This window comes from Ruditapes philippinarum, unplaced genomic scaffold (assembly GCF_026571515.1).
Source record: "Ruditapes philippinarum isolate M1 unplaced genomic scaffold, ASM2657151v2 ctg1952_1_1_1_1, whole genome shotgun sequence".
Classification (NCBI taxonomy): Eukaryota; Metazoa; Mollusca; class Bivalvia; order Venerida; family Veneridae; genus Ruditapes; species Ruditapes philippinarum.
The window spans coordinates 165,776-237,864 of NW_026851518.1; the positions used below are offsets into that span (position 1 = coordinate 165,776).

The 72,089-nt window shown below is 29.7% G+C and overlaps 1 protein-coding gene across 3 annotated transcripts; it reads right to left on the reverse strand.

The window, feature by feature from the left end:
- Window positions 1-12,535: 12,535 nt before the first annotated feature.
- On the reverse strand, window positions 12,536-55,318 carry LOC132727042 (neo-calmodulin-like). Of its 3 annotated transcripts, none has more exons than XM_060714216.1 (6): window positions 55,245-55,318; window positions 27,479-27,554; window positions 19,095-19,238; window positions 16,669-16,810; window positions 14,977-15,077; window positions 12,536-14,360 (listed from the first exon to the last, which is right to left on the reverse strand). In XM_060714216.1, the coding sequence occupies exons 1-6, from the start codon at window positions 55,245-55,247 to the stop codon at window positions 14,314-14,316; spliced, it is 513 nt and encodes a 170-aa protein (XP_060570199.1). In that variant the 5' UTR covers window positions 55,248-55,318; the 3' UTR covers window positions 12,536-14,313. The 3 variants fall into 3 exon arrangements, with proteins under 3 accessions (XP_060570199.1, XP_060569522.1, XP_060568780.1); XM_060713539.1 differs by lacking the exon at window positions 55,245-55,318 and adding an exon at window positions 41,060-41,233; XM_060712797.1 differs by lacking the exon at window positions 55,245-55,318 and adding an exon at window positions 30,573-30,725.
- Between the last annotated feature and the right edge of the window lie 16,771 nt (window positions 55,319-72,089).

Below are 72,089 nucleotides of genomic sequence, written 5' to 3' on the forward strand. Positions count from 1 at the left end.
TTTCTGAAATAAGGTATTTTTATTCTCCTGAATTATTTGTTCAGGAAATAGCGTTGTTGTAGAACACTGCAAGCTTCGGCTGCGTTCTATAAACGTTGCCTTTGCCTTGTTGATGTTTGTTCTCGTCTTTTTCGACATTAGATGCGCAGTAATATAAATCACGAGGTTGGTAGGCCTTAGTGATTAATTACAAAGCATTAAAACGAAGAACCATAAATAATTATTCTTTAATACACTTGCTACATTTAAAAACAACAGGTTTGTTACATTAAATAATAAAAATTACCATGTTATATACATGTTTTGTTTTAAGAAATTGTAAACAGTTAAAAGCACTAAAACTTGATAAAAGTTTGTTATATTCCAGTATATTGTTAAGTTAAATAAAATAAAACCATTCATTCTTAATGCATTATCTGCAGATTGTTTTACTTTGAAATAGATGCTACATTTAAATAATGGGTTTTTAAAGACAAACGCAAAAATACAACTATTTACATTACCCTCACAAACAATAATATCCATCTCAAAAACCCAATCATCCTGTAGAGAGCCTTCTTGTTGTTAAACATCTAGGTTTATGACATAAGTAACAGGCTACAGCCATTCTCTCATTCTAGGCTTCAAACTCCATGAGATCTATTACAAATATCATCTCGCAAAGAGAGCATTCTTGCTGCAGTGACATCTCGGTTTTTGACGTAAGAAGCAGGTTAAAACCATTGTCACATTCCGAGCTACAAGTCCAAGTGATCTATTACAAAATCCCTGTGAATAGTAAATTTCGATATTTATAAAATACACATAAGACATATGTCTCTACGTCTCTCATGTAAAGAATATGATTGCATTAATTTTACATAATGATAGGTAACTTTGTGATCTGGGCCATCGTCAAAGTAGATAATTAAAACTGGTTCATGTTTGACTTTATTAAAATCGTCCCAATTCCGTTTAATGTTAAAATCGAGTCATTACCTTCGGACACTGAATGTTTATAGCTAACCTTTACCTTCACTAGATATTAGAACAAATGTAAAAAAATTGAAATTATCATCCAGTTTATTGTATTACTTTCTAGATTCTTCTTTACTCAAATACCGCAAAATAACGCAAGGAAAGCTGACGGCGACGCATAGTCCATTTTGCATTGGCCATTTGCTCTTTAAGTATATATAATGGATGAATTGTCGTGAAAAAATAACCGCCATTATTTTGAGTGAACTGTTTAAAAGCCATTTGTGTGATTCCGTTGCGGATTAGTAATTGCATTAGTTTTAAGGTTCTTCTGATTTTTTCGTTTTTCTTTTCGATCGGTGACTTGACCTTTCTGTATATAAAGTGCATAATTGTTCGTTAAAAACACCATTTTCCACTGTCAACAATTAAAACACCTTTGTCTGATTCCGTTGCAGCTTAAGATTTCCATTAGATTAAAAAGTTCTTCTTTACAGCAATAAAAGACAGAAAGCTCTAGTCTAAGGAGTATGACCTCTAGATTTCCGCGCGACATTGTCTTGTTCTGAACAGGCGATTTATTCTTTGTCTATAAAGTGGAACATCTTTTCTTAAAAAAGGACCTTTTTTCTAATGACAACCGTTCAAACACCATTGGTGTAATTTTGTTGTGGATTATAAATTGTATTAGTTTGAAGGTTCGTCTTAACAGCTATATAAGAGCCAAACTCTAGCGTATGTAACACGGCACCGGCGGCGATTTGTTCTTTGTTTATATACATTTTTAACTGTCTTGTAAAAAACAACATTATCCTATGTGCATTGAGAAGAGCAATATCCAGTTAAAAATATCAATAATTCAAACTGCATAAAACAAACACAAACCATCTGTTTTGAATTCCAAGGAGTTTTCTACCAAAATGTATTACATTTAAAACAACCTACAACTTGTTATAGAGAAATAATACATCGTAAATTATCAAGTGTTAATTCTGAAATCTTTGAAAAGACTGTCAGAAAACATTTCTTGAATAATTCACACTGACATAGACTCCGTATAAAAGCATACGTCAAGTAGTATCACTGAATTGAACACCAAACTTGAACATCTAACTTGATTGTGACGTTTTAAATATCAAAAAGGAAATGACCTAAATCAAGTGGGGGACTCTAGCAGCGAACGCTTTAAAAGTGATATTGTAAATACTTTCACTAGAGGCAATCTGCTGAAAGTAATGTATCCAATGGAAATACGGAAATACGGAAACACTTATTCTAGCTGAAATGAGTTTCAATACATAATCACTTAAAAAACAAGTAACAGAAGATTGTCCTATTATCAATTTTGTTGTTTTGGACATTCTTTAGGGAATCTATTTCTCTCTACTTTTGAAGCCAAAGCAAATCAATTTTGAATATATCAATCGGGTGAATTATTTGATGTTAAGAAGTGTTGTGCTATCTTTGCCTATACATTAAACTTATTTCAATTTCTATATTCTTAAATACCATTAGCGTTTGATAACAAACACAAGGACACTGTTATTTAAATATCAACAGAATCCAAGGCAGTAAGATCGATTGAGATCTCTGAGGAATTGGGGATAATAGTCACATTCACATACAATGCATTTTTAAAAAACAAATGAATACAAGTGGACCGTACGACAAGTTAAATAATATTACATCTACAATAAACTTTGATTCCATTGTTAATTGAAGACCTTGTTAATAGGAAATAACCTTTTTCGCCTCAACTCTTTAAATTTTATAACAGTCCATTAACAACGTTATAATTACGACTAAATCCGACTATGTGATGATAAACAAAGGTACGAAAAGTGCAATGAGAAAACTAGTAATGCGATAAAATAATTTGCATGATTATCTTAAATCTGATAACGCATCATTTCATATTCATAAATCAATCACTTTTATAAAATGAACCTGTCTACCGTTATTCAATAAGATCATTATTATGTCATTACTATAAAATAGAAACACAGCATCATGATGAGCTTAGTTGACATTACTAACAGTAGTATAGGAAATATATGAAGTGTTCATGATTTTCATCAAAGCAGATGATTTGTTTTGTAAGATTGTATATATCAGGTATGCATAGCCCTTATACAACACGTTTTCATTGGATTTCCTGTGACCTCTATCTGCAGTTCAATAAAGCAGACGGAAAACAAAAAGGATGAACATTGGTAACATGTTTTATAAATTATCATCACACAACTGAAGCGACAATCTTCAAAAGGTAACTGAGTTTGGCATGGTCACAAATAGAATAGAGAAAATCCCCCAAAGGGACAAAATTGGAAATGTTACAGACACAGTTTGATCTAGCCTGTTCATGGACGGTACTGAAAAATGCAAGTTACCTTCCCCGCCAGTAGCAACGGCTTAAGCAGTTTTCAACATTTTAGACAAGAAAATGACACTCATGAAAATGACACTAGTCGTTTAAATGTTGCCATTTGTTCAGCATTTAATCAGTCAGCAATTTAAATTTTAGATATATAAAACTCTTGCAAAAAATATACTTAACTTGCAACTCAGTTTATAATTATAATATTGCCATACATTTTGACAATGTAGTAAGGAATACCATGTCTTATATCATTTGAAAATGAATTCGATAACGTATGATTAAATAGCAAACCGAAGCAAAATTTTTCACAGCCATAAAGAGCATTTACATTAAGTTAAATTGATGTCTTTTAAGTATCCTACTGTGAAATTGGTACTGCTACAGGACATCAATCAAGATGAGTTTGCTATTTTAAAATAGTAAGAGGAAAACTGATACTATGATAAAGCAAAATTTCTGAAACATGATTTATCAAACAGATTTAACAAATGGACAGGCTTTAGTTCAGAGATTTTAAAATATCAATTTGCTCACTCTATGCTCAAGGCATTCTAAAATGATGCAAATAAATTCAAGGAAAGCCATGTGAAATTCTATGTTTGTAACAAATAGACTTTAAATGGTATATATACTCAATAGCAGAAGCTTGTTTCTAATGTGAATAGGAAAAACTTGTATAAATTAATTTCAAATATTTTCAACTTTAACAGGTATAATAGCAATTGATCAGATTTTATAGATAGATACTTTATAATTTCTTTCAATAAGCACAAAGAGCTGAAAATATTTATACATTGGTAATGTGAAAGTGACAATTAAATACAATTGGTACACGTAGTCAAATATAATTGTAAGCATTTTAGCATGTAATTAATTTACAGACATCAACTATCCGGAATTCCATATTTTCAATACTTCTGGAAACATAATCATAAATAACTTTTCTTTGTGACTTCACTTCATAGTAAATATATATGTAAGTAAAACATCGCTGAATAGTGCTACATGACGCGGATTGTGATAGAAACAAAATTTCTTCAACCCTCACGTAGAAATCATATCTCTCATTGATTGGTTTTCTATTCAAATTAAAGAATAAAAATATTTAATCTTACATCTGCCATAACAGTTACTGTATTGTCAGGCACACGTAATTCATCCGCGAATGCTTGTTCTGATACCCAACGGGACATATATTACCAAGATAATTTGGCATTTTATGTTTTATGATCTTATCTATGTAGAAGTATTCAGGACACAAGAGAATAAGTTATGAATATTCGATCAGAAATCACACAATTTTTGATACACCAAGATGATGTAACAGTTTGCTCAGTCACAGATGTTCTGCTGCTTCAGTCTGAGATTTGTTAAGAAGTATTATGTCCTGAATTTGTTATTGGCATTTTTCTGATCATAATTTATAATTAAATACTAAATGGGAGCATAATGTAGTTTTAATTCTTTAGCAGAATTGATTGATAAATGAACCCTTTTCTACTATCATCACGGGGATTTAACCCATATGGATCTCAAAATTCAACATCTGTGAAAATTTAATGTGAATTTCCCCTCTATACCGCCACATGTAAAGGAGAAAATACACGAAATGTGAATCACAGGGAAAGCTTTCAACTTTTGAAACATTTTATAAAATTTGAAGTTTAGAAAAAATATAAAATGACTCTACCCTCTTGAGTATTATTTATTTATTTTTGCACCGGATGTTTATGCAATCTTCGTCGAGATATTTTTCTGTCGTGGCCGGGTTCTGGTGTGCCCAAAACATGCACTGCGTATGAAGAAGATGTCGCTAAACTGATTCAAAATACAGAGTTGTCACAAAATCGTACCACCGAACGATGCTTAACATTCAAACAAACTGAAATTAAAACGTTATTGAGATTTGGCTCAAAATAAAGGGAACGCCCGTCAAAATTCCATTTGATCATATATAGATCACAGTAATCATATTGTAATGTTTTAAGGCACACACACCTTGTCAATGAAAGAGGTAGCTAAACACCAACAGTGGTTGTGTCGTTATTTATGGGAAACAATTCCTAACATTAATTAACCAACATTTGTTTTTGCATTATCAGTATTAAGACGGTCTAAGAACGTCGTTATATTACTTTCCCCTCCGAGAAGTCTCACACTGAGACTTGGCCTGGGAAGTCTATTGGTACGGCAACTCTAGTCTGGCAGTTGTCTACATCCTCATACTGGCCACGAAATGTAAATTTAAGGCACACAAAACCTGTCGGTGAAAAGCTAGTTCACCGCTTTAAGTGATCTGTGTCGTTTACTAGTATATATGGGAAGCATACCCTTATGTTAATTCACCAGCTTTAGTTTTTGCATATTATTATGCTCATTATCAGTTTTGTGGCGTTCTACTAACGTTGTTACAATATTGTTTCTATGAAAATGAAACATTACTTTTCACTAAAACATACATTATTGTTTGATTGTATAATATTCACATCTCTGTAAGGCTACAAAATGGTTATAGAATATATTCTTGAGGCGGTTTAGGAAATGACAAAGATATTCCGGAAAATTGTTACATAATATCTTATTTTAATTGCAATATCATATACACCTACATAGCCTGTTGACATGTCATAAGAGACACATTTTGTCCTTTTATCAATTTTGTTAGGAAATAAATTATTACATTTTTTGTGATTTGACAATAAGTAATGACTTGCAAATATAAGAAAGTATTTCAAATGATATAGCAATATAAATATAAATATCGTATAAAATTATCTAAGAATTCAAGAGAAGCTATATTAAAACATAACGTTTTACATTCATATAAATGAAGAGTTGTCGTTCCTACTATATTTCATTCATAAATGTTAAGGAAATGTTATGTCCAAAAAGAAGACCCTATTTGCAGAAAACACTTTGTTTTGGTCTTATGCCGATGTAACATTTTCTTTGTCATATCTCGGAGCAATTTCTCCATAAGTGACCGATCAAACATGAGTTTTAAATTAGCAGTATGAAAAAAATACCATGAGGATAAGATCAATTGAAACGGAGAAATATGGTCTTGTCAGACAACCAGACCAGCGACAAATATATTACAAAATTCGATGCTTTTCCGAGCTAAGCATGCGGAGACACAATTGTACAATGTCAGGCATTGATAGTATTGTTATTGTTATTTGGTAAAACTTATTTACTTTTTAAAGCTATTTTATGATATTCTTAATATGGTATATTGGTTTGATATAATAGCTTTATAGCTTTATAAAGATAAAATGATGTATGAGGAAATATAAAAATTCACACAACATTACAAGGAAAATATATTTCCATTGAATCATATATGTTTTCAAGCAATGCTATAAAATATATCTAGAAATAAATAAAGCAGAATATTTCTTTTATTTTTTCCATTTAATGTCTAGGAAATAAAATAATGCCTTTTGATTTGTTATGTAAAAAAGTAATGTTTAATAAAATGTAATACCAACCATTCTTATGAAACCTAATACTCATTTTGATAAGAAAAAAACTCTTAGAAAAAAAATACATGAAAAGAATTGCATTCGACTGGAAATTGATTCCATTAGAATAACTTCTTAAACATTGAAGCCTGGCAGAATGACAAAGGGCAAGGTAATTAAAAAAAACTGGCCATAAAACCTTTTTATCAAACATTAAGCATATGATACAAGGGGTTATTTATGAATTTATTAAATTTCTCTGTCGACAGATTGTGTTCCGTTTTTATATACTATAGGCAATTTCTATAATGTAATGGCGGTCTTCCAGCTTTACTAAAGAAGATGAAGTTTCAAATTTCAGAATTACTACCGGTATTACCAAGAGTATTTTTTTCAAGATTGAAATAACACGTATGCTTGAATGAGGTGCAAGACGTTTTCAGAACATAGCTTTCAAAAAACAAACGAATCACTATTTCGATATTAAAATTACGACAATTATCGAAAACCGTACAGGTTATTACTGAGCAACCTTTGCCAAGACGGGTTTACAAGATGGAAACAAAAAGTATTGTTTCCTATTAGTGTCCAAAAAGGTTTTATATTTGAAGTAATCCATAATTTGTAAACTGAATGATACGCAAATGCAATGAACAATATATTTCGTGCCAAGTCTCTTTAAATGTTTTGTTATAAAGGTGAAATTATTTCAAAGTAACAGAGTTTTACTTTTTTCAATTTATATTATTGTCGAACAGGACATGGCCTTTTGTGCTAATGATAATAATTGTTGTAATTAAAAACAAAAATCAATTGTTTAAAAATACAGAACACCGTATTTATTTATCTAACATTGTACTGATCAGCTAGCTATTCGCCGTAACAGATGACTGATTTAATGACAAACGTTACTTTACGTCACCTCATAAATTGAAATAACAACACAATTATGTCATTTTACTGTCATTTTGTAATGTTATATACTGTATGAGACGGACTGAAGACTGTATCCGATGTTTTAGCATTTTGCTTTGTAGAGATATATTGTCGTAACTAAACAGCTTTTTTTTGTTCACGACACATATAATATTAATCTGTTATGGTTCGTCTTCTTGTTATTTCAACAAAAATATTCAAAATTGTTGACATAAAAACATGCCGGGTCATCAAGTACATGTTTACATGATTTTGTATAAGTGGTTTAATTAGCAATCCAAAAATATTGGCGAATTTAGCGAACCGAAGAAAAGCGCTATAATTTTCCTCTAGGATAAATTTCAACCAACATGCCATTTAATTTTATCCTACAACGATTCATTAATATTTCCTCACTTAAAATGTCTGAATTTTAAGCTTCGGGACGCAGAAATATCCACTTATACAGTATTGTGATACAATTTGGTTCAAAAGCTCTATACCTCTGCATCACTATATAAAATTTAGATAGCTGGAGAATTTCCAAAAGATACAATTTCAAATATTGTCAAAACATGTCAAATTTATTTTTATTACTTTTATATGAAATATATGTTTTATTTCTTAGTACTTATACCTAGAATAAGAATTGCCACTGTTACTGTATATAACCCTTATATTTGAGTACTTGACACAATGCAATACGCATTTATCTCATAGTTGGTAACTTTTTCCCACGTTAATCATTCGTCATTATTGTTCATGGAATGAACTGAATTCCCCTATTCTGTTAACACAGATTCCGTCACATTCGTAGGTTCTATCAATCAATATATTACTATATCATACCAAATGGCGATTGTCGAAATAATTATTACCAAGTTGATGTACCTCTGTTTCAGATTAGATAAAAGGAAAGACATAAAAAAATCACAGTACATTGCTCATTTACACAATACCTTTACACATCATCCATGTAGCTATCAACTCCTTGTTGTTTTCTTCATCACAGTAAGTACAAAAATATTATATACTCAGTAAATACCTTTAAATCTATTTTTTCCATTGCCAGTTTCATCCGTGTCTTTCATCGTTTTCTCTACTTCTTCGGCATTGCGTTTTACTCCGAATATTTATTTAATGCCTCATTAATTATATAACATAATTTAAAATATTTTGGATATTAGAATATTGAATTCGTGTAATAAACGTTCTTACTGCCAATGCGTTAGGTGTTTGCGATTTTATTTAGAAAACTTATTCAGGATTATATTAACCTATCAATTTCTTGGTAATACAACATAAAATTGATTTGCGTTTATATTAATCAAATCTTTTAATAGAAGTCAAGCAGAATGACAGAGTTTCGTAAAACCAAACTTTGGTCTTAACTTCTTTTTATCAACCACTTAGCATATGATATAAGAGATTGTGTATGAATTTTATTCGAGTAATATGTTGGGAGGATTGCGCCTATTTAGGCAATTTTTATACTGTGAGGACGATCTTCCAGCCTTACGTATGGAGATAACGTTTTAAATGTCAGTAAAACCTATGCAATGAGTGTTTTTAAGATCGAAATAACATGTATCATTCAACACTTGAATAAGTTGACATTGATTAAACATTATTTAAACTTTTCATTAAAAATGAAAAAAAAACATCTATAAGAATCATTGACATTCACTATAGTTGTAATATTGAAAGTGTCATTGTTCATTCACTCAGTTATTGTTTTTGTTATAAGTATACATTTTTATGATCATAAATCTTTAGATCTTCACGTCAGCGATCCCTGCATCTCATATATTATTTATTCTGCCAAATACTTCCATTTTAGATGTTTTCTATTCATGTTGTAGCATCAAAAGACGTTATCTTACATCTGCCATTTCAATATTGTCATTCACACGTAATTAATCCGCATGTGCTAGTTCTAACACCCAGCGGGATATATATATATATATAACAAGGTTTGATGGTATTCTATGCTTCGCAAATATAACAGTATTTTAATGGTATAAGGAAAACACAAGAGAGTTAGAAATAAATAGTCAGTCTGAGCTCACTATCACTGATGACACTGTTATTGAATTTTATCATTTGCTGACATACATGTTGATATTTTCTGCAGGAAATGATTTTATAAAAAAAAATTTTGTTGAAAAAAATCAAATCCCGATATTTTGTATTTCTCCTTTTCTGGCATTGTTTTGAAGAAATATTTACGTGAATGTATAAAAAATATAATAATTAATATCTGAATACTAAAAAGGTGACCGTATCAATTCACATTTAGACGATAACTTAAATTGTTAATAGACACAACTTTGTCTCAGGACTTTTTATGCCATATACTTACAGTATGTACCATAACGATAAAAATATTTCCTATCTTTTATAAATTCATTTTAATTGAAATGCGTTTAGGTGTAAATTATATTTTCTTTTAATTTGATAACACACTACAACTAATTATACAGACCAGGCCCCATTTGTTACTTCTATGTAACTTTACCACAAACCTATCTCTTCTCAGGAATATCACATGGTATGATGTAAATTTTCAAACTAACTTAAATTGCAAACAACAACAATAGCTAGACACAGTTCTAAATATCCTATTAAGGAGTCATTTGCAATGATATTGATTAACTAATTAAAATACTATTATAAAAGAATGTACTATGTAAATTTGCAAACTAACTTAAATTGCAAATATACCCAGTTCTAAATATTAATAATACTTTTATAAAAGAAACCCTGAATGAAACATGTAAAATAATATTTATTATCTTAATGCTACTAAAAACACCTAAATTTACTGTCATGCCGTCCTTCCTTAAGTAGTACCATTGTTTCTAATAAACATTAAATGTCAGTTGTGTTTCAAAACATATTTATAGTCTATAGTTATGTAATACAGTTTTATGAGAAGAATGCATTTTGTAAATTACTTAAACAAAAGTGTATCATGTTCTATCATTATTTGAGATCACAAGTTTTATCAAGACTTAAACATTTATTGCAGAATTAAGTAATGTAAAGAAACTTATCCTTTTATATGAAATTCAATTGGAGAATCACTTAAGACATTTTAACATTATTCAATAAGATACACAAATAGGAATGTCAAGCATCTATATAAGAATTTCTAAAATTAAAATAATGCAGAATATCTCTTGTCTTCTCTTTTAAATTTAGGCAAAGTAAATTTTCTCTGCCTTTTTTATAGTGAAGGAACATCATTGTCAATGCATTACATTAAATAAAAACCCTGATTATTGAATTTCACAGAGCAACAAAAAGAAACACTTTCAGAAAGGATGAACCTATAATATAATAAAGAAAATTTTAGAAATCAATAATGAAAGCTTTAAATGCCTTAGTTATTCACTTTTCATACTTTTGTTCGGGTGATTATTTTAGAGATATTCGTTAAATATTAATGCCTAGCAGGAAGACAATAACCTCTAAAATCAAACGTAGTTTTATATTTTTAGGGAATATATTTTCAGTAGAGTTTGAAAATATGTGGTGGGCTGTTTACGTCATAAGCCGTATTTACTTTTAGATGTCTGCCATCCATGTTTTAAATGGAGGAAACTCCAAGACGCAAGCTCTTTTCAGAAAACAATATTTCTAGTAAAATGAGATTTGTTACATGAACATTTTGAACTCCACAGTTTTGGAAAATGGTCCATAATTTGGAACATCTTTTGCTAGGAGTGATAACAAAGATGGAAACAATTTTCGTTAACTATCCAAAAAAGGTCATTTAAACCTTTATGCTTTATTAAATCTAACATGTGCGTTGATCTATTGAACAGTTTTTTTGTCTTTGTTTTTGTTGCGTTTTTAGTCGCACCGACACTATTAAGGTCATATGGCGACTATACAGCTTCAACGATGGAAAAAGACCTCAGATACCTGCCTGCTTGCATAATTTCAGGTACGTACGTGGGTACCTATGTACCTATAACCGACGTTACGTAAGGTAGCTTGATAGCTTCCATACGTGAATGAATCCGAAGTCCAAGGCAGAATTCGAACCCGCAGATGTAAGCGATAAGTGGTGTGTCAAATCCTTTTACAAATTCAATTATAAATATCCGACTCTTCCACTTTTGTCACATTTTAAACAAATACCGAACATGATCTGTTCCTTTTAAATAATATTATTGTAACATTTGTATCTGCAAACAAAAGAAAATGGTTCAAAAAGACTTATTATCAATTACTTAAGTGACATCATCAATTACTTTAGTAACCAGCTCTCTGACTGTTTTTTCTGACTTTGCAAATAGCATTTGTTGAGTTAATTCACAATGTTCCATTTGCTTAAATGTAAACAAGAATGAAATAATTCTTAGAGACATTGTACATGTGTTCATAAAATGTCACCAAGATAACCTTAGGTGTGACAAATCTGTTAACATATCTATTCACTAAATTTACAAAAATAAGATGTACACGGACGGACAACATAAATGTCAAATATCTTGAAACTTTGTAGATTAATGAACATTTTTTAATAAAAGATATTAATCGACAATATTTAAGTAGTCTTTAAGATTTCTTATTGACGATCAAAACTAGAAATAAAACGATATTCAGCACTAACCAAGTCAGTTGCTTTAAAGAAATACCATTTAATAAGCATTTAAAGCTATATTAAGAACGAACATATTTTGTCATGTATATTTCAAGTTTATTTGCATTTCGCAAGAAAACATTAATTCATTTTTCAATAAAGCTTATTCATAAGATTTGACTATAAGTAAGCAAAAATGGCATGCAAAAATAACAAAAAACGTCAGAGATAATACATATTTATTGGAACGATACTCAAGAAATACTATTGATTTGTATTGTGCTACGTTGAATCATTTCTTTCAATGTAAGAAAGTTGAAGAATGAATGCATTTATTTTTGAACTATAGAAACGACTCTTAAAATTGTTTTATAATAGATATAATCTTAAAATACTTTAGATGCTTTGAACATTTTATATATTGACTTAAAAAAAACATTTATCAAAATTGGACTAAAATGTAATGTTTGCGTTTTTCAGATTAGAAAATCTGTTCCTTATTTTACATTTCCTTGCATTAATGGCCAATGTTTAGAGTGTAAATATTGTTGATAATTTTACATAAAATATCTGGGTGTATAATTTTCTAATGCTGGAAATGTTTTAGAAGCAAGTCTTACTCTTGAGATGGAGGCCCTAAATTAATTAAATGGAAAGAAGCTAGATTCTTAAACATAACCGTGCGGATTTTATAGCTTAATTACCATTATCCTTCTGTATATCTTAGATTCATGTAGAATTTACAAATCTTAATACATTGTTAAACTCCGTATCAAATATTATCAGTGTAAATTAAGCGAGAAAAACGACCCTTTTATTGTGCAGTGTTAGCAGAACTTGAAAAAAAATCATTAGTCAGTTCAATACAAAGAGAGAAAACCAAAATTCTCGAACAAAATTTTTAACAATTGCCAACTTTCTTTTTCACTTAAACCAGTGTGTTTAATAATAAAAATGAATAATAATAATAATAAATGCTGGACGAAATATGCATATTCTGTAATGGATTTAATTTTTACAAATGTTTTCGAATTTTAATACAATTTTAGTTCTTATCATAGCTGGTTTATTTCAATAACGCTTTAGAGATAATTTGATATAACATTGGCATAAACAAACTGAAATATTGCTTTAACTCGATTACTTGAAGACATTCAAAACAATTTTGTTTTTGTTTTAAAGAATACCAGTATCTATTAATCTGTCGATATTGTGATGGACTTTTAAAAGTAATAGCACCACTCAGAATTGCAAATATGCATTTAAACTATGTTTTTAGACCACGTTATGAACGGTTCTATCGTAACATGTTCCTTTAGAACGTTATTCTTTTCTATCTTATCTTTAAATTCTCATCTTAAAAAATGATGTTGATGAAATGACACTTACGCAAGACACATATTTCAATAACAGGAAACAAGTATTAATAATCATATATTACTCTGACTTTAAAAAAAAAACAAGATCAAGTTTCATTTTTCGAGAGCACATATTTGCCAAAGCGGAAAATTGTCCTTTTTTACATTTATTGGTAACACTATTACATTTTATAATGTGGAACGCCTTTCAACATAATGTTTGGCATTATTTTGCACATTCAAAATAAAACCAACTTATTAATTAATTTATTTAAGATGAAAATGCCACTTTCCGATTGAAATCCGTCCACGAAAAAGTTGTATTGTTTCTTTCAAAACATTTTATCAACAATAAAAGTCAGCCCTTTCCTTTTTAAAACGTATGGCAAACCAAAATTATTTTCATGCACAAATAAAATTTTCCACGTTTATGTGTTGAACAAAAAACAATAATGTACATAGAATCCAAACAGCACTTCCTTCTTTCACATAAAAATTGTCTAACTATTGTCCTGTTCCTTCTTCCGATTCAATCGGCAAAATTATTAAATTGTTGGTTATTAAAACATGCTGAATAGTTATAGTACATGTTAACATGTACAAAATGAACTAAATATTTAAATACAAAGTTTGGTTTGAACACAACTATTCTCCTTCATCCCCATTAAGTATCGTCCATAGTCGGAGGAACTCTGAAAGATAAGATAACATTTTTTTTGTCACATCATATGTGTACATTTTTAAAAAGTGATTATCATTTTAAATGGAGTTTCATGTGTTGTCCAAAACGGAATCTTCAAAAAAACTATCAAAACAGCAAATGATGCAAACTGAGGTTATTAAAGGAAGAAACTATCATTTTAAAGAACATAAATTTTACCCCAAACACAATTATTATGTGAACAATCTTTACAGATAGAAAATATAACAGCTGTAACAAATATATTTAGGAGCTTGATGCAATTACATAATGTAAATTTGTATCGGATGTCTTGATTTTGAAATTCTTACATTTATCATACTACATAAGCGCTAATCGAGGTAACCGACTATCACAGACTTACAATTACCGTTTATCACATATTGTTTTGTATGAATTTATCATATTGATAATCATACTAAATGGTAATTGTCGAAATTATTATTACCTCAGTAAATATATCTCTTTTTGTCATGAAAGATCAAAAGATCAAAATATGGCTCACTGCTCATAACGCAATGCAACATGTTACATATCATAAATGGAACCACCAATGCCCTGTTTTATTCTGTCACAGTACAAAACAAATCATATACTTAATATAATACCTTCAAAATTTATTTTTCCATCGCCATTTTCATCCGCTTCTTTCATCATTTGCTCAACTTCTTCGTCACTGAGTTCTTCTCCAAGCATTTTCATGGCATGTCTTAAAGAACATATGCAATAATGTAAAATACTAAGGCTAGTTTGGATATAAGAGCATTGCTTTTTGTAATAAGTTTACAAGGAATGTGAGTTCTCATTGCAACCGTATTAGGAAAAATATTGGGAACAAAATATACCTGTCAACATAATGGTAATATAAGACAAAATTGCTTTTAATATCAATCCATTAAACTTATAAATAAAAAAAGGTATATAAGATTAATTGACGTTTAGTTTTCACTACCGGATGACTTATTTACACAACATAGCAATATAATTGTAACGATATATTTATACCATCTATAATCTCTAGATATTCACGTCAGCACCCTGCAACATCTCATTTATTATTAACTTAGCCAAATATTTCCATTTCAGATATTTTCAATTCATGTCGAGGAATAAAAAGATATAATCTTGTATCTGCCATTTCAATGTTGTCAGTTCAGTGTAATTCATCCACATGTGCTTGTTTTATACCCAGTGGGACATATATTACAAGATTATTTGGTATTTCGTGCTTCTGTAATACTACTGTATAAAATTATCTGGTTGTAACCAGGACATACGAGAATTAGATATCCGACCCACTCTTACCATGATAATATAATACGCAGCTAATATCTTTAAGTAACATTGTTTTCTTTTTTACCGATTCGCCCTGTCTGAATGTTGTAAATTGTAGGTTTTTGTTGCTGTTTTTCTTTTCTTAAGTTCAATAAACGGTATTTGACATTTACTTTACCTTTTGATTTGTTGACATATACAATTACGCGATGAATATGTAATGATTTATTGAACAAGTATGACTTTATGTGTGCACTTTATAAACGTAGGTCGAGGGGTTGGAGTCGATGATTTCTTATCCAGTTAAATCTCTGGCGTGGGTTCGATCCCCGGGAGATGCTTTGGTAGTTTAGCGCGGAGGAATGTAGTCTAGTACTGGTGTAACTATCCAGGAACGATGGTTAGGAAACTACCCGCCATATATGACTGAAATACTGTTGGAAAAGGCGTAAAACGAAACAAACAAACAAACAAACAAACAAACATAAACGAAGGGGAACCCTTTTTGTAGTTACAACTGTTTTGTTTACGTGTACAGTAATTTCAGTTGCTTACTTGTGCCGCCTTGTTGGGTAACAAATAAGCATATTTCGGTACATTTCTTGCTAAATTAAATTAGCGCTGTCCAAGTGTTTAAATACCATAATAACAACTCCAATTACTATCCTCACCCTACATACACAAGCTTTCTTCATTTGTTAAGATTTGGAAAAAACAGATACAATTTCTTTTTTCTTAAAACCAAATCTAGGAGAAAAAATTATAAGACAGTGTCTCCCATTGTAATCCTGTGTTGCAATTTAATGCGTGACTGTTTTACACGTAATCACGGGCTTTGCTGCGGTCCCAGATACGCATTGGGAACTGTCTGAAACATTTGTTGATATAAATATCAACATTGTCTCGGAAAAATGTTGATGATCTGACCTATCAGTCTTGTGTTACTGGACTATTATCATAATTCTGACATCATCTTCAGGCATGAACCTTATAAATTATATTAAACGATAAATTGCTAAACTTACTTTAACTCCTTTCTGTCTATGGTGCCATTACCGTCTCTATCAAATATTCGGAATGACTCTCTCGCTTGAGCTTCCAAACTTTTGCTCTGATACTGTTTTATTAGGAATTCTCTGAATTCTTTAAACTCTATTTTGCCATGTTCTGAAAAAATGCCATTTTTAGAAGAATTGTGTAGAACATGATTCGTCCATGCCTGATAAAAATAACAAAAACGTCTGTTAAAAAATGATAAATTGTTCCGTTGACGATTTTGTAAAGTGTGTTGAGGGCAAATGTTTACATTTAATATTACAGGCAGACTTCTGCTGCCCTGGCCAAATGCTAGAGGGCACCTAAGTAGAACCACCAACCTTCCATAAGCTGCGCTGCTGGGCTTCCTGTCGGTAGTCCTGTGTCGCTGTGATTTTCAGGGGATGCGTTCATTGAATGCCACCCTTCCTTGTTGATCTTTGATTTCATATTCTGCTGAAGACCCTTCATTCATCAAAAAAATTAACTGCCTTGGGCAGTATTCAGTGATAAGTTATGTTACAACAGCGACATGAACCATTTTTATACGGAGCCATGTTTTACCTAACATCGGACTGATAAAGATTTATATCTAGTTAACTGATTAAGAGAAGAAAGTATCAAATTTAGAAATTAGAGAAAAAATTTAATGTTTCGCTTAGACATTATTGTTTTAAGTCAACATTGATCTGTGATCATATAAAATACAATTATTTTTAAGGGCCAATAGTTATAAAGGGCGGCTTTCAATATATGTATACATATTTTGATATTGTACAATGCCCGTCTAATGTTTTTGCAAGCAAATTAACCCTACAGTAGCGATTATTTTGTCTTTTTGAATCTTTATTTTATAAGACACTACTATTCAATTTGTTTTTATATCGGATTATGACGTTCTAAATATATAACTGTACATTGATTTTTTTGTTATTCAAAGTAAACATTATTTCTGCTAACTAAATTGCAAGAATGTGTGACTCCAAATTGTATCATTACATATACATTAACCTAGGAAATGATCCGAACATTCATAAGACATTGAAGCTGATGACTTGATATAATTTTTACTTTTCAATACTATACAAAGATCATACGACCTTACAATTCTATTATATGGAATTAATGACAATATTATTTGATTTTTGTGACAAGAAATTGGTGTTGAATATTCAGTAGGAATAACGTGTCTAATGATCTAGAATATCAATACGCATTGTGATGAAAAGCAATGAGACTTTATAGGTATTTCATGTTTTGTTGCATTTGCTTTTGTTGCACTTAAATAACCCTACAATAACGACTTTGGCTCATTATGTATTTATTCATCACCCATAAGAATACCATGCGAAAACAAATTACAAAATTTGTCAATCGGGTTTTTGCTGTAACATCACAATATGATTCAATCGTCACGTTCAAAAACAAATCACGTTTGATTAACGAAATCACAATTAAAATTCTTAACATAGATGTGAAAGGCAAGTCACGTTAAACATAAGATCGAGTACTGAAAATATAATTATAAAAATCTACATTTTAACCGTTTGATCATAAAATCAATCCGTATCTGTCAATAGCAATAGTACTAAACTCGAATTCTGTGATAATGGAATTTACTTCCAAACATTTTGTTTTTAACTCTCAACCTGATGAATTGCTTCACTGTATTCATCAATTAACAATGTCTGGTTATCAAGAAGAAAATTTTAAGTCAGTTAGTCAATAGTATTTAACCTGTTGAGACTACATGCATGTTGGTCTGGCTCTATACTGGGGGCAGAAACTAACCACCTTCAGCCACAGCAAGTAAAAGATTAAGAATGTTTATAGGAATGTAATTCTTTTTTTGTTTAAACGGTACGTTATATAGTAATATTATAGCATTAAAATCACACGAAATTGAAAAAAAGATCTTACGTTTGGTATATGGGGAATCAAATTACTTCGATTATATCAATCTTGTTTTCTGATTTAAGCTTTGTCTTCTACTATGGTATATATAACAGCTTCAGATTAGCGAAGCAAATAAATTGGTTTATAGAAATTGGGTGAATCCCAACATGTTTATTTTGTCCCGATTGAGAAGTAAGTTCTTACAATTTAATGCTAACCAACTTTGAGTCAACGTTCATGGATATTTTACTACCATTTCATACAAAGCAAATTAAAGTGGCGACATGGCCGCCCGAGTGGTTAACGCGACGGGCTATTAATCTAATGATCGCTAGCCGCATGGATTTAAACCTGTAAGGAGCAAGTCGTTGTTTCCTTGAGCACAAAAATTTACACTCATTGCTCAGTACTGGTTGGTTCCGTTAATGGATTCTAAAGTGTCCCTATAAGCTTATAGCTTCCTGCACAATCGCATTAAAATGAATTCTATATAAACCAAGCAAATTAAACGTATACGTACTATTTTTGCGGATATCTTTGAGTGCAACTTGTATTTCTTTATATGTAAGACAAACACCCATAGACTTCAAGGCTCGGCTTATTTCCTCAGTTGACAGTGACTTGTCCCCATCTTTGTCAAACAATTTGAACATATCCTTTATATCTGTAAAATGACAAAAAAAATAATTGCGCCAAAAAGAAAATTCATTTTTTTTTTACTTTACACAAAACAGTAAATACAATACGCCAAATAGTGCTGCAAATTCATAGGGTAAAATGACACCGAAGTGGTCTATGTCAGCCAACAGCAAGTTTTATATACCAAATTGTTCGTCTGGGTCTGTAGTTTCCGGAATGAATATTCATTTGGTTCAAGTCCGATGCGTAGCTTAAAAATTCAAGATGGCGTCAAAGATGGCCGCCAAATCCCTAAATATTCTAGAATATTAATATTTGCGCATATTTGTTTCCGCTTTTGTAATTCAAGTGAAATTTTTGCACGGGAGATATCATTTAAAGCGTTTTATACGAAGAGATTTTTTTTTTGAGAAAACAGATTGCTTTTTGTTTTTTAATACGTAAATAAGCAAAATAATGCTAAACATATGGGTTTTTGCTATGCTACTCTTGTCTTAGCTTAAACAGTGAAATATCTATCACTTATTGTGTTATTCCACTATTGTAATGTATTCATGAGAGTAATGCATTCATATCATATCTTAAGAAATCTTTCTTTGTAATAATGCAGTAAGACATATAAAATGAAAGGCGGTACATTAAAATAGTTTTTCAATGTAAGGTTGTAACTTGTACTGATTTGTTCTATCAATAATTTCCCCAATTTTTGTGTTTCTGTCAAATTATAGCTTTTTAGTATAGTCCATGTAACTGATTAACATAATAAACCAGGAATATGATAATTTGCTTCTGGTTATTTAATGAATTAGTGTTCAAATCGTACCCCACCCACTATGAATAAATCTGACCCCTCGATTATACTGATTATATGGAATGACAATATTTACGTAAGTTAATAAACATAAGGTGATTTTCAAAGTGTGATGCTATTACAGGTATCCTGTCAGATCTAAAAATCTGTTAAAAAATGTGTTCCCAATTTAATAAGCATGATTTTGTTGTAAGTTCACCTAAGGATTTGAAAAGTACAATGTAATGTTGTTTTGATGTATGCATAAATACCTCTGTTCATTTATTTATATGTTACACACCTTTTTATGTCAAATGAAATGTAATTTATTTTTTAAAGTTTCTTAAATTGACAAAACAGTCATTTAAAAAGTTTTATATTTTATCTACATAATTATATCATTACTCTGTTGACCTTCGGTTTCATGAAACATGCATAGTAGTCGGATAAAACATAATATTTATATGAAAATCGTTCAGCTTGGCATTATAATTGTGTTTGTGTTATTTAAATTCCTTCTATTTGACCTTTTTCGAGTTGTGTGATTCTATTATTTCTTTTTAAATAGTGTATAATAACCCTTTATTTAAATAGTGTATATAACCCTTTGCATATGTTACCTGATTTTAAAGATTATATTTTGACATTTGATCCCGTTTTAAAAGTTTCGCCCATTGTTCTCTATTTCTTGTGGACAATATGTTGTATGTCGTGAAATTGCACGAACATTTTACATTGAAGATACCATGATCAGGTTCGTTTGAATACATCTATGGACGTGTCTTCACTTTATTCAAGTATACCAGTTTGTGTAAATTTGAGAATTCTGCTTAAGCCGGTGCTAGGGGGTGTGGATGGTAACTTGCAATTACCACTACCGGTATGTTCCTATATGACGACATAGTGTAAATAAAATAAATCCCCGCCAAGTAAAATTCTAACAATTGCGTTTATAGTTACATTAGACGAATAAAATTAAAATACATACATGGTCGTGTAAATATGTACAATTAAGGGTACAGCCTAATTACCATAACCAAAGTACTCGTGTGCCTTAAAGGAAGGCAGAGCAAAACAAGATCATCACTTACCAAGACAAAAGACGAATTTAAAACAATTAAGAACGCACAAGACGTCAAAAATGAAAAATGTTGCGTAGGCTTGGTTAGATTGAGCCTGTTCATGAACGGCACTGTCAAGTGCAAACTACAGTACACACACCCTAGCACCGAATTAAGCAGAATTCAACATTTAATCATGGTTATAGTGAATTTATGGATTTAAAAACAACCGCAGACGCGCTTATAATGTGGTTTTCATAGAACCTTCAATGTACGTGACACGTTAATTAGTGTCATTCCATAAAAAGCGGCATATGGTCTCCAAGTACAAGAATGTGTGTGCCCTAAACAAGAAAACAATGAGCCGAACTAAATAAAATGGAATTTTGAAAGGGGATCAGTGGTTATGAAGCATGCATGCCACAGATAAGCTGTCATCCTCACATAAATCAGGCCTGCTTATACCTAGACGTAAAAGAGTTTTTAAAGTACAATTAAATTTTAAATATATCTGAATTACGACGACAGAAATATTTACGTAATTTATGATAGCGATAGCCTTGTTAAAGAAGTTTGCTAGTAATAAATTAATTGCGTTCATTAGAATCATCCACTCGACAGTAGGCCCAGGCAAATCTAATTAACTTAGAAATATATATACCCAATATGATGTTGCATGAAGTACATGTGAACAGTTAACAACGTTATTTAAAAAACAATTATCATAGATTTTAGTTACTATGTTATTGTTAATGACAGAAATGTTTAAATTTGAAAAAAATAAGAGTTTGTTTTATTCATTTTACGTTCACTTGGATATATTTAAGATTTCACTTAATCAAATTTGATTATTCATGTTAAGGATATCATCTAGGTAACGGTAAGTGCTATATAGCTTCCAGTTTGTGAAATAGTAGAGAGACTTAACATAAAAGCCCTCTAGTAACAATATAAAAGTAAATATAAAGTAAACTAACATGTCATTGGCATTATGATTGTAAAAATCAAGAAAAGAGAAGACCCTTTGAGAGCAATTAAACATGGCAAAGTTGATAATTTAAAAACTCAGTTTGATGGGGTCTGTTCATGAGAGAGCCATATCTCATGTCTCTTATAGTACCGACGAAGTAGTATCCAATCCTCAACTATAAAAGTTTTGCAATCAATGATCCCGAAGGACCAATTCGTCCGATTAGCTCAATAGGTAGAGCGTTGGACTGTGATTCGGGCAAACCCGTGTTTGATTCCAGGACGGGGCAGGTCACTTTCGTTGTGATTAATCATGAAATAGTTTTCTACGGTTATTCGCACTGTACCACTGCTCTGCTATGTACAGAAGTTTCAGTTCCTTGCGAAAGTAAGGGCAACTAGTACTGGTAAACTGCTTGACAGCCTGTCCAGGAACGATTCGGTGGCTGAACTGTGGTCTGGTAAATTCAATATGGTTACTGCCATGATCCGGATTGAAAACTACCGGCACAAACACCACCATCCCGAAGGACCTATTAATATAACACTGTTAACCTGCTGTTGCAGACTCGGTTTGATTGAGCCTGTTCATGGACGGTACTGGAAAGTGCATGTTACTCTACGCCCCCCCCCCCCCCCCCCCCCAGCACATAGTATTACTATCAAGTACCCGCCAGGGTAAAAATTAGCTTTTTTCGTCCAATTGAAAGCTCTTCTTAATTCCTCGCATGAAGTTAACAACAAACTTGAAACAAAATGCTTAAAATCATACACAGGAGCTGTCACTAGGACAGCGTGCTCGACTATTCTCAGTGCTTGATAGTAAAAAAAATGGGACATAATATTGTTAAAAAGCTTGACACAGTGACCTTCTCTGTACACAGGTTGAGATTATAATGGTGAACAAGTGTGCAAGGTCTCAAAGCGATATATCGATAAAATTTTGAAATTATCTGAGGTGGTAACGTAAATTCAAAGTTGAGAAAAGGGGCATAATTCTGTCAAAATACTTGATAGACATCCAGTGTTAAAGTGGAGGGCATGGTGGTAAACAAGTGTGCAAGTTTCAAAGACATATGTCAATGGACTTTGAGATGAAACGCAAACTTTAACGCCGACGCTCGGGCGACTAGGATAGTTGTCCTTAATCGTCAAATAGTTGAGCTAAAAAGAAACTGCCCTCATAATATATATTTTCAATTCACTCAATATATATTTATTTATATTTATATAATATTTTATTCATAATTCAGATACAGTCTAGCAGAAAAGTATCTTACTGTAAACTGAATAACCTACCCATTTTAAATGTTCTCGCAAATTACATTTTTACATTTTAATGTATATATTATATCCGTCATCAATAAAGACAAAAACTCCAAATATTGTTCAATTGTAGATTATCATATGTTAAGCCAATGCCTTAAAACAAGAGCTATATGTCAGACAGCACGCTCGAAATATTTAAAATCAACAGCCTGCATAAATAAAAAAATTCTCTTATTCATAAAGTAGTATAACTCTTTGAAATAAAAATATGTTAGAGGGAAGTAACCTACAATAATGATCTCAAAGATGTGTTTAGTTTAAAGTGCATCACCTCAATGGTTGTGGAGATAAATCTTGTCCGAGAAATTTTTTAAATTAATAAATAGATATTATTATTTCCTAATAAATGCTTAGCTTATGGGTCTTGAACAATGCCCTACAAGTATAATCAAAATCACATTTGAAGACTTACAACGAATATTTATGGCTAAGGAGAAACAAACTTGCAAAGAAATCCTTAACAAAAGGCTAGCACAAGGTCAACGAAAATACCGGATTGCAGGTCAGTAAATTAGTTCCTTATTGTGTGCATAAAACAAATAAAAGAGATATTTCAACATTTAGACACACATGCAGGGCATTTTCTATGAAAGGTAAGATGTCTCATCACTAACCAATTAAATAAAATTGTTAACTTTTTTAATATCACGATTACAATATAAAAACAAAAAAGTATTTAATTTAAAGTTGACTCCCCGTTCGTAATACCCCACCCACTTTGTTTATGAATTTAGATCAATAAAACACATTTATGGCATAATTCGCTTATTCTGACTTATTCTAAATATGCGTAGATATAGCTTTTAAAGCTGTATTAAACGAAATCATGAATGTTATTCAGTTTAAACAGGAATAAAACTATTAAGTTACACATATTCAGAAAAGTATACCAGTCAGTTCTGCAACATATTTTTATTCTTTCGTTAAAATTAGGCGATGAAAACTAGAAAAAAAATCAATAAAGTCAAAATTTATAGCATGAGTAAGTTGAAAATAAGAAAATTTATGCAAAATTTCAATTGATTTTACAAAACTGAAAAAGGAAATAAGCCAACGTAAATATACTAGAATATTTAGGGATTTGGCGGCCATCTTTGACGCCATCTTGGATATCTTAGCTTCGCATCGGGGGTTGGGCCCAAATGAATATCCATTCCAGAAACTACAGATCCAGACGAACATTTTGGTATATGAAACTTGCTGTTGGCTGACATAGACCACTTACCCCTCTAAATAGGCTAGTAAAATGGGCTGATTTGCAGCACTAAAAAGCAAACCATTATAGATTATAAACTTACAATTGCTGTAAACTATACACATACTTTCATTGAAAGAAAGAAATATTAACGCTTTGTCCTTCAATATATTAATTGTTAAAACAAGCTTTATGTACAAAGACAAAATGTTCGTACTTTAACCAGATTTTGCCACACATAAATATCCCATTACTTTAAATACATTACTGTATAATATCACGTTAATAGTAATCCATTGTCCATTCGGGTCTATAGAAAATAATTTCTTTATGTATGTAAGTAATGTAATAAAATATAATAACTCTCAACTCTGTAATGAAATATACTGCATTAACGTTATTTCTAAAATATATAATTGCTTGATTAATTTGTATTTGTAATTGAATAACATATGCTAACATGAAAAAGAAGAATAACTGTTCCACGTCGTTATTTTAATAAAACATAATGAAGATACCGTATATATAGAATAATATTTGATACCGTTATTATAATGCATGAGTAAATCTGGAAAAAGGGTGATCCATTCAGTTCAGATACATATGTAGATACAAATGTATCGCCTGGTCAATATTGTTTCCCCCAGTTCATATGATATCATAATTACCAGCTAAAAAGTCCATATATGCTTTATTATATATAATATTTTAAAAACTCATAAGGCTCGTAAAATCTACTCCTGAACAAGACGCAAATCAACATTCCTTCCGCTTGTTTACTTTGTCGATAGTTGGACCTATCTTTTGTATCTTTTACAAGAACGCACGGATGTACATGCTGAATTCGTAATATTCCTAGATAAATATAAAGACCAACTTGAAAATATACTTATTTTACTTTTATTTACGCGTTCTGTCGAAGTTTCTTTAAAAAATCACGACGAATTGTCATGTCATCCTCACGTCCTTTGTGGCTTCAGATAAAATATATTGTATATAAAATATATTTTATTAAAAATGTAGCACTTTTATATCAGAAACATATCATAAAGTTAAGAACGTTAGCTTCAAAGGCCCATTTTAAACTTTAACATTTATAAGTTCATACAAATTGTATGTAAAACGTAACATTCTAGTAATAATACTCATATTGACCATTGACTCCTGTTGAGTTAACGGCGTGTGACGTTTTGCAATTTATAGAAAGTATGCACGAGAGACACATCTGTCAATGAGAATAAGTCAGCGATGACGAATTACTGATGCACGTAAGCGCTGAAAGTGTTTATTTGTTATGCAAACATCACTGATATATAAAGGATATTTATTTATTTGTAAGATGAAATTTTATTTCATCAAGTGGGCTTTGAAAACAGTATTCTCAATTCTGTTTTTTTAAGTTCACGAGATGAAATAAAATTGCAACAAACAAACACATTTTCTTTTTATTTTATGCTTCAAGTTTAAACGAATTTCCTTGATATTAACTTTAATACTAAAATCTGTTTTCCCCACTGGTAGCCTCTATTAGTAGAATTTCTCATAAAATACATGAAGTCTTGGGCTAAAAATAAGTTCGACAATCAACGTTAAATGGCGGTGATATTATTCATTTTATTCAAACATTATGAATGATCGCTTGTTTTAATAATAAAAACAAACACTTCTAGTAGAAGAAGTCACACAATCCGACCTTATTTTCGTTACTTACTGCGAATTTATATTAGACGTGGCTTTGTGAAATGTAAGCGGCCGCAAAATTTAAAAGTTGTGTATTTCACGGGAGGAAAATAATTGTGTTTGAGTCAGAGGTTGTTAGTCATATATCTTTTTATAAGAAAGGAAACTTATTTGAGGAGTGTTAAAGACAATAAATAAGTGTTGACTGGTGTGTAAACATTAAAAAAGCGGATAGGAAATTGAAAAACATGGAATTGTTGAAAGGCTGTGTTACGGGCTAATGGCTGCCATTGCTTTTCAAGTTTTCATAACTGCATTAGGCAGTTATTGCTCGTAGGCTTGTTAAATATGGCCAAATGTCATCAAGAGCAGTTTTGCATGTGGTAGGAATGGTATTTTTCAGACTGTAAAAATGAATCAAAAAATTTAGAGACGATATTTGGTGATCATGATTGGTACATTATGTAATTTGAATTAATTGAAGTAAGTTTTCTTTTTTTTTATAACTTTTGAAATTCATTTTATTTATCAAGTTTAGTTTTGCATTTCTCTAAACAGCCCCAACAATGTCGGAATTGTCAGCAAAAGTAAAATTGAGGTACCACATGGGGAAAAATTAAAAAAGCAGTTTCGTCATTGAAAAGTGTGAAATTATCCAATATGATATTCCCGGATAAATCAGTATTCCACTGAAAAGCATAAAATAAAAATCTTTATCTCGACAAGTTGGAGTCTGCTAAAAATGCCGTCGTTATTTTGTTGTTGTTTTCATTTTTTGACATGAGGAAAAAGAAAATATTTATTTGATGTATATCTAGATCATAACTTTTTTGCACTACTTCTGAATCAGATCGTTTACTTATTCCGTTTTTCCAGGGATATCATCTTTATTGTGCAAAATTAACCAAAAGATGAATTGCTTATATGGTTTTAAACTCAAATTGAGCTGATAATCACACGAAAGAAAATAAATTGATTATCAATTTAACTATGAGTGTATCTTTTTATTATTGTTTACATATTTTGTACAAGCTGATCTTGTAGGATTTTTTAATCTTGTGAATTGTAAGACTTTTGAATCAAACTAATATGTCGTAAAGCTGGGGCTCAGAGGATTGACGTATTTACAGCTCTTTTCTATCCCTTACTACATACAATGTTTACCATCATTTTTGTCGTTCAATTATGAATTTCCTTCAATATTTCAGAGTGTTATACAGCTCAATAATGTTTATACATACCCTTCTCAAATTGTTTGCTCCCAGGACCACTCATTTCCACTGACGAACTTTTTGATTTGGATTTAGATTTGCTTGCCTGAAATAATAAGAGAAAACAAACATTCGTCAGTTTGATTAATCATGCTTTCTAGTGATAGTTCAGAATGATTCTAATAAATGCGTATATTTGTTCAGCAATTGATATTTCGCTCAATACAGCAAAGACGGATGGATGGAACTTCCGATATTTCAGCCGGAGAGCGAAAAATATATTCTTAATGTTTACCAAAAAGAAAATCTTCTTCTTGGAATATGGAATCTGTCTGCACGTACGTTTGTTTGTGTGCACTATAAAGTAAAATAATCAATTTTAATAAACAAAAAATGCATAGCAAACAAGTTATGTTCAATATCGTCCAATGAGTCACGGGAAAATGAATGAAACAATTACACCCCATCTGTCACTTTGTTAAAAACAGGACGATTTCGTGTTCCTTTATGAAAAAAAATTTTCCCCTGAAGACGTGCATGTGTTGAATGCCATCTATTATTTATTCTTTTATTTTAAAGCCTCGACAATATCTTACGTATTATCAAAGTTTGATCAGTTAGTTATTCTTATTGTAAAAACATGCTTGATTATAATAGTAGCTATAATTACACAAAGTGACTATCGTAATTTCAATTATTGGTTTATTTTACATATGCCAGAATTGATAAGCACTTGTTTCACATCTTCATTCATCAATCATTATTTGTTTATTTTGTTGCACCTTCTTGTGTTGCGTTTAGCGAAAAGTGATTATCTCCAGTTCCTTTTTATGATTATAATAAAGACGCAAACAGGAACAAACACTTCGTGAATTATCAAACTACTAATTGAATTTCTTTTTGTCATAGTAATGAATGAAAAGCACTATATTCTGTTGGATATTCTTTTAAATAAATGTTTTATTGAATATGAACTATAACGTAACCCGCAGAAAATTTTTTAATGAGATATCTATTATTGTGCAATTGATAATTTTTAATTTGTTGCAAAAAATGCAGATACATTGTGCCTTTTGCAGAAATTGCAAAACTTCATGATGAAATCGGATGCTTTAATTCTTCATTTGCAAGATCATTTTTCTCTTTTAAGATTTATACTTTTGGAGTAAGAATTGTCACACATTACATTATCTCTCATGAACAAAGTAAATCAAACTAAGCAATTTAATTGAAACTATTTTGATCTTTAAAATTGAACAGTGTTCATGTTTATATACATGCATCCCTTAAATAGAGAAACAAAAATGTCCCGCTTACATTTACCATATTTATCATTCTCAGGCATTTAATGAACATATAATACTCCTAATAATGCTAATTAAGAAAATTCAGCAATAATTGCAACTACTGTACTATAAAAAAGCATTAGGAGAAGTTCACTGATTTTGTTTTTCATATTTTATACTAAATTGTAGAAAACTGTAAAACTTAAACAGCATTCTAGACCTTGAATGCTGTTTTTGCATTAAGGAGAACAATCAAGTTTGAAAGGAAAAATCTATTATTACCAAGCAACGATTAATGGGCAGGTCAAGTAAAAGAGCATAATTATTGTAATTATGACAGTTTTGTCTCCTATTCCGTGTACAACATTAGCTGTAGATACCGAAACACTATATTTGTCTGCCGTACTTCGAGTCGCATGGCGCCATGCAGAATGTGTAATGCATTAATCATTATGGAGAGGTCATTTAAATTTGATGTTATAAATACAAGACTATTGCTTAATCAGCAAAATTTATAACACAAAATACAACAGGCATAACAGGCGTTGAAATGTTGTTTAACATTGAAAACGTTACAACATATATGCATTAAATTTCGTTAATAAACCCTGTACATTCAAGAAGATTTTCAAAAGGCATAAGGAGGCAAAATACATGTATTCTTAAAACATAGGAAATATGAACTACATAAAGTAACCCGGAAAATAACTTAGTGGATGGCTTGCCCCGTAGGCGCCTTTTTTAAGGTCTTTTGTAATCAATTTGTATTAAAAGTATTTTGCAGACCAGAATATCTAGCTCGAGGGTAATTATTTACGGTGGTAACACGGCTCTGCCGAGTGTCACTAAAGTTGCCTAGGTGTTCCTATCTGTGACGTCAGCAGGTTTTTTAAATTCTCTTTATTTTACATATTAATCATAATTTGGAAAGAAATAATAGAAGTTGAAAACAAATAATTCATTTGGCACTTTTTTACAATAGCGTATGAAATTACAACTTCCTTCATAACGGCAAATTGGCGCCATTATAAGACCGCCATTCATTGCGCCGCGCCTGACCAATTTAATTTTGTAAATATGTACTAATAGACTTTAACTGGCTTAGTGTTTATGGGTTTACTTAGTGCTTACAAGTAAGTATTTACGGAATTAAATTGGTCAAGAACGTTGTAGCAGTTCAACCGATTTAATTTGGTAAATGCTTATTAATGAATACTAACCATTTTAGTGTTTGAAACAGTCGATTAACTAGACTGATAAATAGTTTGCCGATACACCAAAGTAAATTTGTTACAATTCATTTGAAATACTGCAATTCTATCGGACAAAAATAATTACAAACACTAAATTATGTTTAATATACGTTTCAACTATGAGCTTATTGAACTGGCTTTCTAAGAGAATATATTGAGAAGTGTTATCTTAATCTATATACATGCCTTTTAATTGTTTTATTTTATGCTTCTATGTCTATACGGCCTGTATATGAACTTTCTGCTTAAAGTCAAAGTGCCTGTCTCATATAGAGTTGTGACTTTACTTCGTTAGTGAATTATGTGAATTCTATGAGAATGTATTTAATTTCTTATTTTTAAAATGAGTTGGATTGAAACAATTGGCAAAAGAAAATAATTCTGAAATAAAGGTCAAGCTTAAATCTTATTGAATTGCAAAGATTAAAAATATCAGTAAAAACACAATATATGGTTTTATTTATTGTATTTATTTATTTATTTTATTTATTTATTTATTCGTCTATTTTTTTTTGGCCACAGAAGTCTTTCATGTCCTTACCGAATTGATATACGTTTATATACGAAAGATAGAATAACACGTACCATATTGTATATAATATCCGATTTTGTATCAAAGTGTACCGCGACGCAAGTTAAATCCAACTATATCTAGTGAAATAACTCCCTGCTTTATCAGACTCAATAATTCATAATAACTGCTAGCAGCACAAACCATTCCATGTAAGCAAGTGAAACTTTTATACAGCATGTAGAGAGCGTTCACGAATAATCAAATAGCACTGGGCTGATTCTAAATAACACAGAAGTCATTTCAGTGGTAAACAGCTGAAAATAACAGAATAGACATGTTAATAAATAATATGTTTTACAGATTGGATATCTATTGTACTTTTTCAAATGGTGACGTCGATAAAATATGTCTTTAAAATACATGTAAAAACAATTTTTGATTTTTCTTTACAGATTGAGGAACAACAACTGCACAAATCATTTGCAATGTATGATTTTTGTTTAGATAAAATGCAGTAAAATTGTGAAAAGAAAAGTGTATGTAATGTAATAGAATATCAAATTATGTAGAAAATATGTTGTATTCACCTTTTCATATTCGATTCACTGGATTTGTTTTTATTAACCTGTAATAGTTTCAAAAGTTTGTGATAACAACTGACTGTCACGTGTTACTCTTTTAGGGACTTTTTGGCTCAACACATTTTTTTTTATTTCTATAATGCAAAATGACCCAAAATGACATGCGATGGACCGCTTAACTCGATTATCATTTCACAACAATTCTGAGTATATAATTATTTGGTAGACATTTGCATATTTTTCCGTTTCAATTGTACCATTTATTCTATGTAAGATTTTTAATTTTTTTTATGCATTTTATATATTTAATAATCAGGTATACGACGATAACGATAACGACAACAACATCAATCTTGATGCTTATGTTTGCAAAATCATCGCTTATTGTCTTTTTTATCAACTTTAAAGAATTTAAGAACAGAAATGTAATGATTACAAAGAAATTATCACTGATAAGTAAACCTTAAATATATTTCTAGCCTACAAATAATTGTCAAAACCAATTGTTGTTTCTTTTTTATATTTAAAGACAAGAATAAAAGACCACCAACTATTAATTAGGAAGTAATTTTCAAAATATCATGTACTTAATAAGGACACAGTCATTTCAAACACTTTAATTACAATTTGTATAACATGTATGATTTAACATTTCTCTAGATAAAAACTTTTCCTGTTCTCGGAGACATTAGCTTAACAAACTTAAAATTAAAACAAATTAATATTTGTCCATGTGAATATCACATTATATAAAGCAAACAATGGCAACTGGTAATACATATTAGTACATATCAATCGTTTTGGCTTTTATAGTCGTATCCATATGTACATGTATTGCGTCATGTTTATGGTTCATATCCATTTATTTCGAGTAAACAACAAGACTATAAATCGAATTTGGCTAAAAGCGTTTTGAATTATTAACTGAGCACTATATGTATAGCTAAAATTGATATTTTGCATAAAACTAGGTTTCCATAAACATGTAACTGTGTTAAAACACCATCTCAAGTGAAACAAAAAACACACGCTCATGTGACATGGATCTGTATTATCATTATTTATTTATTTATTTATTATTATTTTGAAAAGTAAGATTTTTTGACAGCAATGACACAAAGCAGTAAATGTCTATTTACAATAGTAGACTCGGTTTTATTGAGTATATTTATGAGGGTATATTGAACAAATGCATCATTCTGTACGCCCTTTACTCTGGCTTAAGTGGTTATCCGTCCTCAAAAGAACTGAACATATCTTTTATTTCTGATTTGTACATAGTACATCATCATATACATAATTATATTCAAGTAACATGCACTTTTCAGTGCAATCAATATAAAGAAATCAATAATATAAAGAGATTAATAATTGTAATGAAAATTCAGAAATTTGTTATTAAGCCTCAGTTAAGTGAAGAAATAGTATTGGTTGGACCAGGATAAAAAAGACAGAGGAAACTTTTTACATCACTGTACACTTGCTGCTGTGGTGTAAAAACAAATCTGATAAAGTGACATCTTTTGAAAGCAATTCAAATTTGTTGACAAGTGCAGACTCGTTTTTATTGTGTTTGTTCATGACAGATAATAAACAATGTATCATCTCTAACGTCCTCTTGCACCGCCTTAAATGGTATTCAGTACACACTAAACGTATTGTAATCAATGATCAATAGAATGTATATAAAATGTATACAATGATCATAATTATTACAAAATAACAAAGTAATATGTGTCATTTTCATCACAAACTTGATTGAAAAGTATATATTATATTTTTATTGTCTGTCGAGATTATTGATTCCAATACTTTGAGTAAAGATAAAATAAAAAAAAGATAAGATAAGTAAATGTTATTATAGTGTAGTCACATTGTGTAATGTACATACATTATACGGATAAAATTGTTTTTTTTCACAACACCTGGTCACGTTGAGCCCTCAAGTCACTTAATGATTAAAACATTTTCAAAATAAACTTATGATAAGAGGGAGGGTGTGAGAGATGTTGCACTTTCAAGGAGCTATCGAACAGGATATCTATGATTTAACATCCCCGCAGACATTTGATAATTATCGCTAATATCAATAATGAGTTCAAATTACTACGTATCTCTTAACAAAATAGCGTTTAGAAAACCTGTAGGGTTGTATGAAGGTGAAACATTTATTGCACGAATTATATTTCTAAGAAAATATACACAGCTTATTGTAAAAACAGTCTTAGAATGAGTCCATTGATTTAATCATGTAATCACCTTATGTATACGCACAGTTGCTAGTTTGATATAACTTTTGATTTATATTACAATTAAACTCTTCTTAAACTATTTAGATTTATTACAATTATGATATAAATATATGTGGCTAGCTTAATGACTGTAAAGACTGTTACGAATTATCAGACTTCTGTTTTTACCTTTTCTGGTTTGACATGCGAGAAAGTTTTTATATGCAGGAAAAGAACTAATCTTTTGCAATCTTGATACATTGAGTGAAATCGTATTGAAAAAAACAAAACAAAAAAAAACAAAAACAAAAAAAACAACAACATATAATTATTTTGATATAAAACAGTAAATGTCTAATTTTGATTTTGTAGGCCAATCAGTAGATAATTAAATTCAATTAAGCGATTTAAACAATGTTGAAAATGATAATTTCGAATTAAAACACATTGATTTTATGATTAACTATACGTATCATGATTATTTCTATATTTAATTTAACTTTAATCAATTCTTGATTCTTTTCTCAAGTGATTATTATAAATCATTTACAGCTAAACATTTCCTTATACTTTAAGATTAATCTAACCCTATAAGTATTTACTTTGTCACTTTCCGGTTATATATCTAGTAAGTCGACAGCTTCGACAGCATAAGAAAACCAATTTTACAGACGAGTGAATGAGTGGCTTTTCGTAGAGCTAAATGGATTAAAATCTCTATGGCGATTAAAAGGTTACTTATTACATATTTGATGCTATAAATAAATTAAAATCACAACAACAATAAAAACAAAAGCAATTGCAATTAACGATTAACAGATTACATATTTTATGCTATAAATATCTTAAACAACAACAACAAAACAATTTACAAACGACTTTTATTAAGAAATACATGAATGGTTAAAACTAAACTACAGAAATATAGCAAGGCTTTAGGTCTTAAAAATATGTAAAGTCTGATACAAAATGATTAATTTTGACACTACAATTTGTAATAAAATGAATATTTTGGAGCATATTCTGATAAAAAACATGTTAGAAATGAAAACAGAATGATTCATTTTGAAACAAACTGTTAAAAAAAACTCATAACAGAAACATTAAGTTTTCAATCTGAAAACAAACTATTGAAATTATGTGCAATTAAATATGAAAAGCAAAATCAACAGGGAAGGGCGGCAAAGAACGCATCCCCTAAAACAGGACCGCCAACAAAGAGCCAGGCAAGACATCAAACAGGACAAGATATTTAAAAAAGTATAAATAGGGCGTTTAATAAAAAACGTTCACACAGAAAATCAAATTTATAATCTAAATTATAGCTTGTACGTTTTCTGTTATTTTGACGCATAAGGAAGCTTGTGCAAAATTGTTATTTTGTTGTAAAGTTTTAAAATGAACAAAACAATAATCCATTCAACAAAACGTAGACGATTAATATTTTTATAGCAAAATGTAGAGAAATATATCCAATTAAGTGATTAATACATAAATGAAAATATCAATTTCTTATTTAAACTTTCCGTTTCAAGATTATGTCTAAAATGAATTTTGATCTCAACTTCGTAAGAAATTTCTATTACTTTAATATAAACACATGGCATGGTGCTTAAGATTAATCTTAACAAAGTAACATGCCGAAATCCAACGAGCATAAATACAAAAATAAGTTCACGCTTCATCAACATAAAATACCTATTTATTTATAGATTAGTGAAATGTGTGGGTTTCCGTGTAATAGCCAAATGGACTAAAAGCTCAATTGCAGTTAAAGATTATAATAATGTTTTTTTTACCGATATTACATTTGTGATATAATCATTAACAAAATTAAGCACTTTATGAAGTTATCATACATGAATATTTTACTTCCGAATTTGTTAAACTTGAAAATACACCTAGAAATGTAAGTGTTATATCTAAATCCTAATTAAATAACTAGATTTTGTGTACCAAAAGGATAGTATAATTTTGAAAGACAACAATTAAAGGGACTCCAATGAGGTTTTTGAATAACGGGAATGGAAATTGTTTTTCGATATTAATTTTCCATTTGATGTAAGTCTAGAACATTGACATGTGTAAAATTACAGATCATTCGCTCACTCCGTTTTTCAAGGATAATTATTCTAATTGTGAAAAAAGTCCAAACCTGAAAAGCGTTGCAACGCCTTTTACTCATATCGTGGTTAGAATAGCACACAGATAGAATTTCAATTAATTTCTGAGTGTATTTCTTAATATATAATAACGATACTCATTTCCAAATATCAGACATTAATATTCACTAACCACTTTGAACATTGTTTCACAAATTATATACATAATTAAAGATAGATTAAGAGGTGACAATGATTCTTTTAATCTTTCTTAATTATAATGGAAACATAATTTTCAAACAAGTCCATGACTAACATAAATTCATATCCTCATTGGGTTGGCAAAAATGACGACCGACTCGTCAAAATACTGTGATATGTAACAATGAACTTTATTAGTGTTTGGTGTTAAAAATCATATGGGTCATATCAATGACAACACATTCGAATGTTGTACAGATATTAATTAAGGGATTTATTTCTTTTGGTATGATGGATATAGTTTTTATGGAATGATATTCCAAAGTTAAACCATATATAATGTGACATTTTAATCTTATGTTCACTGTTCTGTTTTCTTTGAATACAAGACCTTTGCCAAAACAGTAAAGTGCTTGACCTATTTATCCAACTCTCAGTATTCCACAATTAGGAGTTGTGTTGTTGCTTTCCGATACAATTTATAAAGCTGTTGATCTTCTACTATAGTTTTTATAAAAGAAAAGATAAAATAATATACAAATTAAAAAATAACGTTTTCGGTACAGAATCATGAGAATCTGTTCTTATACAGATTGCAGTGCTATCAAGATCCTTGATAACTATGTCCGGTTTGTCGAATTTTAATATATCGCTAAAGCATGCAAACGGGGATGCAGGTATTCATGTTTCAATTCAATACAGTAAGTAAATTAAGCAAAACGAGACATGAGAAAAATATATAAGTAAAAAAATGGTAATATTCCTTTTCAGTTCAAAGCAGTCTAGGCTGTAGTACTTCATAATTCATATGGTTTTAGAAAGAACTACATACAGTAAGAAAGAAACATGTCCATTTCAACAGCTCTAGGTATGAAGTATTCATTCTTAATGTCATACCGCTTGATCTATGTATCAATTACCATGGTCGATATACGGAATCGTGCCATAGAACATTGTCATATTGATGTTTCTTACTTTTCCCCCGTTTTGTAAGAAAATATAGACAACTATGATACATTGGTTTTTATGTCCAAACTACTTAGGGTCATATAGGTTTGCCATTGACAGTCCTCACCGTTGTTACGCCGCCCTGCTGCAAAGCTGTCAGTCTGTAGACTTACAAATGTAAAATGTTGGGACATCCGTGTCTTATGGACACATTTCTTGTTTAACTATAAGTAAATGTGATATCTATGACGCACATTTACAGTTAAAAGTTTGAAGATATTTAAGTATAAATTAACACTTGGCCATGGCTCTACTTTACAGGACAAATAGGCTACAACAACTCATCCTCGTTAATTATTTATTCAAAAACGTGTTTGTATTTTTATATTTAAATGAATTTTTAAAATGTTTTCTCTCTCTTGACAAATGTTCATTTATAATGCAGGACCGTAAAAACTTAAGGTTGTAATGGTCGATTTACAAACAGTGTTTCAAACGTCTCATATTCTCGTTATATAGGAAAACACAGACAATATTTGTTCCGCTTTACTAAGCTTATTGTTGCTTCAATGATTTGATATCTTTGACGAGACTTTTGCGGGACAGAAATCATCCAAGTGCTGATGATGTAAGTGTCATTGCGAGTATTGTTTACTTTCGCAGTAAGATATTTTGAAATGTCATAAATAACGCCGTTGTCGAGTACAACATGGCGTAGTATATGTATACTATTCATGATAGAAATAAATAAAGGACAACATGAATTAAATAAATGTTTTATATTAAAACAATTTTTCAAATAAATATAATTATGATTTGTTAAATTATATCGATTTAAAATAGATATATTTTTATGACAGAAATTGAATGCAATAGTCAAGTTGTTCATTTTTATTATTCTCTTCGGTTGTCTATGATTTTTAGTCTTTGTTCTTCTTGCATCATTTGAACTTTCATTCAAATCATTTCAATAATGATCTTTCTAAATGTATTTGACATGTGAGTTGTCACACGAATTTGAATATAAACTAAGCTCTCGCTCCAGTTTGATAAAATACTTAAATTTGATTAAAAATCTCTAAAAAAAAAAAAGAAATAAAAAATGCATGCTCAATTAGACTAACTCTCTCTTGGAGTTTGATAATGCAAAACAAGGAGAGACTCGTATACAACATCGTTAAATATTCATCTTATGCTCTTTTTGTTGCGTGTATACGACACGCCCTTTGTGAATGAGGCGTTGCCCTTAAAGGTTAAGACATCAGAATTGCGGCCACCGTTTAAACCTGCGTGACCGCAAGAGGCGACTAAATGGGTTCAAATTACCGGAGAATATGTGTTCCGTAGTTCCTGCTTGTGAGGTGGTTTTGAACCCTGGTTTTGTATTTAGTTAGTTACACCAGAGGTTAGCGAAGATCATCGTTCCTGTTTCGGCGCCATGTGGCCTACATTGCATTGGGTCGTGTCGTAAAACAAAAAGAAAACCCTAAAGTATATGACACAATTCTGTTGTTTTAAAGGTCTTTGAACCAAAAAACAACAGATAAATGAAAAACTCTTATCACTAATGAGTTAAGGAAAATTATTAAACTTCATAAATGATTTTAATTTCATGCCTCATTAATATTTATATAAAAAGGTCGCGCTCTATATTTCATCAATTATTTAATATCAGAAACATAACATGCACGAAACACTTTATTGCAGTTGATCCTCTCTCTAATAAATATGTCAGTGTACGATAAGGTTAACGCATGTTTTGAATAACAAGTTGAATAAGAATAAAATATTTACGAGTTTGAGCTGTATACAATACAAATTTCTTGTAGAAATAAATTGGCATGATTAATCGATAAAGTAAACAATAATTGCTTTTTAAGAAACAAAGTCATTATGAAGGCATTTTGTACCTCAGAAATAATTGTCTTTTAAACATGTGATTGATAGTGCCAAAGTGCAAAAGAAAAAAAAATGAGCGTTATGGCCAAAGAATATTTTGCATTGATCTGATTTGTTTGCGGCATCTGCATACCAAAAAGCTATACACAAACTCTAAAAGTTGTACACACATGATTAGTTTCTATCAGATTAGAATCTAATGTATGGTTTATGTAAACATTTGCAGAAACAACTATTTTTGAAATAAAATGTACAAAATATAAAGCCTTACAAACAAAGACAAAATGGAGCATGATTCTTTTAAACAAAAATCAACAAATAAAATACGTTGACATGTGTGACATAAGCAATTGCAAGTTACCTTTTTAAAATGGTAGGGTTGTGGGCCTCATTAATATTGATATTTTACAAGTTAACATGTTTTTTTGCTGTCAATCATCTGAGTTATTTAAAAAAGTTAAATACAAAACATATACTTTTCAAAAGTACTGCAACCTAATGTCCATAAATATCTGCAGAAAACCAGCTTTAAAATATTGGTCGCATTATTCTGTTCACAAGATAGAAAGACAACATGTTTAATATTTCAATTTTTGTTGTCTAAATCGTATTATACAACTGTTTTCAGCTTAATCAAATTATGACTTTAAAGCTCAAGTTTAATCTAAAACCACACACAACACAATTAAATGTTTTGACGTCTTTATATATTTCAAAAGGACTGCTGATTAATAAAAGTAATGGCAAAATGTGATTCTTCTTTATCCATTAATTCAAACATGAAACATTACATAAATTTCATCTAATATAACAAATGGAATACATGCCTTCGTTACATTTCACCATACGCATTGATGAATTTTTGAAGTCTTCTTTACTTTAGATAAATAATATATACGACAGACAGACCGGCTACAAGAGTTAGGCAGTTATATTTCTGTTTGGCAGAATATATACCTAGTGTTCAATTGACGACTGATCATTGTTGATTTGGATAGATGCTTTGTTTTTTTATCAAATTACAAAGTGATGCTACTAAACTTGTCAATTTGAAGTATAGAATATAGAAACGTATTTAAATCCGATATATCAAATAAAGAACAATAAGAATCCTTAAAGAAAGTCCAAAACGCCAAAATTGAAAATGTTGCAGGCTTGGTTTGATTGAGCGTGTTCATGGACGATACTGTCAAGTGCAAACTACAACCCCCGCCCCCTAGCACCAGCAAAATTCAACATTATCAACATAAAATGGTAAAATTTTGAATTTAGAACCATCCGCAGATGTGTTCATACGGCGGTTATCATTGAACAAGTTACAGAAAAGGATGGTCAATAAGCAGCGTGAAAACTGAGAATCGTACACTCGGCTTAAACTAAGAAACGTAAATACTGGTTTTCTTTTACATTGATAAGCATTTGCAATGAATACATTCCAGTAATTAAACAAGTTTTTTAAACTCTGTATCACAGTCACGCTTATAATCAAGACCCATGTCCATGAATCTGTGTTGCGACTATAGTGTTTGTACGTCAAAACGTTCTATAGATTTTTACTGTTCGCTGACAATTAGCAAATAAATATGTCACCCTTATATTATAATATAATGTATTAAAAATAACGTATAAACGAATCAAGATCATATTTATTGCGAGATCAAATGTTAAAACACGCTAAATCTTAAAGCAACTGCTTACAATAAAAAAAAATAACTGTAGAAATAACAAAAAATTTTGTTGCCTAACTGCTTCAACAAGGGTGATACGAAAATATTGTTAGTTTGATCAACCATATTATTTGAGGACCATTTTCAAAATGCAACGTATCCTTCGGGTTCCATCTAACGTCTTAAATGATATTTCTTATGCATTTTTAATTAAAATGACAATAAATAATTAATAGTTAAGTATTTTCACTAACATAATGTACATATATCTATTTGATTCTTAACGTATAAGTGTTTACTAATTAAATTATTTATCAAGAATGTGTTTATATACAATTAAACATGTGAATTCAGTTAATGGTACATGCCTGGCAGTTTTTCACTAATATGTCATGTAAGAGTATTTTTATTTATCATATACATGTACTTAAAAATTAAATATTGAAAAATATTATTATCATTTGTTTTTGGCAAATTAAAGAAAAATGTGAAAAGACTTAAATTCTAATTAACATGAAATAGATAGAAAATATTTCTGTTTTGTACTATGGAAAATTAAATTATATTTTACTTTTGAACACTAGCTCACATATTTTAAAATAAACTTAAAAAATGTGCAATTTAATTTGTATACAAAGCACATGGTGATAACTGTTTGATTGGTGTTTTCTTTTGAAATTGATCACTTCATGTTCAAATTAATCATATCTTTCAAATATTGTGAAAGAACTTCATTATTTCATTCATTGATAAGCCATATTTAAATGGAACTAATCATCAAAGAAATCTGTATTGAAATATGTTTAACTAATATAAATAACTACAATATAGTTTTAGTTTAGTTTCTTATAGTTTTCTGGTCAAGGAAATTGGTCATGTCCTTAAACTAAATGGTTAAAGTTTTAATACAAATAAAAGCTATCACATACCATATTGCATATAATATCCGATTTTGTATCAAAGTGTACCGCGCCACAAGTTAAGTCCAACTAGATCAAGTAAAATGAAATTCCGCTCTACGATATCAGACTTAATAAATAATATTTACTGCTAGGCGTACGAATTATCCGATGTAAGGAAGTGAAACTTTTATACCGCTTGTAGAGCGCGTTCACGAATAATTGATCAGTCCTTTGGTGGTTTATTCTAGATTAGTCACCTATCATAACAGTGGTAAAATCAAGCAACTGCAGTACATAGATTTCTACAAAAGAATTTTTTCCAATTGAAGCGTTGACAAAAATGGTCTACATAATTACACTATATCTTGAATATGTTCAGAAACTGAACTAGACAATGCTTTTCAATTTCAGTGTGTGACTATTATTGGTCTTCATAACAACAATTTTTGAAGAAAAAAAATGCTTTTCGAACAATTACTTGTTTAAATTTAGATATAATATTTTTCATATTCGTTTTCTGATAGCACTTTCTTCAGAAAATGGAATAGTCAATGCTTTGAAATTATCCCTGTGTGACTGGTGATACAATTATTAAAAACAAAATATCAAAGTTGTTAAAACGAAATAATGCTATTTCAACAATAACATATTAAATCATTACACAATATTTTTGTTAACATTCATTTATTTGGTAGTACTCTTTTTATGATAAGAATAACATATAACAAATCTGTATAAAGGCGTGTACCACAATGAAGTTCTTGTTTTGTTAATTGGCATTAAATTTGATCACACATAGTGTATAATCTGTAAATTTAAAAAGGCAGTATAGATATAATTGGCGAAATACTTTGTATAAAGATAGAGATTAAATAGATCAAATGGACTGAACGTAGTATTTTGATTGAGATTTTTTTTATTTGTGACGGACGTCCTCGCAATATCAAAATAATTATTTAAGAGAAACTACCGAGTCAATATTAGCAAAACTGACTACTTGATTCATCCATTTTAATGTATTCCTCTTATGAGTTTATCCATTTATTTTGGACATACAACGAGACTATGAATCAAATTTATTTGAAAGCACTTTAAATCATTCAGTGAGCATTTTCTTAGTAACATTTATACCTAATCTTTAGCACGGCTTCCATTAACACGAGGCTGTGTTAAAAGAACATCTAAGATAAAAGCATAGGCACACGCTAGTGTGATATACAGCGTTGGTCACACATTAGTCTGTAATGTTAACAGATGATGTATACAAACGTAGAAAATAATAGTATTTCTAACAAGATTATTTGTGATAATATTATTTATGACGAGCAAGATTAAATAAATGAAATGTGTAGCTTTAATATGGATTGGTGTAGGAAAGCGCCTTTGTTAAACGAGGAAAATGATGCAAATTTATTTTAGATTAAAACACGCAAAGTGCGCCGCCATTTCTGATGTAAATAAGAATACAAAATGTAATTTCTACTATGCATGATACCATTATGACGTCAAACGTTACAAAATACATTGGCTGACGTCATATTATTTAGTTTTTTTGTGAAGGTCCAACATAATTTAATCGATATTTTATATGTGTTCTGAAAGTTAAACGTTTTCAAAATCAAAAGATAATGGCTTTTTTCTAGCTTGCTACCTTTGTTTGGAAAAGTAATCATATTGTTTTAGAAGAACAAAATTGAATCGATTCATGAAAAGTGTGTAAATGTTAAATGTTTCTATTTATCAAGGTCATGTCTATCATATTAATTTTGATCTCATTTTGTTTCCCATATATAACTTATTTATTGAAATATGGTAAAGTGCTTACGGATTAGTCAAACTAAAAATAGGATTTACTTTATTTATCTGATGATCTGGAAATCAAATAATTGTCTACTTTACGCTTAATTAATATCAATGGCACCTTTTTATTTATAAATGTGGAGGATATTTGGCTTTTCGTTGAAGCGCGAAACGGTTTAAAAGCTTAATTGCAATTATGGATCAAGAGTACAATATTATTAATAAACATATTTCTAGAGTGCATTGTGAAGAATAATTAAACAAGAAGATTACAATCTCAATAAGATTTTTTTTAAATAAATGATATTTTTGAATCAAATGAACAAAACTGTCTCAGTTTAAACTTATCATACAATAGCAATTCCTAATGTGAGAATTTTTTTATAAGAATGCAGTATATATTGGTAATTGAGACAATAAAATAAAATAGCAATACAAATATAATGATTTTGTTTTAATGCAATGGTATTGATAGATATAAATGTGCAACTTGAAAACAAAGTTTTGTTTCTAGCAACGTTTTGCTGCAAAACATTAGTCGTGTATTCACGAACTAAGCTACAATTTCGTTTCCCTGATTAACTTTTAAAACTGTTACGAACTGGCATTAATATAGGCAACAAAATGAACAGGTAATGATAGGTTGGGTTATTGTTCAATTACCTTTCAATATCACAAGTAATAAAAGTGCTATTTTATATTTGCTAGACATATAAACTTGTATAGAACATATACATTACTGTATATGTATATTCATTAAAGGAAATCTTGAACAGTTTACAATATGATAAGCATGTATATTAAAGTTATGACATCGCAGCATAAAATAAATTCCGAAGAAATCGTGATAGAAACTGGCTTGACAGTACCATTTTAAAACATACCTATATGTAACTGCCCTAAGAAAAATCATAGCTAAAACTTAAGTACTTTACTTCGACTTCACAGGTTAATGAGAAAATTATTTTATATCTGAAGGTTTACATGGATCTCTTCTTTGGGAGAGTGTGAAGATAAAATTTATTTGGCAAAAAATTAAAAAAAATGAAAGAGGCCATGTATATACAATGTTTACTTACTTTATTTGTTTCACGAAATCTGTTCTTTTTATCTTTTTAAATCATTTTGCTTTCTTATACCAGAAATCTTTTTTTTTCAGAAGGGAGTATTTCTTGGAAATGTTTTTTCTTCTTATGTTTTCTAGTCTTTTCATACCACAACGGAAGTATGAGGATGAAGCTATTTTGGTTGTCTTTAAAGTATCTCAAAAGGACTTGATATTTTTCTGCGTGAATGCTAAAGACCATAGCATTTGTCGAGGAATATCTAATGCAGACAAAAATAAAAAAATAAAAATAGAAATTGAAAAACTGCCATAAATAATCTTCAAAAAATCATACAAATTATATTTTTAGGTAATGAATCGTCAAAATATTCATCCATCTGTAAATTAGTAGACGGATACTAAAACATCTATATCCATATTTTATCAAGGATACTAGTCTGCCACACAAATAAAGATGACTAAACCATTTAAAATGGTCAAAATATATTTTACTCTAGTGATATGGATGTATGCTTCATAATGTTAAGTCATTCAAAATCTATAAATACCTTAATGAAAACAAACAAATGGAATGGTGTATTATCATATAAATTGATAGATCAATGTTATAAGATATGCTTATGTTTAGTTTATATCCCGGGTAATAAACAGAAAAATACTGCAAAACAATTGCATTTGCTACACACTTTTTATTTATAACACTTACTTCTTTTCATTCATAAAAAAATGCCAGTTTGCATTTTGGTAATTACAGTCGCAGGGGCATATTCTTTAAAAATTAATATAGTTCTAGCAAGAACCAATTTGATGAAATGCATGTGTCGGTACTTACAGTTTGGTGTATGAATAATATAAATTCTGATCTATATCCTTATAACTAGAGTCGACTTACTAGTATAGATTTTTTGCCAGGACTTTTTATAGACGTTTGTAATGTATAATCGCTTATATAGAACGAAAAGACAACATGTAACATTTAAATTTATTGTTTAACTATATTTAAACTATAACTAAGATATTGTGATGTCAATAGGTAGAATTTGGTAGCACAGCGTCATAAATTAAAAAGAAAAACGCGTTCTGTTTGGTAATGGACTCTATTACAGGATGGCTTATTTCAGTCGTGAACCACGGGGTCGAGGTCTTATCAAAATAAAAGGTCAGATATATTTTACAAACTTAACGTATATTTAAAAGATATACGTCGTCAGCAATGTTTCAGCAAATAAATATATGTTTTCAAATGATTTACCACATTTCTCCAAAACAAATATTTTCTTTCTCAATGTTAGACACTCTGCCAACTTAGCAATTTTTGTGTCAATTTGCAGAATAATTTCCGTTCATACTCATAGATGTCGTCCCAATTTCTTATCTTATATGAAAAGACAGACAATATTTGTTTCACTTAACTTAGCTTTACTAACGCTTCAATAACTTGACATCTAAGATAAAAATTGCGTTTCATAGAGACAGGAATCATTCTAGCGTTGCTGAAAAACTTTGGGGGCTATTTTTTATTTTTTTTAGTAAAAATTGGAACAAAAATAGTTTTTTTATGGTTCAAGCGAGGGTTTTGACAAAAAAACCCTTTCCCAAAAATTTTCATTTTTTTAATGCTTTTCCTTTCTTTTAATTTAAAAAAGGAAAAAAATTTTTTAAATTTCTCTTTTAAATGACCCAATAAAATTTGATAAACAAAACAATAGGGGAAGGGGAAAAATGTGAATACATATTTTTACCGTTAGAAATGCCAGGACTTTCATTAAAAAGTGAAGAGGATTTTTGGCAGGCTGATTGAGGGGAAAAGAAAAAACCCCCAATTCAAAAAAAAGCATTGTGCCCTTTCAGGGAAAAATTTTAACTAAAAAAGATGGGCTGGGTATCAATTTTAAGGGGACCATTTTAAAAATTTGCACACTAAAATTTTGATAAATTTTTTTTTATTGCGAACGGACCCCGGTTCCCCTTGTCCCCCTAGCTAATTGATCAAAAAAGGCCAATAAAGAAAAATTAAAAAAAGTTTTTGATGTCGAAGATTGCCCCAACATCTAACTGCTTTAATCGTTTTTGTTGCCCATTTTTTAAATTTGATATTAAAAAAATGTTTTGAAAGTTTCCCTTTTTAAATGAAAATTATATTGAATTTCATAAGAGATTTGAAAATGTTATTGTTAAAATTTAAAAATTTTCCCAATAAAAAATTTTGGAAAAAATTGAACAACTTTTAAAAAAAAATTTCCCCTTTGTTAAACTTTTTTAAAATTAAACTGAAAAAACCAAAAAGTAAAAATTAATTTTGGCGGTTTTAAAAAAGACTTTAAATTTTTTGGGGGTTTTTTCAGTTTGGAAAATTTCTTTTAAAAAAATTTTTTTAAAAATTTTAATAAAAAGAAAATTTTGTTTTTTTGCTTAAAGGGTTAATTTTCTTTAACAAAAAATTAAAAATTTAGTTGCCCCCTTAATTACCTTTGGTTTAACAAAATAACCAAAACCCTTACACTAACAAAAATACCTTTTTAAAACATTGGTTTTTATAAAAAAAAATTTTTATTTTAATTCATTTAATAAGGGCCATTAAATACCCAAAATTTTTTTGGTTCTTTTTTTAATGTATTAAAAAAAAATTGTTTTTAAAAAAAATTTTTTTAATTTTCCCTTTTGGTTTTAAAAAAGGTTAAGAAGTTTTTAAATTAAGAAAAGCAAAAATTTTTAATTTAAAAAATAAAAAAAAGTAATACCAATTTAAAAAATTTAAAATAAAAAAAAATTTTTTTTTTTAAATTTTAAAAAATTTAAAAATTTTTTTTTTTTTTTTTTTTAAAAAAAAACCTTAATTTTTTTTTTTTGGGGGAAAAAAAAATTTTTTTTTAAAAAAAGAAAAAAAAAAAGGAAAAATTTTAATTTTTCAAAATTTTTAAAAAAAATTTTTTTAAAAAATTTTTAAAAAATTTTGAAAAAAAAATTTTTTTTTTTTTCCCTTTTTAAAAAAACCCCCCTTTTTTTTTTTTAAAAAAAAAAAAAAAATTAAAAAAATTTTCCCAAAAAAAAAAAGAAAAATTTTTAAAAAATTTTTTTTTTTTTTAAAAAGGAATTTTTAAAAAATTTTTCTTTTTTTTTTTTTAAATTTTCAAAAATTAAAAATTTTAAAAATTTTTTTTTTTTTTTTTAAAAAAAAAAAAAAGGGGCCCTTTTAAGGGGGAAAAAAAAATTTTTTTTAAAAATTCCAAAAAACCCCCCCCGGGGGGTTTTTTTTTTCCCCCCCCCCCTTTTCCCCGGGGGTTCCTTTTTTTAAAAATTTTTTTTTTTTTCGGTTTTTTTTTTTTTTTTGGGAAAAAAATTTTTTTTTTTTTTTAAAAAAAATTTTTTTTTTTCCCCCCTTTTTTTTTCAAATAATTTCACATCTATCCCTTCTTGTCCAAGTAACAATCATCAAATACTCTCTGAAACCATTATTTAAACATTATAAAATTCATGTTTGCTCTTTCTTAAGGTGAAAAAAGGCATAACGTGCCTTTAAAGAAACATCCGCAAAACAAAACAACAGAATTATTGTAATAGACTGTCTGTCACTATAATTATGTAAAAAGAATCAATTATGTATAGACCACATTTGCTATTTAAAAAGCAGTATTTCAAGAATATTTTTTCTTTTTCTTTTCAAACCGTGTCTAGTAGTATCTGTTACTCCCTTGCTATATCAAGTTATGTATAGGTTAGAGTGCATATTGGGTGTTCTTCGTAAATAAGAAAGCTCAAAAGGAGCGGAGCTTGCGAAGCGACTGTAGCTTTCTTATTTACGAAGAACATCCAATATGCACTCTAACCGGCTTAGTGCTCCGCCATTTTTTTCCGCCCAACACACCGCGTGGCGTCACACGATAGCCTAAATGTGTATAACCATATTTGGAAGAGGTAGCGGTACACATTTTCGGGTACGTGTTTTGCATAGCTTATTCCCGCATTCAGTCTAGGTAAATCAGACAATATCACGGTGCATATCCATATCGGTACCTCTTTTGCGAAATATTCTCAAACGGTACCCTCTTTTGGAACATACACAGGTCATTCTCTGCTAAAAACAAACCAGCGATGGATAACAATGCAGTAAAAATTCATTGTAATAAGGAAAGGAGGTATAGACACGTAGAAAAGATGTATACCACGGAACACTAGAATGTTTTATTTATGTGCTGATTTGTCCATGTGCCGATTTTCATTTACTGCAACTTCACAATAAGCTACCAAAAAGTCGACATGTCTTGCCTCGCCCGTCACCTCGACATATTTTTCGGGCTGAAATGAACCTGTAGCTTGATTATATATGCATCATACATATTTATTATGTTCATATACATATCATCTTCGGACAAATGGCAGTATATTGTCAAAAAATAAATGTAAAATTAATAAAACACCCTACTTTCGGTTTTGCAGCGGCACGGGCTGTAATATTTACATAAAAACTAAGAAATATTACATACATACTTTGTTGGAATAAGTGAACTTTTTATTTGGAAATTATAAAATGATACTGGTTCCGTAAGTAATAAAACATTTTTACTGTTATTTTGCCTGTTTTCATTTCAATGAACCTCCTTTTTTGCGACGGACGCGCCCTCAGGCGCGTTCAGAGATATGTCATCCTCGCATGGGATTTCGTCGGCTACAATCGCGCAGGTGTCCTCAACCGAATAACAGCCCAAGAAATAGTACATGAATTTGATCCTATGAAACTCCCATACTTTGTCGGGATATTTTAAAAACTTCCATATTTAGCCTTTTCAATTTCGAATTATGTTATCCAAGTTAAAATATGAACGTATTTGATTGATAAAAACGTTGTAGCCCCCGTAGTATTATTGCGCAATATGCAAATAACTGCTGAAACGATTTACCGCTGTCGAAAAAGTAGGACAGCAAATTATCCTATAATTAAGGAGTAAGCTCAATAATTCATAAAAAATATTAGTAGGAAATAAATATTTCTCCATTAAACATTTTTTATTAACAGATCAAAAGTTTTTCGTGACTCTAGAATAACTCGCGCATTAATAAAAGTAGAACTCTTTCCGTGACTCATACCGCGGATTTAGCTGAATATGCAGCAGTTATTAATAAATTAGACTACAGTACAATGGTTAGTATTGTAAATATCTATTTTTGAAAATGCATGGGATCAAACACTTTACCAACGTGTAGTCTTTCGTGTAATCTTTCTTGAAGGAAGTTACTTCCGATTCTTGTGTTTTGTTTACATAATTTTCTAGGTCACGATATGAGTTAAAACCTGCTATGAGATTATAATAGCCAACACTATTCTAAAAATAGATTCTGCATCACCTGTACACATTATACATGTAATAAACCAGCGGATACTTACTTTGTTTACATGCAATACTTTAAGAAATTCTATTGTAAGAAGCAAACAAGTTGAAAATGGAATTTAGTGTGAAATTGAAAGGGACAATTAAACACTGTAGTGCTTAAGTGACATTTAAATTAAAATAAAAACGATATGCTCTGGCCTCTACATCTTAACCTTGTAAATGAAAAATAAATTCTAAAAAATAGACCATTAATTGCTGATGATTTTAACCAAAAATATTTTTAATGAGACATATCCAAGAGAAATAAAAATACAAATGACTTATATTTTATTGTCTATATGCCCACTATGATATAACACGAAGAAATTCTACTAAACATTCTCACAAGTATTATTTATTATGCTTGAAATTTATTGGCATGGTTATATTTTAGAAATATTTCGTTGACAGTTTTTTTTTCTATTTACATATCATTTCTTGGAATAAATGGATAAGGACACTGATTTACAAGTTTCACTAGAGTTTTAAGGCATAAATTTCATTCTGTTTTTAAAAATTTGGACTTGTTCTGCTTGAAAGTAGAAAATCTGAATTATATCAGATTGGGACACATAAAATATATTGCTCTACAAACCTCGAACTTGTATGGAACAAATTTTCTCTGTTATACCTTTTGTGTTTCTCTGTTATACCTTTTGTGTTTTTTTTCTCTCAAAAAATCCTTACTGTCTCTCCGGTCGCATGTCCGTCGCATTCAGTGCTGCAGCACTTTGATTTAAATCTATGCCGTAGTGACGATATACATGTGCGTGTACGGAAAAAACATGATGCATAAATATTAATTAGTAGGAGTAAACTTCAAGATCTCTGCACATGCGTATATTTCACTTTAGCGCTCTTCGAAACTTAGCTCCGCCCACTTGCGTTTTATAATATAAAACGTCCATTTTATATAAAATCTGTTCTATTAAGATTTAAAACCTGAAAATTTGAAAATCCTCGTCGGTGATTGGCTTAAAAAAATTGGCGAGCACTAATATTGTTAAGATTGTAAAGATTAAATGCAGTTACAATTCAAATCAAAATAAGTGATTTGACAGCGATCGTGAAAGATTGATTGTTTCACAATATGTCTATATGCAACTCTAAATTGAACTACTTCTGGCTTACACTTTTCAATTCTGAACATTTTACAAATTACTTCCGATATAACAAATGGATATTTACTCTTTGTGACATTTTGCCATGTTTCTTGATAAATTGTTGAAGTTTTCTTTTCTTTTCATTAGAAAAATAATACATTGACAGACAAACTGGCTACAAAATGGAGACTGTTTTAGGGACAAAAGCTTCAACTTGGCAAAATATATACCTAGTATTTTCTTTGACCTTTGATTACAATTGATTAAGTGTAATTTGTTTGATGCCCTATTTGTACGTATTTCTTTCTCTACACTATGTTTTATACTGGGAAAAGTAATATTTGGTTACTTTTTTGTGCATAGTTATCTGCTACCAATAACTTATTATTTGTGTGTCTAAGTTGGCGAAATAAAGGCTGTATGAGCAAAAGTGTAAACATCTAATTTCAGCAGTGGTGACAGTGATTTAGACCCCACTGACCACTACTAATAAGTAAAAGACTATCCAAGTTATGTTCCTTCTAAATATACAAAGGTTTAATAAAAGCATTGTTAGTTTGGTTCTTTGATTCATTTCACCAACATGCTGCTCAAATAGGTGATCTATCTAATTTCCGAATTGAATGGTAATTGTCGGACGAAAAAATAATTACGTAAAACATAATGAAGCTATGACATAAGATACTTACTTTAATTGAAATACAATAAAACGTCATAACAATTTCATTATTTTCTAACATAAAGGACTAAACACTTAAAAAAATTGTTTTTACACTGATAAATTAGTTTCATAGTATAATAATATTTTTTATGAAACTTGATCAAGTAGAAAGATGCTCCCAAAAATAGTCAAAACCTCCCTTTTGCATGCATTAATCATATCAACAGACACATTGTCTACAAACAGAAATGCTCCAGAATTAAAACACTGAAAGTTTGCCAGAAAACGAACTTCTGTATAGCAGACAAGCTTACTTTTTATGACCTTTAACTAAGTTTTTTTGACATGTGTTACATTATGGTCCAATACATTTTGGAAAATATACAAATAACTTTCCTTTGTGTTGATTAGAGTAAATGGACGTTTATTTGCTAACAATTCTGAATCAAAAAATATTTAACAAATTGACTGATGACACGATATTTTATGACAAGCCGAGAGCATCACAATGCATTTGTTTAACGGTGGTCTAAACAAACAATGTTACGGATCATACTAGTGTATCATTAAAAAAAATTGAAAGTTTATTGTCAACAACGTCACCTTACGAACTAATTGGTTTAAGAAAATATGTTTATTTTGCATCTTGAAATAGACACAGAAATTAAATTCATCTTTATGCTTCTCGTGCTAACCTTTCTGTACTTTCTTGTATTTGAACTTGTACCACTGTTTACATTATTTTATGTATACTATATGGCTATAATGTTGTTATAACATTTATGCAAATAAAATGTTGTTGTTGTTGTTGTATTCGTACTAAATGGTAATTGGTTTTAGATGGTTAAAACAATACCAATCCAAATGGAATGTTGCAATATAAAAAAATCAACTGAAATAGAATATTTTTTCTCATACTTAAAATTTCGAAATTACTATTATACATAATTATTAAAGAAAGAGATCTCTATGTATTTTACTTTGTTGATAACTTTTTTGTCGTAAGAATCGAAGCAATAGAGTTTTTGTTTGTTTTTCTCTATAATTAAGTAAAAAAAACGTAAAACTAATGTACTTACTTTTTCGCCATTGAAGGATCCTTAACGGGTCCTTAAAGCAATACGTAAAGGAATAGTTCAAACAATATTGTCCAACCAGCATTTTTTTCAGAAATGCATACATTTACTTGAAGTTACATTATGTTCATTTTCATTGACAAGTTCAGCAGAATTCACTATATATTTTAAAAGATTGACTGTTATAGCGGTGATTGACCAACAATTGATATTGAACAAGGTTAAGAATGAAATATAATCCTGCCTTTAATATACACAGACTGCCCCACTCTTTTTATATATTGAATATTACAGGTAAATTCCGATGATATTTATAGAAATTGCCTTGACTCATGTGAGTTATTTATCATTCTTTCAAAGTTAGTTATAAAATTGAAAGGAACAATGTAAAAATATAAAGATATTTTGACCATCACCAGTTCATTCACTATATACTTTTTGATAAGATCTGATATTGTTCAAAGATAACTCATAAGACGTCATTTGGTACTACATCAACTTGTGTAAAAAGACATTGACATCATGAGACAGTAAACTCAGACTATTTTATTCAACTCGTTTTACCATATTTTATGAGGAAATCATTTATTCTAATAAAATGTCATATAATGTAGTATTTTGGAAGACAGACTTAAATAAATGGCCATAAAAGTAAATTTCAAAATCCTTATTTTATAATGTAGGGTTAAATGACATATGTCAAAGAACGTATATTATTTTGTCATAATTCGTGTTTCTTTACAAACTTGTCAAATGCCTAAAAACGCATCCGAACATCAAAAAGAACAAAACAAATTTGTGTGAAGTAAAGCATAAAGCAACCTAATATATAAAGCTTTATCTGATGAAAAATGTTTATATTTAAAAAATAACAACATTACATTTTTTTTCATTGCTGAATGGTAATTTTTCAAAAAAGTTGTAACGCAGAATGTGTCTGATAATTAACTGAGTATTATGTACGTTAACTAGAATAAAATGTTTTACTGTTACTCACAAATCTATGTGTTATTTATTTTATTACTCCAAACAAACCTGTGATGATCTGAAATTGTCAACTAAGTCAAACTGAGGCTAAATCGAGATGAAATGCGACCATTTTATTTTAATTTCGTACGAAAATAGACCACGTGACCAGATTTTACACTGTTAAAACTACTGTTACCCTGTTACAGTACAAATTCCTGGGTCTAGTGGTACAAAATATTTCCAGTTGCCTATGGGGAATTAACATTGCACAACAAGTAAGGGGTAATAAAAGCAAATCACATACAAATATATGGACTTTATAAAAATAATTTAGAAAAAAAAATGTTCAAATACAGACCAAATCTTATACATAACTATCATATTTTATTTCGTTTTCTAAATTGCTATGAAACCAGGTTTTCTGTACATATTGGTATACTTTTTTACTTTACATCAATTGCAGTCAAGTCATTCAATTTATTTAAAAGTCTGAACTTCAGTCATTTTACAAATTGCTATGTCTAAGAAAACCCAGACATAACGTGTCTGATATAAGTAATCTTTAACGTCAAGTAAATGAATAGATTAAATAAGGACATTTAACAAATTGCATCCGTTTCCTGGCTGTTTACTGTAATGAGTGATGAATATAGCTTAAATGTCTTTCCTTCCGTAATATTTCACTATACATATCAATAAAAAGTAATAGTTATAATAACAATAAACTCTCAATTCATATATGATATGATAAATAAAATCTGATGAAATTTTTTATAGTTTCTATATATTCACGCATGATCAGAATTGATATATAATGATATGGGTAGGGCAAATTCCGCAATTGAAATAGGAGACATATATCAAACAAGATAATTTCAAGGAAACGTTTACTATGATCTTTCAGAGTATTTCCACTATGTCCCTATGTTTATCTTTTTCTTGATTATGAACAAGGACCAGGGATATAAGTCTTATACACTTATAAACAAATCCGACTTAATGTCAATAGGTTGGTATTTTGTACTTTCGGTTTCTACAACCAAAATAATAAGTATAGAAATATTGTTATTTGTACTAAGTGTTTACTTTTATATCTTTGAATTTACTTATTTTAGGATATATTGATGATTATCTCTTATAAATCATTACATATAATTCATTTAGCAGCTAAAATTTATCTTGTTCAATTGGGTCACAGACGCATTCACAAAAGATTGAAGAAAAAAGAAACATTGATAAAAGTGAAAAAACCACATCTCCTTCAACGTTAGGGTCATTAGATAAAAATACAGAGGACCAATTAGTGATGACAAAACTCTCAACTAGGTTGATGTGTTAATGGGAGATATACAGTTAATAGTGATTTACTAGCTGATAAGCCTTTAGGCTGGAAGGGTTAATGCGTAGGACTGGCTATGCGTAGGTAATTTTCAGATACAAATGTTTCTGTCGGCCTGTTAATATAAAGTAAAAAACAAAATCATAATTGTCAATGTGTCATACGAATGTTTTGTCAATTTGTTTAACATTAAGCATTTTTGCTCGTCATAGTTCTCTATAAAAAATAACACGAGAAAACTTTAGAGCTTTTGGAAATTGAAAGGTATGTAACAATTTAGTCTAAGCTTTCTAAAGGAGTTGAATTTCGAGATCCAGCCACCGTCAACGTTTCTTGAAACCAAATGAACTTTTACATGAAACATAAAATTATTTGTTCATATACGAAGTGGCAAATGATAAAATATTATTCAATCCGTTTATTAGAATTAAATTTGACTCAAACATAAGTTTATAAATTTTGTCGAGATATATCTATATTTGAATGTTTCATTTTCAACTATATTATTGATTTATTCTAGATATGTATTTCTTATTTAGGATAAGACATGTTTGTATAAGATGAAAATATATACATCAGGAAATAACTTTTTGACAATGAAATAAACATCACCATGATAAAAAAGTCCATATCTGCTCAATTTGAAAACATTTCTTTTGAAATATGATACAACTATCGAAAACAATATATGCTTGTCATACGATTATAAAAAAGATCAATAAAGAATAGTAATAGAAAAATACAGAATAGTTAATTAATTTAAATTAAGTGTTTTTTATACTAAGTAAATACATGTGTAAACGGTTTAAGATAAAAGTATATAACGAACCATGTTCTGCTAAGCAATCAATTATCCTGACACAAGTATTGATTAAAGAGTTTAACTGAGTTTAACTAAATTTTAAAAAATCAAATTGACTTAGACTGCCTCTCCATTTCACCGTATTAGTTTAAAGAGCTTACACAGACCTAACTTTAAATTTGACCCTCTCACACACACGAATGTTTATCTAAAATATTGAAATGGTTCCACAACAGATTAAAAGTACAAAAGTGGTCAAACTAGAGTTTTAAAATAGTGAAAAATAATTAATTGAATATATGTTCAGTGAATTTTATGTCATTTCAAACCGTAAAATTTGCCACGTACATGTATATACTTCTGAATATATTCAGGGTTAACATGATATTATATTTAATAAGATTATAAGTATTTAACTGAGTTTTAAACAATTTGCTTATATATTTTTTTTGGGGGGGGGGGGGGCGTTGGAGGGATCTTTTTTGTGATAAATTATTCAAGTTTTGTCATTTGTAAATAGTATATCTTATTTATGTTAATTTCTTATAACTCATAACGCATTTATGATTGCAACTGATGTAAACATCTTATTTTTTTTTATAAATGTACATGGTGATAATAATGGTGATAATACTTAACTATATATACATACGTTATCTTATCATATCTAACGTATCAGTTCTTGTCTTTTAAAAATAATCGTGCCATTTTTATATCAACATAATTCGGTCAGCCTGTAATAATTGCCATATACGAGGGCTGTCCAAAAAATTCGCGCACTGCAGTTATTGTCGTGAGAGTTATTGATAGAAAAACATTAATTATATATCACTTGAAGGGGAGATCTGTCTCAATTGAGAAAACAGCAAAAAAAAACGTGTAACCGGCATGTCGTGAAAACGAACCGTCATACAGTTACCTTGGTAACGTAATACCGGCGCACGACAAAAACTTGGGTTAGTTCATTACTTTGATGCATCGCGGTATTCTTTAAACACTACATATAAAAGTTAAAATTCGGGGAAAAGTATATGTACGTATTCCTACCGTCACTAGAAAATTTGACGTCATTTGCCCTATTGTAACGGTCGTAAAGAAACATTTGTGTGAGGTCTTCAATATTGTAATTACGTGAAAATGTCAGTCGCTAAACGTCTGGAAATACGGACGATCATTAAATTTTGTGCAAATATTGGTAGAACACAAACAGATACCTTCAAAGAACTTAAAACGGCAAGCGGGGACAAGATCCGTGTTACGAAGACTGGTTTTTTTTAATGACACAAACGCTCTGTAGAAGGGCTAGAGTCGGTAGACGATGACAACCGGTCAGGCAGACGTCCGTCCGTAATGCCGGACTATGTGACGAGGGTTGTCCAATATATTCGTTCACTGGCGGGATATGTTACATGTCCGTTGCATAAGAACAATAAAAACTACAAAATACTTTGCATCAATCATTCTCTTTTGACAGTAAAACAAATTATAACATAAAAAGCAAATGGCAATTTACAAGCAACAAACAATTAATACAATTACAGTAATGAATTAACCCAATTTTTGTCGTGCGCCGGTATTACGTTACTAAGGTAACTTAATGACCATTCTTTTACACGACACGCCGGTTAGCCGGCTTTTTCTTTTCTTTTCTTATTTGAGACAGATTTCCCCTTCAATTGATAATTAATTTATTTGTTTTTATTAAAAACTCTCACGACAGCAACTGCAGTGCACGAACTTTTTGGACAACCCTCGTACCAATGTAAACAGTTGCCGATCTCAAGGGGAATTAGTAGTTATATAACACTTAACTTACCGACATATGTTATGTGCTTTGCCATTCAAAAAAGATGATATCATTTGCATTTCTGCCTCTATGCAATAGCTAAATAAAATCTTTATCAAATAAGATGTATTATGAGATAAAAAGTAAAAAAAATCTTTTGAATAAAGATTTGGATATTTTGGATATTTTATATAAAAAATATTATATATTAAATTATATGTTTTCAATAATGTTTCTTGCATTAGACTATAATGAGACTTTGATTCCTTTAGTTAGACTTCAGTGATGAAATTTCGAAGTGTACTCTAATATTTCTGGTAAAACATCTAATAAAATAGCAAGCAGACGCAATCGATTAATTTGACGCAATTTATGACATCACAATGTATAGTCATATAAAATTTTCCATATGACATATTCACGGCATTCATTATTTATACAATAATGACAATCCATGGCAAATCGACCTGCCTTAACTCTTGATTTATTACAAGAGACTGCCAGCTTAACAAACACTTGTGGTGAAAGTCTTAAGCAGTTATAATTAAAAATAGGTACAGGATTACAGTAATCATAAGTTTTGGTATTATATTTGTAATCTGAAATACAAAAGAAGGATTTAAAGTCGTAATTTCTTTTCTTATGTAATTGTACTCTCTAAGTGCAATTTAATAAAAGTTTGTGTTAAATTTTCGCACTTTACTTACCTAATTCTTTAAATACTGAGCATATTAAGTTAAACTAAAAGATATGTTTTGAAATAAGTTGTAAGAGGAGCTGAGAACGACACTTAAGTTTGAAATGCTATTAAAACGATACTTAAGTTTGAAATGACAGATTGGAATTATATGATAATTCAAGTAATCATTATTTTTTTGATAATATCTATAATGACTACTTTATTTATTTGCCAGGTGCAGCTTATTAACATGATAATTTCTTTTCTACAATTTCTAAATGTAAAAATATGGTGTAAAATTAATGCATTTGAAATCTAAAATAAGACGTAAGTATCAATATTTCACAGACAATTTGAAACAGCTATTGGAATAATTTACAGAAATATTGTTATTCCTCAGTCATGAATTCAAATATCAGAATGATGTCCAGGCAGCAGTATTATCTGACTCTTAGACATGCCATATATAGTGGGGCGGGAAATTGAGAAAATAGTGCAAATCGTGATACAAGCATGAAGCTTTCAGGAAATCATCTTTAGACCAAGTAGATTTCAAAAGTGAAGTGGGCCCAAAAATATCTCTGCTCGTTCAAGATGGCCGCCATTTTAAAAATGGCCGCCATATACATTTGACGTGCACTGCATACTAGCTCATTCATTTCATTTTTTTGTACAGACCTGAAACTAACACCAAAAGCATGCATATAGTTTCTCCTTTTCAAAAATATAAATCTAACAAATTTTTACTTTCAATCCTCGTCCAAATCCAAGATGACTTCCAATATGGCCGTCAATTTTGTGCAAAACGGTTATATCATTTTTATAGTATAATTTGTTGCACAAATTATGTTTATTTATGATAAAAAAAGTGTTTAAACATATCAGAGATAATCAAATTATTTGTTAATCGCAATAAAAGTAAACATTTTAAAAGTTTTTGTCTAAAAATATCTTTAAAAATATCAAGAAATTTTTTTCCAATTTTTGCATATTTTTCAAATTAGATTTTCTAAATTAATGTGCAAAGTTAAAAAAGTTACTTTATGTCTTAAACTGTATTTGACAATCCATTCATATAATGTGTTTATTGTAAAAATGTAAGAAAAACATTAAATCTGAAGGTTTTATATTTTGTGGAAGTGGGTGGGGTAATATTATACGAAAATTGCAATAGAAAAACAACAGAAATTATACATACTTGTGTTCATTCTATTTCTTTGCCTTTTTACTTTTCTATGAATCATTATGCAAATGTTCTAACTTAAAAAGTACTTTTTATTGGATGAAAGTATTTTTGTCTTCCTTCAGGTCAAGTGGGTGAGCAAGAAATGCACATACAAACACGTGTATACATTTAGTTATCAAATTTGGTTGTATGATAATTCTTGTTTCAATATTTTTGATATCATATATTAATTGTTAATTGTAAAGACATATAAGAAGACAATAAATTAACTAAACGTGCTTAAAATAGCAAACATGTGCATGCATGTAAGGTATAAAGGTAGTCCATAAACGCATATTTTTGATTCATTCACAATTTTATATTTATGATATAAACATGGCTTAAAAGCCAACAAAATGAGATAATGTTTTTGTTTTGTTTTTCATGTAATGTCTGAACATACATAATAAAAATAAGGCTACTGTCACATCACTTCATCTATGTGATGTGAAACAGACATATCAATGATATGGCCTGGCCTGCATGCAGTCTTTTGAAAAGTTAAGATACAAATAAGTGCATTTCCTAAAGTAATCATATTCCATTTTCTTCTTTCAATAAGAGGATAAAGATGACCCTGGATCTCTCACCTAAGATCATTGTTGGATAAAAGGTAACAAGATCATTTTGGGCGTGTCAATTATGTCATAACACACATGATTTGTGTAATATATGTATCCGGATGCTCTTAAAGAAACATGCCCAATATCTAGTTTAATTTTTTTACACGAGAGAACTTTAATAACCATATTCATATAGGAGTCCATATGAACTTAGTGAAATCTGGTGTTAGGGGTAAATTTTGACCATGTTGTCCATGATATATCAGATATTTGTAGAGTATAACAAAATTATGATGAGACATGATAAGTTTCTATGCGTCAGGTACGGTACTGTAGGTTTAGGGGATACTGCAGTAGTCTTTGTAAATTAAGTGATAACCATTGCAAAACCATTTTAGACTGCAGTAGCATCATACAAATTTATGCATGTTATATCATGCTACATCCAAAATATCTCAGTTCAAGTCATTGTAGTTTAACACTAGATGTTTTTATGTGTTTTCATATACAAGTTTATAAACTCAGGTGGCTCAACGAGCATGATTCAATTAATATGTTAATAAAGGCATAAGGTGAGGCTACATGCTAAGTACCTGTGCTCTGTGCATTTAGATTTTTTGAGAAAAAAATATTTTGCATGTACACTAAATGATCCAAAAATGTTTAATGTAACTTTAAAAGAGGTCTTCTTTACTTGGCAAGGTTGTATGTTGACTTTTTAGGCTCTAGGCATTGTAGTTTGTTTTTTTTGCTGTTGTTTTTTTAAAAAACAACAATAAAAAAAATTAAATATGATTCCGCACACAAGTCTTTAAAAACTGTGTTCCTCGTGATGGCCTTTAAATCATGCTCCTATGACCAAAAAAGCTTTCCCTGTCACTTTAATTATACTGACTTATTTTATTAAAATTCTTTTCCGATACTACAGTGCACAGAGAAGAAAAAATATCGTATATAATTACATTGTGATGCTATATAAAGATTTTGAACTATTGGCATAGGGTCAAAATCACTTAGTTTACATGGACTCTTATTGGAATATACATGTAGTTATATGAGCCTTGTTGTGTGAAAAAGTTCTGAGAGGCTAGTTATTGGGCGTGTTTCTTTACAAATAGTTCATAAATCATGTCTGTATTTGGTGAAAAAGATACTCCTTATATGATTTTAGCATTTTGCAGTATTAAAGAATAATAGCTCTTTTCCAGCAGTGGATCTTAGGCGAGTGATCTAAGGTCAACAATTATCTCTTGTTTAATGGAGAAAATAAAGTATGAATACCTTTAGTTTATATTTCAAATCATAAGCTATGTTATGTGGGTCAAACGATAGTATTGATACATATTTCACCACACAAAGATAATAATTATGATGTATCAGTCGCCTTAATTTTTGTATCTTTTGAAAATATCATATCTACATAAGTTATTAGAAATGAACAGTACTTATTCAATTATACTTGGTAACAAACATGTGCAAAAATATATATTTTTGAATCATTTTGTTACAAACTATTGGCAAGACTAAATTGTGCAGGAAATAATTGTATTCATAAATAGACAACATTTCTTTTAGGTCCAGGCATGATTTTATCTAACATATGTTTCGTTGATAAATATTCAGTTTTCTTTCTGTACAATTATCAAATTATATTAAGAATATTGAAACAACTTATATCATGCAAACACATTTAATAACTTAGTGTATACATATAATTCTATCTGCATTCATTGATATTTTAGCATACCTTCATGTCCCTAAGGAAGAAAAAATTTGCTTAATACAATTAAATACTTTTACAGTGAATATTTGCATAAGAATTCATATAAAAAACGTTATTTTGTATTACAATTGTCGGATAAATATACCCCACCCACTTTGAATAAGTATAAAGCTTTCACATTGTTGTAACAATTATACAATAAAACATAGTGTTGATTGAATATCAAAAACTTTCGTAAATTCTGTATACCAACTGCAGTGAACCAGTTTCAAGAGGCATGTACCATACTCTCAAAAGCCTACGGTGAAACTGCTAAAGAATGTGCAGATGCCTACTTCTGTTATGGACAAGCTTTGTTAGACTTAGCTCGAATGGAGTGCTGGGAAACGCCCTTCAAGGAGTGCTGAACAAATGACCTATTCTGTACATAGACCTAGAAAAAATGCAAAAAATGGCACTTTTTCTTTTATATACTTTTAAAGATTTTTTGTACAAAAAACTAAAAAAATGACTAACAATGTGCTTAACCTAAAATTTGATTTTTTAAAACAATTTGTTTATTGTTTAACAATTTTATATGTAAATAAGCATACTTTGTGCAAATAATTATACTACAATGAGGTATATCAGTTTTGCATAAAATTGGCAGCCATATTGGACGCCATTTTGGATTCTAAAGAAGTATGCAAGCGAAATTGGTAAAAAAATAAATTTTTGAAAAGGAGAAACTATATGCATGCTTTGATGTAAGGTTCAGGTCTGTACAAAAAATTGGAATGAATGAGCTATTATATACATCAAATTTGTATGGCGGCCATCTTGAAAATGGCGGCCATCTTGAATGAGCAGAGATATATTTGGGCCCACTTCATTTTTGAAATCTACATGGTCTAAAGATGATTTCCTGAAAGTTTCATGCTTGTATCACAATTTGCACTATTTTGACAGCAGAGACCTTATTTCCCGCCCCACTATATATGAGTGAAAGATATAATCATCTAATGCTTTATCGTTTAAGAAGTCTTCTTCTCCATTTACCATATTCAGAATATTTTTTATATAGAATAATGGTTTCATCTTCATCAATAACTAGTAACTATTGATCTGCATGATTAAACCGTTTTTTCAGGGTCACGATTCATTTTTAATTTTCGGCAAATCTTAATGATTTAATTACTTCTTTTTTATATTATCTTATTCCATCAAGTTTAATCATAAAACTGATTACAATGCTAAAAGAGCTGTCAAAACGTAGTAAAGAGTAAATTCTATATATAAACTTAGGTGCTGATAATAATCTTTAAAAAAAACATATTTCACTTACAGGAGTCATATAAAACTATGTTTCTATCATATATGTATAACGTTTTTATCAAAACATTTAATATTGCATCTACTGTACATATATCTATTCAGAATATGGATCTTCATAATATTTGATATCACAAACATATTTAATTTTCTTTTGAATTATGCAAGATCAAAATTCGTATGTGTCAATCCATCATCTTTTCAACACATTCATTGTTATATAAATAGTTAATCAAAAAACGAAGATCTAAATTTAAAAGCAACAAAGCTTGTGATATCTACATTGTATGTTAATCATTTTTGTGCAATATTCATGTCACAAAAGTCTGGGGTGATGGTCTTTCTTTTTTTTGTATGGAGCCGCCAGTCTACTAAATATACATATAATATATTTAGTTTTCTCTTGAGTACAAGCTATTCATATACTTGTAACCTTAATGCATCCAAATGTCAATTACTCAATCAAAATGTATTATGCATTATGGAGCATATAGACCTAGACATGCAATTCATTATTAATCATTAAACTATACACATTTATATTTTTCCAACATTTTGTCTGTCGTCAAACTTGTTCTTTTTTAACCGAAGAGGTTTTGTTACGGTATGTTACATTATGTTCATTTCTCACTGTTTCATTGAGCTAAGTTGATTACATTATTCAAATGGTTGACGGTATTAATGTAAATTGATCAACAGTTGATACTGAAAAATGTAACGGATAAAATGTAAATATGATTAAAATATTAAAAGACTGCTTCACCATTTTTATCAATTGAAATATACAACCTATGTATAGATACAGAAATTTCCTTGGGCCTCTTGAATGTATCGTTCATGCCAATATAAACTTCAACGGACTTATTGCAAAATGTTAACTAATTTTGTATTTTACCTGTTTACTACTTATCTAACTATAAACCCTTTGATTGGCATGAGTCACTGTTGCTGCTGTTCCTGGCCTCACACTCACAGAAGCTTTATGGACACATTTGCCGTTTTGGCTCTTTTCACAATTTTACACATTATCATTTTCATGATAAATTTTGTTTATTTTATTCAGTGCTGACTTACAATTCATTACAAAGCAAACTTTCACAGATACTGCATTTTAAGTAGCATGACCAAAGTATAATCAATCAATGCATTCTTAAAGACGATTTACAAGACACGTGTAAGGGATTTAGATAGACATAAATGATGTCGGCCATCTAACATCTTTAGGAAAAGTAGTTCTGTAACAAAGGTAATAATTTGTAGATTACGCGGTAATTTGGCTTCAAGATAGATGTCTTTCCTGCAGCTGGCAACATCAAATTATCTCGTAATCCAGAAACAAAGCTTTCCATCATTTCACTTATTTAGAATTTAATTATCTGTCTGTTGTTTTGTCTGAAATATGCAGGCTTCTTTACGTCTAATCCCTTCCAAACTCTCTTTGACGCTTTTATTTCACAGTTTTCTCGATTAGAGCACGAGCATTCTTTGATATAGGGGCCATGCACCACTTTTCATAGAATAGCATTAAAGTATAAGTTCCATGATTACCGCATATGAATGCATTTGCAGATGTTTCTGAATTAGAAATGTTACCGTGTTTATGTCTATATGTTGAATATTACTTTAGCCGGTGCTAGGGAGCATGAATGGCGTATCCATGCATTTGACACTTCCATCAATGAACAAACCGAATTAAATAACAAAGACAGCAGCAATGTTTACCGTTTTGGGCGTTCTTTACAGATTCCGTTTTCAAATTAGTTATAGTCAACGCCTTTACCTCTGTTAGTTTATTTTTCTTAAAATGGTATTCAAACTGTATTTTTAGGAAATGGATAAAAAAATATAAAATATCGTTAGCGGAGAATTGATATATGTCCCAAAGCATCATTAGCAAAGCACGTATATACGTATGTTTAAAAAATTAAAAACTTTAAAAGAGAAGATTCCTAAACAATAAAATCATTTTAAATGTGTAGACACGGGGATTTATTTTATCCATGAACAGGCTGAATAAAAATAATGAGAAAAAATGATTAGCAAGGCAAGGCGACGTTCACTAAATCCCCTAACACAATCCAGCAACACCAGCAAGGCACACAGAATGTACCGAACCGTAAAAGCTGGGGAGGGAAAAATATGGACGTGTCAATAACTATAACAATAAACAATTCAATAACAAGAATGAGCCTGCAACATTTTGAATTTTGCAGTTTTTTGCGCTTTTCAAGAACTCAGTTGTTTTTGCTTTTTTGGTTTTGTTAAAAAAGGAATATAAAAATTAATGTAACATATCTTAGTCACCAGCCTCTCCGGCAGGACATCAAAACATCTTTCCGCTACTACCCTTCATCCAACCGAATTAAAATGGTTTGTTCTGTGTATATCCTGCAATAATATATTTTTTTAAATGTTGATCTCATTTTGCATTATATCATATACATTCATATTTCTATGTTTCATACATGTTATACGTTTGATTCGACTATATTTATACAACACAAGATAATGACTTTTTTAAAATATTAATAGAATTAGATCTATTTTCAAGATCTAAGTGAAAGTTCCTAACAGGAAGTAGTTCTAAACATACAAATACGTTCACAAGGTCCCTTGTAGCAGGGAATAATAAATTAATACAATTAAAACATAGCAATGAAAAAAAATGCTGAGAGTTTGTGTTTTGGTAAGCTTATAATTATGTTAAATGCGTCTGGTTGTCCGAAATTTGACACAAGACATAACCCGTTGTCGATTCTGGCTAGACAGTTTTAATAGCAATCAGGGCTATATTAAAAGGTTTGATTATCTTACTGTGTTATTACATAGCACTCTACACAGATATTTGACAAGCAGGTAGACAGCTGTTTCCTGTTCATTTAAGGCAATCTTTTTATAAACATCTGGAAAACGGGTGATCCCTCGGAAACAAAAATCAAAACTAAATTACATGAAAATTGCAGAATCTGTAAAGTCTGAACATGAGGGCTAATAAAACAGTGCACCATCCCTAACCCCGCCCCTCCTACAAAGTAGCAATTTGTCGCGTGATATTTAATATGGAATATCATTTTCCCCAAAGCTATATATTTCTCTATTTAGCAATATAATATCTTAAAAAAACAAAAACATGTTTACTCCTTTCAAACCATATTTTCTAAAAATTTAGTTTTCCTATACCTGAAATCGGGACATACATGTATTATATGTAACTATCAAATTTAAAGAGATATTATACATTAAATTATGCATTTTGTCAGCAATTGATACTTTTATTTAAAATTCAAAATTATAATAACTGCAATCAAAACGTTGGTTGATGTCATTGAACACAGTTAGATATCTTACTCAAATTGAAAAAAAAAAATTAAGTCTCTTGCAAGATTCAAACCTACAGCGGTGAAGGCAAACGCTTTGGATAGAAAAAATAAGAATCAATAAAGAAGGTCTAAAACGACAAAATTGAAAATGTTGCAAGCTTCGTTTGACTGGGTCTGTCCATGAAAGGTACTGTCAAGTGCAAACTACCGGCAACCCCATCCTATCATCGGCTTAAGCAGAACTTAACATTTTATCATGGTAATGGTGTAATTTTGAATTAAGAAACATCCGCAGATGTTTTATACGCGGTTATCATGGAACCTTCAATGTGACACAATAGCGCCATTCTATGAAGTCAACGACCTTAACCACTCAGCTACAAAATTTCTTAAATCTATTATCAATTTTAATGATCATTTGAATGAACTGTCCGACTTTAAAAGTTAAAATCTCTAACTAATAAAACTTTTCATTGAACAAAAATCACATTTGATTTGATTGACGCATATATTATTAAGAAACTGTTGGAAATATTAAATGATTAAAATGTACTTAAAAAACATTTGACATTTAATGTATTATTAAGATACCAAAGTCTACAATACACCATCTGTAATCGATAAAGTATTCGATAATTTCTTGTTGGATAGGTGGTGAAAAACATACTAAAATTCCCAATCGCGCAAACTTTCCGTAAAAGATAATGAAAAATACTAATTGAATATATTGTTTTGGAACACTTTCTTCTGTTTTCATATATAATTCATGTGAGTTGGATAGCAGAGAAATTTTGAACTTACATCTACTCGATATATTACCATTAGAATATTGCAATCACATGAAACTGCAAAACGTTTGTTACTTAATTCGTCAGTAATGCTTATAAAATGTAACGAGATCAGATGAAAATAGATGAAATAAATTAAGCTACACAATCCACTCTAAATTCTACATATTATTGATAATTATAATGATAATCAGAAGAAGAAAAAGCGGGAATAAACGAAGATGTAGAAGAATAAAAGAAGGAGGAGAAGAAGAAAAAGAAGAAAAAAAGAAGAAAAAGAAATGATCATTTACAACTATTAAGTGCTAGAACTGAAACTATATCAACAAATTACAAATGTTTTCTTTCATTTATTTTTAAAAATATGTCTCCCTTAACAGTTAATAATGACAGATATGGCTTTAAAATGTAACAAATGAATTACCTCTGCAACTGATGTTTTTAATATTTGTCGAAAATGACCAAACTCTCTTAATGATTTGAAGCAAAGGCTTAATGTCTGGAGAAGACATTCTATCGATAAATTGGCAAGTAATATCTTTGCACGTTTTTTTCTTAATATAGGTCCAGTTTTCTAAATTTGATTAACTATATTCAAAGTCATCATTAGTAGTAATTACTTTACTGTGATATATCTGTGTATTATAAAATAAGTGTGTTTAAAATTTATATTTTTTGCTATTTAGTAACGTTGATGGAGCAATTACCTCTTCACAAAACGACCCATCAAAAATGATAAAGCAGAAACCAAAATATAAAGAAATGTATCCTAGAACAAACTTTTTCGTTTGAATTGAACTTAATGCAGTTTGCAAATCTAATTCAGACAATCTGTAAAAATAGTAATCTCTAAAACCAAGAAGAAGTAATATTAGACACCGCAGGGCTATTGTATATCAATATACTTACTTGCATTTAATATATGTGGCAATGAAAGTAAAGGCAGTTTTTTTACATTTCTACCAAAGGACGTGTATTTTTTTTAAAAAAAGATACAAAAGAAACAGTCAGAAATTTGTATGGAATATTAAAGAAACAGTTTTTCAATACATGCCAGAATATTTTGAACAAAAACTTGCAATTCCTTAAAATGTTTTGTTAACCAAATTCGACACCTCCCCAACCCGCTTAAAGCATTAGTTAATCATTTTTCTGCTTACATTATTCATTTTTTAGACAGTATGAAAAGTATTTTCAAGTTGCAGGAAGACAGTACTTTGTGTAATTCCTTATTTGTAAATATGTCATAGCCATGAACATTTAAATACTGGTAGAGGAAAACTTCATGAAACCAATAAAAACAAAAACTTAGAATTTAAGACTCGGTTTGATTAAAGAAGACGGACATTCTTAAGTTATTGGTTATTTATCCTCTGAAATATAGATAATGAAAAGAAATTTAATTTATGATTTATTGGAAAAAGTGATTATTAGTTTTATTAAATCTTTACATTTTACTTATAACAATATCAATTTATTATTTAATTCATTTAACAGCTTTGATTACAGGTTTTGTTGATGTTGAAACTACACATAATTATTTTCTTTTCACAGATGATATAAATGTTTGGCATTGTTGTTCCGTTTTCTAATAATATACATTTAAAAAGGAAAAGAACTTATACCATTTTGTGTTACGTGGATAATTATAATCTAATAATGTAATAAAGATTTACGTATTTTTCTAAATGGAAATTTCATATAACCAAATTGCTTTCATTGCACTGATAATTATTTTCGGTACGAAATGATTTACAAAAGCATTGTTATTGACTGAAAAATCACTGGCTGTTATTCAACAATACTTTTATACTGCGTAATCGTTAAAGTATCGACAATATGCTCTTTTAATTATATCTAAGTAGACATCTCTAAGAGATTTAAACTTGGTTATTACGTAATCATTTTTTTTTTGAAATTGCAATGACGTAAACAACAGTCTTATTCAAGTAGATTCTATCCTCTCCATTTTCAGAATTTGATAAAAGGTGTTTTTCATCTTCATCATTCGGAGGATATAATCAATCAGTTTCTTTCTCTATATATAATGTTGTATAGATATATTTCAACACTTTATTTGATCCAATGTCTGCATTGTATGTGAGACACCATTGCGTCATTTCTATGCCAACAGCTACATTTATATTCTCTCAGGTCATAGTTATCGTTATTTGCGTGAAGCTTGTACATGCAATAAACATGCTTAAATTCTCTTGATGTCAAGTTTTAGACCGGAGAATAAGCTTGATGATTCAAAACTGTCTATGACTCTTTCACAATGTATTATAATGCATTATGATAAATTTCCGAGACATGCATATCAATTATAATCATCGATAAAACAACAATATTTATATACATTTTTGCTTGCATTTAATATATGTTTCTTCCAATTTAATTTTATTTTTTTTATTTGTTCATTCTTATTTTTTCTCTGTTATTAAAAACACTTTTAAAACATTTCATATAATAATTGTACAATGTGGGTACCCTGTAACATGTCGAATCTGGCGAAATTGTTTTAAAAATAGTGTTAGAATTACTAGTTATATTAATGTACTATTTTATCCATATCCGAGATATTTTATTTGTTATGAAATTGAAACAACATAATTTCGAAATATTACCAATTGCAATTAACACAATTTAAAGCTGAAAATGTCCATATCATTCCTATTTAGAATTCCTCTGCTTGCTTTTTAAAACAAAATCTGTCTTTGTATTATATTCAATATTAAATCGTTTTACTCATTTTATTAACTTTTATGGACCTGTCAACATTTTACATTTTACGCATACTCGTATATATTCCAAAAATTTCATTCCAAGAATGAACTTAAAATATTTACTACATAACAGTCTCTTGAAAATATAGTAATTTACAATAGTAAGACGAAAACCTTATTAACTCGTGTAATATATTCTTGAAGGCTGGAAATAAAACATGTTTAGAAGAAATAAGTAGACATAAAAAAACGACCATCATAACATCCCTAACTGAAAACGAGTTCCATTGCGGTGGTAATATTATTAAGATTACGAAGTAATTCGGCATCAAAATTATTGTCTTCTTCCAAATGACATTATCAAAATACCTCATTGTCTCGTAATCCTTGTACAAAGTCTTACATTATTTCGCATCCTAAGAATAAAAAATAACCATGTTGCTGTAGGAAATCCTTTCTATAAAAAAGTATTCATACTTAGAATAAAGATTAACCATTTTACTGGAAGAGTCTTTTCTTTAAAAAAGTATTCATACTTAGAATAAAGAATAACCATTTTGCTGTAGGAATTCAGTATATAGTATTCAGTAAATAGTATTCAGTCTTGTTCTAGTTACTTTCCTTTTCGTGTAAAGTATTGGTGTAAGATATTGTTTTTGATTCTATCTCGTTATTAACATTTTAATTTAGTCGTCATGTAATTGATTTATCATTTTGTTACGGGAGTAATAATGTTTATATTCCAAAGTAATTTGGCTTTTATAAATTCATTTAAGTTTGATTGTGTTGGAAGCTATAAGCTTATTGAAACACTCCCGACTCAGTTCCCAAAACCAACCAGTACTAAGCAACAAAATAAACGTTTATTACTTGAAAAAACAACGGCTTGTCCTTGATAAAGTTATTTGGCTTCTATTATTAATCCAATTACGTATTTTATTAATATTGAAAATGACATGTGCTTTAACAAAATAACGAGCGTTCGAAATGGCATTGATAGTACGACATAGCTAATGTTTTTTTTTATGTCTGATACACTTTGCATTGTTTATTACAAGACATATATTCGCCGGAATTTCTGATATTTTGATTGTAATTGTCACACGAGGAATTACATGGTGTCAATTTTGGCTAGACAGTATTTATAGCAATAAGGATTATTATAAAAGCTTTGGTTATTTAACCGTGTTTTTTTCACGGCACTGTACATAGATATTTGGAAATCATGAACGAACATAAAGACAGCTGCTTGTTGTTCAGTTAAAGCATTTCTGTTTGTAAGATTATAAAGAATTTTCTGGACCTTGATATTTTTTATATTGAGTGTAACTTTTCTTCTAAAATTTTGTAAACTTCTATCCTATTTAGCAATGTTATGGTTTGTTTTAATAAACATTGAAAATTCTATTTATAGGTAAATCAATTATTGGTCTTCATATTGTCCTTTACAAAACATTCCCTTGGAAAAAGAATAATATTGCCTTATTCAACTGATGGTTATAGCAAGTTTATTTGAGTCTTTTCTTTTTCAAATTTACTATCAGACATTTTGCCTCTCTATTATTTGTTTCTACAGCGTATAAACATTTTTGACTTCAGAATAAATGTTTTATTAAAGAAGTTACCGATCGATTTCGTAAAACTATACAATTAACTAAAGAATGATTGGAATGATTGAATATAGTCAGACTGTCTCATTCAATGCACTTAAACATATTTATGGCCACATCATTTATTTAAGTTTCATGGCATAATGATACGATATTTTAAAAATAATAAACATAAATGACGACCGGCAAAACTATAGATTTACTTTATTTCAGTTCTGAAACATGGGTTAGTGGCAAGCAAACATGATATGGAATCTCTAAAATGTTATCAATGTCATAGTTATAGACATGTAATATTTAAGTGAAAGATATAATCATTTGATGCTTAATCGTTAAAGAAGTCTTCAAAAATAGTGTATCTTTTTTATGTTTCAGCAAACCCTAATGATTTAAATACTTCTTGTTTATATTGCCTTATTCCATCAAGTTTCATCATACCGAGGTACAAATAATATTTTCCCGGGTAATATTATTTCTTGTATTGTGTTAAGCCGCCGGTCTATTAAATATACATAATTATTTAGTTTTCTCTTGAGACCATGCAATACACATACTGGTAACCTTAATGTATCCAAATGTCAATTACTCGATCAAAATGTATTATGCATTTGGCGCATAAAGACCTAGACATTCAATTCATTATTAATCATTAAACTATACACAACTATATTTTTCAATGTTATGTTTGTTGTCAAAGCAGTTTCTTTTAGGTGTCTGCTAGTTGTGAATGTTTTACTCAATAGTTTTTGTTACGGTATGTTTAAAGTGACATTATGCTCATTTTTCACTGTCAAGTTGAGCTTAAATGACTTTTTATTTCAAAAGACTGACTGTAATAATATAGGTTGACCAGCAGTTGATATTTTGAAATGTTTCGGATAAAACGTACATCTGCTTAAGATATAAAAAGAGTGTTGCTTTTTTATAAATTGACAGTTACAAGTATATTTCGATGGAGTTAGAGAAATTTCCTTGGTCCACCTGTGTTACGAGCATATACCTATATATCGTTAAATTACATGAATGGTGTATCCATGCACTTACACTTCCATCAATGAACAAACCGAATTAAATAACAAAGACAGCGGCAATTTTTACCGTTTTTGGCGTTCTTTACAGATTCCGTTTTCAAATAAGTTCT

Excerpts from the sequence above, each read along its gene's own strand:
- LOC132727042 (XM_060714216.1), bottom strand. Across the intron at positions 16,811-19,094 it reads CAAAGATATCCGCAAAAATA|AACATGGCAAAATAGAGTTT; the intron begins GTACGTATACGT and ends GCATTTTTTCAG. Across the intron at positions 15,078-16,668 it reads ATAGACAGAAAGGAGTTAAA|ACATGCCATGAAAATGCTTG; the intron begins GTAAGTTTAGCA and ends ATGTTCTTTAAG.